Below are 72,089 nucleotides of genomic sequence, written 5' to 3'. Positions count from 1 at the left end.
TATTTTGGGAAAAAAATGCAGAAATTTCCCTCTTTATGGGACAAAATTGCAGAAATTTTCTTTATTTTGGGTCAAACTGCAGAAATTTTTCTTATTTTGGGGTAAAAATGCAGTAATGCTTCTCATTTTGGGGCAATAATTCAGAAATTCCCCTAATTTTGGGGCAAAAAGGCAGAAATTCCCTTTATTGTGGGGCAAAATTGCTGAAATTTCCCTTTTTATGGACATAATTGCAGAAATTTCCCTTATTTTGGGCAAAATTGCAGAAATTCCCCTAATTTTGTGTCAAAATTGCAGAAATTCCTATTATTTGGAGGCAAAAATGCAGAAATCCCACTTTATTTTAATGCAAAATTGCAGAAATTCCCCTTATTTGGAGCAAAAAGGCAGAAATTTCCCTTATTTTGGGGCAAAATTGCAGAAATTTCACTTATCATGGGACAGAAATCCAGAAATTTCCCTTATTTCGGGTCCAAAAGGCAGGAATTCTGCTAATTTGGGGGCAAATTGCAGAAATTAAACTTATTTTAGGGAAAAAGACTGAAATTCCCCTTATTTTTTCCAAAAAGACAGAAATACTTCTTATTTTAGGGCAAAAAGGCAGAAATTCCAATTAATTTTAAGCAAAAATGCAGAATTTTCCCTTATTTAGGGGCAAAAACCCAGTAATGCCCCTAATTTTGGGGCAAAAAGCAGAAATTCTTCTAATTTTAGGGCAAAAAGGCAGAAATTCCCCTTATTGTGGGGCAAAATTGCTGAAATTTCCCTTTTTGGAGACAAAATTGCAGAAATTCCCCTTATTTTGGGCCAAATAGGCAGAAATTTCCCTTATTTTGGAGCAAAAGAATAGAAATTTAACTTATTTTAGGATAAAATTGCAGAAATTTTTCTTATTTTGTGGCAAAAATGCAGAAATTCCCATTATTTTGGGGTAAAAAGGCAGAAATTTCCCTTATTTTGGAATAAAATTGCAGAAATTTCCCATATTTTGGGGCAAAAATGCAGTAATGCTTTTAATTTGGAGGCAAAATTCAGAAATTTCACAAATTTTGAGTCAAAAAGGCAGAAGTTTCTCTTATTTTGGGAAAAAAATGCAGAAATTTCCCTCTTTATGGGACAAAATTGCAGAAATTTTCTTTATTTTGGGTCAAACTGCAGAAATTTTTCTTATTTTGGGGTAAAAATGCAGTAATGCTTCTCATTTTGGGGCAATAATTCAGAAATTCCCCTAATTTTGGGGCAAAAAAGCAGAAATTCCCTTTATTGTGGGGCAAAATTGCTGAAATTTCCCTTTTTATGGACATAATTGCAGAAATTTCCCTTATTTTGGGCAAAATTGCAGAAATTCCCCTAATTTTGTGTCAAAATTGCAGAAATTCCCATTATTTGGAGGCAAAAATGCAGAAATCCCACTTTATTTTAATGAAAAATTGCAGAAATTCCCCTTATTTGGAGCAAAAAGGCAGAAATTTCCCTTATTTTGGGGCAAAATTGCAGAAATTTCACTTATCATGGAACAGAAATCTAGAAATTTCCCTTATTTCGGGTCCAAAAGGCAGTAATTCCGCTAATTTGGGGGCAAATTGCAGAAATTAAACTTATTTTAGGGAAAAAGACTGAAATTCCCCTTATTTTTTCCAAAAAGACAGAAATACTTCTTATTTTAGGGCAAAAAGTCAGAAATTCCAATTAATTTTAAGCAAAAATGCAGAATTTTCCCTTATTTAGGGGCAAAAACCCAGTAATGCCCCTAATTTTGGGGCAAAAAGCAGAAATTCCCCTAATTTTGGGGCAAAAAGGCAGAAATTCCCCTTATTGTGGGGCAAAATTGCTGAAATTTCCCTTTTTGGAGACAAAATTGCAGAAATTTCCCTTATTTTGGGGCAAAATTGTAGAAATTTCCCTTATCTTGGGGTAAAAATGCAGAAATTCCCCTTATTTCGGGTCAAAAATGCAGAAATTCCGCTTATTTGGGGTCAAAAATGCAGAAATAACCCTTATTTTAGGGCAAAAAGACTGAAATTCCTCTTATTTTGTGCCAAAAGAACAGAAATTCTTATTTTAGAGCAAAAAGGCAGAAATTCCAGTTAATTTTGGGCAAAAATGCAGAAATTTCCCTTATTTGGGGCAAAAAGACTTTAATGCCCCTAATTTTGTGTCAAAAAGGCAGAAATTCCCCTAATTTTGGAGCAAAATTGCAGAAATTTCCCTTATTTTGGGGCAAAATTGCAGAAATTTCTTTTATCTTGGGGAATAATGAAGAAATTCCAGTTAATTTTGGGCAAAAATGCAGAAATTTCCCTTATTTGGGGCAAAAAGACAGTAATGCCCCTAATTTTGTGTCAAAAAGGCAGAAATTCCCCTAATTTTTGAGCACAATTGCAGAAATTTCCATTATTTTGGGGCAAAATTGCAGTAATTCCCCTAATTTTGTGTCAAAATTCCAAAAATTCCCTTTATTTTGGGGCAAAATTGCAGAAATTCCCCTTATTCGGGGACAAAAATGCTGAAATTCCCCTTATTTTGGAGCAAAAATGCAGAAATTTTCCTTATTTTAGGACAAAAAGACAGAAATTCTTTTAATTTCAGGGCAAAAATACTGAAATTTCCCTTATTTTGGGGGAAAAATGCAGAAATTCCCCTTATTTTGGGCCAAATAGGCAGAAATTTCCCTTATTTTGGAGCAAAAGGATAAAAATTTAACTTATTTTAGGATAAAATTGCAGAAATTTCCCTTATTTTGTGGCAAAAATGCAGAAATTCCCATTATTTTGGGGTAAAAAGGCAGAAATTTCCCTTATTTTGGAATAAAATTGCAGAAATTTCCCATATTTTGGGGCAAAAATGCAGTAATGCTTCTAATTTGGAGGCAAAATTCAGAAATTTCACAAATTTTGAGTCAAAAAGGCAGAAGTTTCTCTTATTTTGGGAAAAAAATGCAGAAATTTCCCTCTTTATGGGACAAAATTGCAGAAATTTTCTTTATTTTGGGTCAAACTGCAGAAATTTTTCTTATTTTGGGGTAAAAATGCAGTAATGCTTCTCATTTTGGGGCAGTAATTCAGAAATTCCCCTAATTTTGGGGCAAAAAGGCAGAAATTCCCTTTATTGTGGGGCAAAATTGCTGAAATTTCCCTTTTTATGGACATAATTGCAGAAATTTCCCTTATTTTGGGCAAAATTGCAGAAATTCCCCTAATTTTGTGTCAAAATTGCAGAAATTCCCATTATTTGGAGGCAAAAATGCAGAAATCCCACTTTATTTTAATGCAAAATTGCAGAAATTCCCCTTATTTGGAGCAAAAAGGCAGAAATTTCCCTTATTTTGGGGCAAAATTGCAGAAATTTCACTTATCATGGGACAGAAATCCAGAAATTTCCCTTATTTCGGGTCCAAAAGGCAGTAATTCTGCTAATTTGGGGGCAAATTGCAGAAATTAAACTTATTTTAGGGAAAAAGACTGAAATTCCCCTTATTTTTTCCAAAAAGACAGAAATACTTCTTATATTAGGGCAAAAAGGCAGAAATTCCAATTAATTTTAAGCAAAAATGCAGAATTTTCCCTTATTTAGGGGCAAAAACCCAGTAATGCCCCTAATTTTGGGGCAAAAAGCAGAAATTCTTCTAATTTTAGGGCAAAAAGGCAGAAATTCCCCTTATTGTGGGGCAAAATTGCTGAAATTTCCCTTTTTGGAGACAAAATTGCAGAAATTCCCCTTATTTTGGGCCAAATAGGCAGAAATTTCCCTTATTTTGGAGCAAAAGAATAGAAATTTAACTTATTTTAGGATAAAATTGCAGAAATTTTTCTTATTTTGTGGCAAAAATGCAGAAATTCCCATTATTTTGGGGTAAAAAGGCAGAAATTTCCCTTATTTTGGAATAAAATTGCAGAAATTTCCCATATTTTGGGGCAAAAATGCAGTAATGCTTTTAATTTGGAGGCAAAATTCAGAAATTTCACAAATTTTGAGTCAAAAAGGCAGAAGTTTCTCTTATTTTGGGAAAAAAATGCAGAAATTTCCCTCTTTATGGGACAAAATTGCAGAAATTTTCTTTATTTTGGGTCAAACTGCAGAAATTTTTCTTATTTTGGGGTAAAAATGCAGTAATGCTTCTCATTTTGGGGCAATAATTCAGAAATTCCCCTAATTTTGGGGCAAAAAAGCAGAAATTCCCTTTATTGTGGGGCAAAATTGCTGAAATTTCCCTTTTTATGGACATAATTGCAGAAATTTCCCTTATTTTGGGCAAAATTGCAGAAATTCCCCTAATTTTGTGTCAAAATTGCAGAAATTCCCATTATTTGGAGGCAAAAATGCAGAAATCCCACTTTATTTTAATGAAAAATTGCAGAAATTCCCCTTATTTGGAGCAAAAAGGCAGAAATTTCCCTTATTTTGGGGCAAAATTGCAGAAATTTCACTTATCATGGAACAGAAATCTAGAAATTTCCCTTATTTCGGGTCCAAAAGGCAGTAATTCTGCTAATTTGGGGGCAAATTGCAGAAATTAAACTTATTTTAGGGAAAAAGACTGAAATTCCCCTTATTTTTTCCAAAAAGACAGAAATACTTCTTATTTTAGGGCAAAAAGTCAGAAATTCCAATTAATTTTAAGCAAAAATGCAGAATTTTCCCTTATTTAGGGGCAAAAACCCAGTAATGCCCCTAATTTTGGGGCAAAAAGCAGAAATTCCCCTAATTTTGGGGCAAAAAGGCAGAAATTCCCCTTATTGTGGGGCAAAATTGCTGAAATTTCCCTTTTTGGAGACAAAATTGCAGAAATTTCCCTTATTTTGGGGCAAAATTGTAGAAATTTTTCTTATCTTGGGGTAAAAATGCAGAAATTCCCCTTATTTCGGGTCAAAAATGCAGAAATTCCGCTTATTTGGGGTCAAAAATGCAGAAATAACCCTTATTTTAGGGCAAAAAGACTGAAATTCCTCTTATTTTGTGCCAAAAGGGCAGAAATTCTTATTTTAGAGCAAAAAGGCAGAAATTCCAGTTAATTTTGGGCAAAAATGCAGAAATTTCCCTTATTTGGGGCAAAAAGACTTTAATGCCCCTAATTTTGTGTCAAAAAGGCAGAAATTCCCCTAATTTTGTGTCAAAATTGCAGAAATTCCCATTATTTTGAGGCAAAAATGCAGAAATTCCACTTTATTTTAATGCAAAATTGCAGAAATTCCCCTTATTTGGGAGAAAAAGGCAGAAATTTTCCTTATTTTGGGGCAAAATTGCAGAAATTTCACTTATCATGGAACAGAACTCTAGAAATTTCCCTTATTTCGGGTCCAAAAGGCAGTAATTCCGCTAATTTGGGGGCAAATTGCAGAAATTAAACTTATTTTAGGGAAAAAGACTGAAATTCCCCTTATTTTTTCCAAAAAGACAGAAATACTTCTTATTTTAGGGCAAAAAGTCAGAAATTCCAATTAATTTTAAGCAAAAATGCAGAATTTTCCCTTATTTGGGGCAAAAAGACAGTAATGCCCCTAATTTTGTGTCAAAAAGGCAGAAATTCCCCTAATTTTTGAGCACAATTGCAGAAATTTCCATTATTTTGGGGCAAAATTGCAGTAATTCCCCTAATTTTGTGTCAAAATTCCAAAAATTCCCTTTATTTTGGGGCAAAATTGCAGAAATTCCCCTTATTCGGGGACAAAAATGCTGAAATTCCCCTTATTTTGGAGCAAAAATGCAGAAATTTTCCTTATTTTAGGACAAAAAGACAGAAATTCTTTTAATTTCAGGGCAAAAATACTGAAATTTCCCTTATTTTGGGGGAAAAATGTAGAAATTCCCCTTATTTTGGGCCAAATAGGCAGAAATTTCCCTTATTTTGGAGCAAAAGGATAAAAATTTAACTTATTTTAGGATAAAATTGCAGAAATTTCCCTTATTTTGTGGCAAAAATGCAGAAATTCCCATTATTTTGGGGTAAAAAGGCAGAAATTTCCCTTATTTTGGAATAAAATTGCAGAAATTTCCCATATTTTGGGGCAAAAATGCAGTAATGCTTCTAATTTGGAGGCAAAATTCAGAAATTTCACAAATTTTGAGTTAAAAAGGCAGAAGTTTCTCTTATTTTGGGAAAAAATGCAGAAATTTCCCTCTTTATGGGACAAAATTGCAGAAATTTTCTTTATTTTAGGTCAAACTGCAGAAATTTTTCTTATTTTGGGGTAAAAATGCAGTAATGCTTCTCATTTTGGGGGAGTAATTCAGAAATTCCCCTAATTTTGGGGCAAAAACGTAGAAATTCCACTTATTTGGGGTCAAAAATGCAGAAATTACCCTTATTTTGGGCCAAATAGGCAGAAATGTCCCTTATTTTAAAGCAAAAAGATAGAAATTTAACTTATTTTAGGATAAAATTGCAGAAATTTCCCTTATTTTGTGGCAAAAATGCAGAAATTCCCATTATTTTTGGGTAAAAAGGCAGAAATTTCCCTTATTTTGGAATAAAATTGCAGAAATTTCCCATATTTTGGGGCAAAAATGCAGTAATGCTTTTAATTTGGAGGCAAAATTCAGAAATTTCACAAATTTTGAGTCAAAAAGGCAGAAGTTTCTCTTATTTTGGGAAAAAATGCAGAAATTTCCCTCTTTATGGGACAAAATTGCAGAAATTTTCTTTATTTTGGGTCAAACTGCAGAAATTTTTCTTATTTTGGGGTAAAAATGCAGTAATGCTTCTCATTTTGGGGCAATAATTCAGAAATTCCCCTAATTTTGGGGCAAAAAGGCAGAAATTCCCTTTATTGTGGGGCAAAATTGCTGAAATTTCCCTTTTTATGGACATAATTGCAGAAATTTCCCTTATTTTGGGCAAAATTGCAGAAATTCCCCTAATTTTGTGTCAAAATTGCAGAAATTCCTATTATTTGGAGGCAAAAATGCAGAAATCCCACTTTATTTTAATGCAAAATTGCAGAAATTCCCCTTATTTGGAGCAAAAAGGCAGAAATTTCCCTTATTTTGGGGCAAAATTGCAGAAATTTCACTTATCATGGGACAGAAATCCAGAAATTTCCCTTATTTCGGGTCCAAAAGGCAGGAATTCTGCTAATTTGGGGGCAAATTGCAGAAATTAAACTTATTTTAGGGAAAAAGACTGAAATTCCCCTTATTTTTTCCAAAAAGACAGAAATACTTCTTATATTAGGGCAAAAAGGCAGAAATTCCAATTAATTTTAAGCAAAAATGCAGAATTTTCCCTTATTTAGGGGCAAAAACCCAGTAATGCCCCTAATTTTGGGGCAAAAAGCAGAAATTCTTCTAATTTTAGGGCAAAAAGGCAGAAATTCCCCTTATTGTGGGGCAAAATTGCTGAAATTTCCCTTTTTGGAGACAAAATTGCAGAAATTCCCCTTATTTTGGGCCAAATAGGCAGAAATTTCCCTTATTTTGGAGCAAAAGAATAGAAATTTAACTTATTTTAGGATAAAATTGCAGAAATTTTTCTTATTTTGTGGCAAAAATGCAGAAATTCCCATTATTTTGGGGTAAAAAGGCAGAAATTTCCCTTATTTTGGAATAAAATTGCAGAAATTTCCCATATTTTGGGGCAAAAATGCAGTAATGCTTTTAATTTGGAGGCAAAATTCAGAAATTTCACAAATTTTGAGTCAAAAAGGCAGAAGTTTCTCTTATTTTGGGAAAAAAATGCAGAAATTTCCCTCTTTATGGGACAAAATTGCAGAAATTTTCTTTATTTTGGGTCAAACTGCAGAAATTTTTCTTATTTTGGGGTAAAAATGCAGTAATGCTTCTCATTTTGGGGCAATAATTCAGAAATTCCCCTAATTTTGGGGCAAAAAAGCAGAAATTCCCTTTATTGTGGGGCAAAATTGCTGAAATTTCCCTTTTTATGGACATAATTGCAGAAATTTCCCTTATTTTGGGCAAAATTGCAGAAATTCCCCTAATTTTGTGTCAAAATTGCAGAAATTCCCATTATTTGGAGGCAAAAATGCAGAAATCCCACTTTATTTTAATGAAAAATTGCAGAAATTCCCCTTATTTGGAGCAAAAAGGCAGAAATTTCCCTTATTTTGGGGCAAAATTGCAGAAATTTCACTTATCATGGAACAGAAATCTAGAAATTTCCCTTATTTCGGGTCCAAAAGGCAGTAATTCTGCTAATTTGGGGGCAAATTGCAGAAATTAAACTTATTTTAGGGAAAAAGACTGAAATTCCCCTTATTTTTTCCAAAAAGACAGAAATACTTCTTATTTTAGGGCAAAAAGTCAGAAATTCCAATTAATTTTAAGCAAAAATGCAGAATTTTCCCTTATTTAGGGGCAAAAACCCAGTAATGCCCCTAATTTTGGGGCAAAAAGCAGAAATTCCCCTAATTTTGGGGCAAAAAGGCAGAAATTCCCCTTATTGTGGGGCAAAATTGCTGAAATTTCCCTTTTTGGAGACAAAATTGCAGAAATTTCCCTTATTTTGGGGCAAAATTGTAGAAATTTTTCTTATCTTGGGGTAAAAATGCAGAAATTCCCCTTATTTCGGGTCAAAAATGCAGAAATTCCGCTTATTTGGGGTCAAAAATGCAGAAATAACCCTTATTTTAGGGCAAAAAGACTGAAATTCCTCTTATTTTGTGCCAAAAGGGCAGAAATTCTTATTTTAGAGCAAAAAGGCAGAAATTCCAGTTAATTTTGGGCAAAAATGCAGAAATTTCCCTTATTTGGGGCAAAAAGACTTTAATGCCCCTAATTTTGTGTCAAAAAGGCAGAAATTCCCCTAATTTTGTGTCAAAATTGCAGAAATTCCCATTATTTTGAGGCAAAAATGCAGAAATTCCACTTTATTTTAATGCAAAATTGCAGAAATTCCCCTTATTTGGGAGAAAAAGGCAGAAATTTTCCTTATTTTGGGGCAAAATTGCAGAAATTTCACTTATCATGGAACAGAACTCTAGAAATTTCCCTTATTTCGGGTCCAAAAGGCAGTAATTCCGCTAATTTGGGGGCAAATTGCAGAAATTAAACTTATTTTAGGGAAAAAGACTGAAATTCCCCTTATTTTTTCCAAAAAGACAGAAATACTTCTTATTTTAGGGCAAAAAGTCAGAAATTCCAATTAATTTTAAGCAAAAATGCAGAATTTTCCCTTATTTGGGGCAAAAAGACAGTAATGCCCCTAATTTTGTGTCAAAAAGGCAGAAATTCCCCTAATTTTTGAGCACAATTGCAGAAATTTCCATTATTTTGGGGCAAAATTGCAGTAATTCCCCTAATTTTGTGTCAAAATTCCAAAAATTCCCTTTATTTTGGGGCAAAATTGCAGAAATTCCCCTTATTCGGGGACAAAAATGCTGAAATTCCCCTTATTTTGGAGCAAAAATGCAGAAATTTTCCTTATTTTAGGACAAAAAGACAGAAATTCTTTTAATTTCAGGGCAAAAATACTGAAATTTCCCTTATTTTGGGGGAAAAATGTAGAAATTCCCCTTATTTTGGGCCAAATAGGCAGAAATTTCCCTTATTTTGGAGCAAAAGGATAAAAATTTAACTTATTTTAGGATAAAATTGCAGAAATTTCCCTTATTTTGTGGCAAAAATGCAGAAATTCCCATTATTTTGGGGTAAAAAGGCAGAAATTTCCCTTATTTTGGAATAAAATTGCAGAAATTTCCCATATTTTGGGGCAAAAATGCAGTAATGCTTCTAATTTGGAGGCAAAATTCAGAAATTTCACAAATTTTGAGTTAAAAAGGCAGAAGTTTCTCTTATTTTGGGAAAAAATGCAGAAATTTCCCACTTTATGGGACAAAATTGCAGAAATTTTCTTTATTTTAGGTCAAACTGCAGAAATTTTTCTTATTTTGGGGTAAAAATGCAGTAATGCTTCTCATTTTGGGGGAGTAATTCAGAAATTCCCCTAATTTTGGGGCAAAAACGTAGAAATTCCACTTATTTGGGGTCAAAAATGCAGAAATTACCCTTATTTTGGGCCAAATAGGCAGAAATGTCCCTTATTTTAAAGCAAAAAGATAGAAATTTAACTTATTTTAGGATAAAATTGCAGAAATTTCCCTTATTTTGTGGCAAAAATGCAGAAATTCCCATTATTTTTGGGTAAAAAGGCAGAAATTTCCCTTATTTTGGAATAAAATTGCAGAAATTTCCCATATTTTGGGGCAAAAATGCAGTAATGCTTTTAATTTGGAGGCAAAATTCAGAAATTTCACAAATTTTGAGTCAAAAAGGCAGAAGTTTCTCTTATTTTGGGAAAAAAATGCAGAAATTTCCCTCTTTATGGGACAAAATTGCAGAAATTTTCTTTATTTTGGGTCAAACTGCAGAAATTTTTCTTATTTTGGGGTAAAAATGCAGTAATGCTTCTCATTTTGGGGCAATAATTCAGAAATTCCCCTAATTTTGGGGCAAAAAGGCAGAAATTCCCTTTATTGTGGGGCAAAATTGCTGAAATTTCCCTTTTTATGGACATAATTGCAGAAATTTCCCTTATTTTGGGCAAAATTGCAGAAATTCCCCTAATTTTGTGTCAAAATTGCAGAAATTCCTATTATTTGGAGGCAAAAATGCAGAAATCCCACTTTATTTTAATGCAAAATTGCAGAAATTCCCCTTATTTGGAGCAAAAAGGCAGAAATTTCCCTTATTTTGGGGCAAAATTGCAGAAATTTCACTTATCATGGGACAGAAATCCAGAAATTTCCCTTATTTCGGGTCCAAAAGGCAGGAATTCTGCTAATTTGGGGGCAAATTGCAGAAATTAAACTTATTTTAGGGAAAAAGACTGAAATTCCCCTTATTTTTTCCAAAAAGACAGAAATACTTCTTATTTTAGGGCAAAAAGGCAGAAATTCCAATTAATTTTAAGCAAAAATGCAGAATTTTCCCTTATTTAGGGGCAAAAACCCAGTAATGCCCCTAATTTTGGGGCAAAAAGCAGAAATTCTTCTAATTTTAGGGCAAAAAGGCAGAAATTCCCCTTATTGTGGGGCAAAATTGCTGAAATTTCCCTTTTTGGAGACAAAATTGCAGAAATTCCCCTTATTTTGGGCCAAATAGGCAGAAATTTCCCTTATTTTGGAGCAAAAGAATAGAAATTTAACTTATTTTAGGATAAAATTGCAGAAATTTTTCTTATTTTGTGGCAAAAATGCAGAAATTCCCATTATTTTGGGGTAAAAAGGCAGAAATTTCCCTTATTTTGGAATAAAATTGCAGAAATTTCCCATATTTTGGGGCAAAAATGCAGTAATGCTTTTAATTTGGAGGCAAAATTCAGAAATTTCACAAATTTTGAGTCAAAAAGGCAGAAGTTTCTCTTATTTTGGGAAAAAAATGCAGAAATTTCCCTCTTTATGGGACAAAATTGCAGAAATTTTCTTTATTTTGGGTCAAACTGCAGAAATTTTTCTTATTTTGGGGTAAAAATGCAGTAATGCTTCTCATTTTGGGGCAATAATTCAGAAATTCCCCTAATTTTGGGGCAAAAAAGCAGAAATTCCCTTTATTGTGGGGCAAAATTGCTGAAATTTCCCTTTTTATGGACATAATTGCAGAAATTTCCCTTATTTTGGGCAAAATTGCAGAAATTCCCCTAATTTTGTGTCAAAATTGCAGAAATTCCCATTATTTGGAGGCAAAAATGCAGAAATCCCACTTTATTTTAATGAAAAATTGCAGAAATTCCCCTTATTTGGAGCAAAAAGGCAGAAATTTCCCTTATTTTGGGGCAAAATTGCAGAAATTTCACTTATCATGGAACAGAAATCTAGAAATTTCCCTTATTTCGGGTCCAAAAGGCAGTAATTCCGCTAATTTGGGGGCAAATTGCAGAAATTAAACTTATTTTAGGGAAAAAGACTGAAATTCCCCTTATTTTTTCCAAAAAGACAGAAATACTTCTTATTTTAGGGCAAAAAGTCAGAAATTCCAATTAATTTTAAGCAAAAATGCAGAATTTTCCCTTATTTAGGGGCAAAAACCCAGTAATGCCCCTAATTTTGGGGCAAAAAGCAGAAATTCCCCTAATTTTGGGGCAAAAAGGCAGAAATTCCCCTTATTGTGGGGCAAAATTGCTGAAATTTCCCTTTTTGGAGACAAAATTGCAGAAATTTCCCTTATTTTGGGGCAAAATTGTAGAAATTTCCCTTATCTTGGGGTAAAAATGCAGAAATTCCCCTTATTTCGGGTCAAAAATGCAGAAATTCCGCTTATTTGGGGTCAAAAATGCAGAAATAACCCTTATTTTAGGGCAAAAAGACTGAAATTCCTCTTATTTTGTGCCAAAAGAACAGAAATTCTTATTTTAGAGCAAAAAGGCAGAAATTCCAGTTAATTTTGGGCAAAAATGCAGAAATTTCCCTTATTTGGGGCAAAAAGACTTTAATGCCCCTAATTTTGTGTCAAAAAGGCAGAAATTCCCCTAATTTTGGAGCAAAATTGCAGAAATTTCCCTTATTTTGGGGCAAAATTGCAGAAATTTCTTTTATCTTGGGGAATAATGAAGAAATTCCAGTTAATTTTGGGCAAAAATGCAGAAATTTCCCTTATTTGGGGCAAAAAGACAGTAATGCCCCTAATTTTGTGTCAAAAAGGCAGAAATTCCCCTAATTTTTGAGCACAATTGCAGAAATTTCCATTATTTTGGGGCAAAATTGCAGTAATTCCCCTAATTTTGTGTCAAAATTCCAAAAATTCCCTTTATTTTGGGGCAAAATTGCAGAAATTCCCCTTATTCGGGGACAAAAATGCTGAAATTCCCCTTATTTTGGAGCAAAAATGCAGAAATTTTCCTTATTTTAGGACAAAAAGACAGAAATTCTTTTAATTTCAGGGCAAAAATACTGAAATTTCCCTTATTTTGGGGGAAAAATGCAGAAATTCCCCTTATTTTGGGCCAAATAGGCAGAAATTTCCCTTATTTTGGAGCAAAAGGATAAAAATTTAACTTATTTTAGGATAAAATTGCAGAAATTTCCCTTATTTTGTGGCAAAAATGCAGAAATTCCCATTATTTTGGGGTAAAAAGGCAGAAATTTCCCTTATTTTGGAATAAAATTGCAGAAATTTCCCATATTTTGGGGCAAAAATGCAGTAATGCTTCTAATTTGGAGGCAAAATTCAGAAATTTCACAAATTTTGAGTCAAAAAGGCAGAAGTTTCTCTTATTTTGGGAAAAAAATGCAGAAATTTCCCTCTTTATGGGACAAAATTGCAGAAATTTTCTTTATTTTGGGTCAAACTGCAGAAATTTTTCTTATTTTGGGGTAAAAATGCAGTAATGCTTCTCATTTTGGGGCAGTAATTCAGAAATTCCCCTAATTTTGGGGCAAAAAGGCAGAAATTCCCTTTATTGTGGGGCAAAATTGCTGAAATTTCCCTTTTTATGGACATAATTGCAGAAATTTCCCTTATTTTGGGCAAAATTGCAGAAATTCCCCTAATTTTGTGTCAAAATTGCAGAAATTCCCATTATTTGGAGGCAAAAATGCAGAAATCCCACTTTATTTTAATGCAAAATTGCAGAAATTCCCCTTATTTGGAGCAAAAAGGCAGAAATTTCCCTTATTTTGGGGCAAAATTGCAGAAATTTCACTTATCATGGGACAGAAATCCAGAAATTTCCCTTATTTCGGGTCCAAAAGGCAGTAATTCTGCTAATTTGGGGGCAAATTGCAGAAATTAAACTTATTTTAGGGAAAAAGACTGAAATTCCCCTTATTTTTTCCAAAAAGACAGAAATACTTCTTATATTAGGGCAAAAAGGCAGAAATTCCAATTAATTTTAAGCAAAAATGCAGAATTTTCCCTTATTTAGGGGCAAAAACCCAGTAATGCCCCTAATTTTGGGGCAAAAAGCAGAAATTCTTCTAATTTTAGGGCAAAAAGGCAGAAATTCCCCTTATTGTGGGGCAAAATTGCTGAAATTTCCCTTTTTGGAGACAAAATTGCAGAAATTCCCCTTATTTTGGGCCAAATAGGCAGAAATTTCCCTTATTTTGGAGCAAAAGAATAGAAATTTAACTTATTTTAGGATAAAATTGCAGAAATTTTTCTTATTTTGTGGCAAAAATGCAGAAATTCCCATTATTTTGGGGTAAAAAGGCAGAAATTTCCCTTATTTTGGAATAAAATTGCAGAAATTTCCCATATTTTGGGGCAAAAATGCAGTAATGCTTTTAATTTGGAGGCAAAATTCAGAAATTTCACAAATTTTGAGTCAAAAAGGCAGAAGTTTCTCTTATTTTGGGAAAAAAATGCAGAAATTTCCCTCTTTATGGGACAAAATTGCAGAAATTTTCTTTATTTTGGGTCAAACTGCAGAAATTTTTCTTATTTTGGGGTAAAAATGCAGTAATGCTTCTCATTTTGGGGCAATAATTCAGAAATTCCCCTAATTTTGGGGCAAAAAAGCAGAAATTCCCTTTATTGTGGGGCAAAATTGCTGAAATTTCCCTTTTTATGGACATAATTGCAGAAATTTCCCTTATTTTGGGCAAAATTGCAGAAATTCCCCTAATTTTGTGTCAAAATTGCAGAAATTCCCATTATTTGGAGGCAAAAATGCAGAAATCCCACTTTATTTTAATGAAAAATTGCAGAAATTCCCCTTATTTGGAGCAAAAAGGCAGAAATTTCCCTTATTTTGGGGCAAAATTGCAGAAATTTCACTTATCATGGAACAGAAATCTAGAAATTTCCCTTATTTCGGGTCCAAAAGGCAGTAATTCTGCTAATTTGGGGGCAAATTGCAGAAATTAAACTTATTTTAGGGAAAAAGACTGAAATTCCCCTTATTTTTTCCAAAAAGACAGAAATACTTCTTATTTTAGGGCAAAAAGTCAGAAATTCCAATTAATTTTAAGCAAAAATGCAGAATTTTCCCTTATTTAGGGGCAAAAACCCAGTAATGCCCCTAATTTTGGGGCAAAAAGCAGAAATTCCCCTAATTTTGGGGCAAAAAGGCAGAAATTCCCCTTATTGTGGGGCAAAATTGCTGAAATTTCCCTTTTTGGAGACAAAATTGCAGAAATTTCCCTTATTTTGGGGCAAAATTGTAGAAATTTTTCTTATCTTGGGGTAAAAATGCAGAAATTCCCCTTATTTCGGGTCAAAAATGCAGAAATTCCGCTTATTTGGGGTCAAAAATGCAGAAATAACCCTTATTTTAGGGCAAAAAGACTGAAATTCCTCTTATTTTGTGCCAAAAGGGCAGAAATTCTTATTTTAGAGCAAAAAGGCAGAAATTCCAGTTAATTTTGGGCAAAAATGCAGAAATTTCCCTTATTTGGGGCAAAAAGACTTTAATGCCCCTAATTTTGTGTCAAAAAGGCAGAAATTCCCCTAATTTTGTGTCAAAATTGCAGAAATTCCCATTATTTTGAGGCAAAAATGCAGAAATTCCACTTTATTTTAATGCAAAATTGCAGAAATTCCCCTTATTTGGGAGAAAAAGGCAGAAATTTTCCTTATTTTGGGGCAAAATTGCAGAAATTTCACTTATCATGGAACAGAACTCTAGAAATTTCCCTTATTTCGGGTCCAAAAGGCAGTAATTCCGCTAATTTGGGGGCAAATTGCAGAAATTAAACTTATTTTAGGGAAAAAGACTGAAATTCCCCTTATTTTTTCCAAAAAGACAGAAATACTTCTTATTTTAGGGCAAAAAGTCAGAAATTCCAATTAATTTTAAGCAAAAATGCAGAATTTTCCCTTATTTGGGGCAAAAAGACAGTAATGCCCCTAATTTTGTGTCAAAAAGGCAGAAATTCCCCTAATTTTTGAGCACAATTGCAGAAATTTCCATTATTTTGGGGCAAAATTGCAGTAATTCCCCTAATTTTGTGTCAAAATTCCAAAAATTCCCTTTATTTTGGGGCAAAATTGCAGAAATTCCCCTTATTCGGGGACAAAAATGCTGAAATTCCCCTTATTTTGGAGCAAAAATGCAGAAATTTTCCTTATTTTAGGACAAAAAGACAGAAATTCTTTTAATTTCAGGGCAAAAATACTGAAATTTCCCTTATTTTGGGGGAAAAATGTAGAAATTCCCCTTATTTTGGGCCAAATAGGCAGAAATTTCCCTTATTTTGGAGCAAAAGGATAAAAATTTAACTTATTTTAGGATAAAATTGCAGAAATTTCCCTTATTTTGTGGCAAAAATGCAGAAATTCCCATTATTTTGGGGTAAAAAGGCAGAAATTTCCCTTATTTTGGAATAAAATTGCAGAAATTTCCCATATTTTGGGGCAAAAATGCAGTAATGCTTCTAATTTGGAGGCAAAATTCAGAAATTTCACAAATTTTGAGTTAAAAAGGCAGAAGTTTCTCTTATTTTGGGAAAAAATGCAGAAATTTCCCTCTTTATGGGACAAAATTGCAGAAATTTTCTTTATTTTAGGTCAAACTGCAGAAATTTTTCTTATTTTGGGGTAAAAATGCAGTAATGCTTCTCATTTTGGGGGAGTAATTCAGAAATTCCCCTAATTTTGGGGCAAAAACGTAGAAATTCCACTTATTTGGGGTCAAAAATGCAGAAATTACCCTTATTTTGGGCCAAATAGGCAGAAATGTCCCTTATTTTAAAGCAAAAAGATAGAAATTTAACTTATTTTAGGATAAAATTGCAGAAATTTCCCTTATTTTGTGGCAAAAATGCAGAAATTCCCATTATTTTTGGGTAAAAAGGCAGAAATTTCCCTTATTTTGGAATAAAATTGCAGAAATTTCCCATATTTTGGGGCAAAAATGCAGTAATGCTTTTAATTTGGAGGCAAAATTCAGAAATTTCACAAATTTTGAGTCAAAAAGGCAGAAGTTTCTCTTATTTTGGGAAAAAATGCAGAAATTTCCCTCTTTATGGGACAAAATTGCAGAAATTTTCTTTATTTTGGGTCAAACTGCAGAAATTTTTCTTATTTTGGGGTAAAAATGCAGTAATGCTTCTCATTTTGGGGCAATAATTCAGAAATTCCCCTAATTTTGGGGCAAAAAGGCAGAAATTCCCTTTATTGTGGGGCAAAATTGCTGAAATTTCCCTTTTTATGGACATAATTGCAGAAATTTCCCTTATTTTGGGCAAAATTGCAGAAATTCCCCTAATTTTGTGTCAAAATTGCAGAAATTCCTATTATTTGGAGGCAAAAATGCAGAAATCCCACTTTATTTTAATGCAAAATTGCAGAAATTCCCCTTATTTGGAGCAAAAAGGCAGAAATTTCCCTTATTTTGGGGCAAAATTGCAGAAATTTCACTTATCATGGGACAGAAATCCAGAAATTTCCCTTATTTCGGGTCCAAAAGGCAGGAATTCTGCTAATTTGGGGGCAAATTGCAGAAATTAAACTTATTTTAGGGAAAAAGACTGAAATTCCCCTTATTTTTTCCAAAAAGACAGAAATACTTCTTATATTAGGGCAAAAAGGCAGAAATTCCAATTAATTTTAAGCAAAAATGCAGAATTTTCCCTTATTTAGGGGCAAAAACCCAGTAATGCCCCTAATTTTGGGGCAAAAAGCAGAAATTCTTCTAATTTTAGGGCAAAAAGGCAGAAATTCCCCTTATTGTGGGGCAAAATTGCTGAAATTTCCCTTTTTGGAGACAAAATTGCAGAAATTCCCCTTATTTTGGGCCAAATAGGCAGAAATTTCCCTTATTTTGGAGCAAAAGAATAGAAATTTAACTTATTTTAGGATAAAATTGCAGAAATTTTTCTTATTTTGTGGCAAAAATGCAGAAATTCCCATTATTTTGGGGTAAAAAGGCAGAAATTTCCCTTATTTTGGAATAAAATTGCAGAAATTTCCCATATTTTGGGGCAAAAATGCAGTAATGCTTTTAATTTGGAGGCAAAATTCAGAAATTTCACAAATTTTGAGTCAAAAAGGCAGAAGTTTCTCTTATTTTGGGAAAAAAATGCAGAAATTTCCCTCTTTATGGGACAAAATTGCAGAAATTTTCTTTATTTTGGGTCAAACTGCAGAAATTTTTCTTATTTTGGGGTAAAAATGCAGTAATGCTTCTCATTTTGGGGCAATAATTCAGAAATTCCCCTAATTTTGGGGCAAAAAAGCAGAAATTCCCTTTATTGTGGGGCAAAATTGCTGAAATTTCCCTTTTTATGGACATAATTGCAGAAATTTCCCTTATTTTGGGCAAAATTGCAGAAATTCCCCTAATTTTGTGTCAAAATTGCAGAAATTCCCATTATTTGGAGGCAAAAATGCAGAAATCCCACTTTATTTTAATGAAAAATTGCAGAAATTCCCCTTATTTGGAGCAAAAAGGCAGAAATTTCCCTTATTTTGGGGCAAAATTGCAGAAATTTCACTTATCATGGAACAGAAATCTAGAAATTTCCCTTATTTCGGGTCCAAAAGGCAGTAATTCTGCTAATTTGGGGGCAAATTGCAGAAATTAAACTTATTTTAGGGAAAAAGACTGAAATTCCCCTTATTTTTTCCAAAAAGACAGAAATACTTCTTATTTTAGGGCAAAAAGTCAGAAATTCCAATTAATTTTAAGCAAAAATGCAGAATTTTCCCTTATTTAGGGGCAAAAACCCAGTAATGCCCCTAATTTTGGGGCAAAAAGCAGAAATTCCCCTAATTTTGGGGCAAAAAGGCAGAAATTCCCCTTATTGTGGGGCAAAATTGCTGAAATTTCCCTTTTTGGAGACAAAATTGCAGAAATTTCCCTTATTTTGGGGCAAAATTGTAGAAATTTTTCTTATCTTGGGGTAAAAATGCAGAAATTCCCCTTATTTCGGGTCAAAAATGCAGAAATTCCGCTTATTTGGGGTCAAAAATGCAGAAATAACCCTTATTTTAGGGCAAAAAGACTGAAATTCCTCTTATTTTGTGCCAAAAGGGCAGAAATTCTTATTTTAGAGCAAAAAGGCAGAAATTCCAGTTAATTTTGGGCAAAAATGCAGAAATTTCCCTTATTTGGGGCAAAAAGACTTTAATGCCCCTAATTTTGTGTCAAAAAGGCAGAAATTCCCCTAATTTTGGAGCAAAATTGCAGAAATTTCCCTTATTTTGGGGCAAAATTGCAGAAATTTCTTTTATCTTGGGGAATAATGAAGAAATTCCAGTTAATTTTGGGCAAAAATGCAGAAATTTCCCTTATTTGGGGCAAAAAGACAGTAATGCCCCTAATTTTGTGTCAAAAAGGCAGAAATTCCCCTAATTTTTGAGCACAATTGCAGAAATTTCCATTATTTTGGGGCAAAATTGCAGTAATTCCCCTAATTTTGTGTCAAAATTCCAAAAATTCCCTTTATTTTGGGGCAAAATTGCAGAAATTCCCCTTATTCGGGGACAAAAATGCTGAAATTCCCCTTATTTTGGAGCAAAAATGCAGAAATTTTCCTTATTTTAGGACAAAAAGACAGAAATTCTTTTAATTTCAGGGCAAAAATACTGAAATTTCCCTTATTTTGGGGGAAAAATGCAGAAATTCCCCTTATTTTGGGCCAAATAGGCAGAAATTTCCCTTATTTTGGAGCAAAAGGATAAAAATTTAACTTATTTTAGGATAAAATTGCAGAAATTTCCCTTATTTTGTGGCAAAAATGCAGAAATTCCCATTATTTTGGGGTAAAAAGGCAGAAATTTCCCTTATTTTGGAATAAAATTGCAGAAATTTCCCATATTTTGGGGCAAAAATGCAGTAATGCTTCTAATTTGGAGGCAAAATTCAGAAATTTCACAAATTTTGAGTCAAAAAGGCAGAAGTTTCTCTTATTTTGGGAAAAAAATGCCGAAATTTCCCTCTTTATGGGACAAAATTGCAGAAATTTTCTTTATTTTGGGTCAAACTGCAGAAATTTTTCTTATTTTGGGGTAAAAATGCAGTAATGCTTCTCATTTTGGGGCAGTAATTCAGAAATTCCCCTAATTTTGGGGCAAAAAGGCAGAAATTCCCTTTATTGTGGGGCAAAATTGCTGAAATTTCCCTTTTTATGGACATAATTGCAGAAATTTCCCTTATTTTGGGCAAAATTGCAGAAATTCCCCTAATTTTGTGTCAAAATTGCAGAAATTCCCATTATTTGGAGGCAAAAATGCAGAAATTCCACTTTATTTTAATGCAAAATTGCAGAAATTCCCCTTATTTTGGGCCAAATAGGCAGAAATTTCCCTTATTTTGGAGCAAAAGAATAGAAATTTAACTTATTTTAGGATAAAATTGCAGAAATTTTTCTTATTTTGTGGCAAAAATGCAGAAATTCCCATTATTTTGGGGTAAAAAGGCAGAAATTTCCCTTATTTTGGAATAAAATTGCAGAAATTCCCATTATTTTGAGGCAAAAATGCAGACATTCCACTTTATTTTAATGCAAAATTGCAGAAATTCCCCTTTTTTGGGAGAAAAAGGCAGAAATTTCCCTTATTTTGGGGCAAAATTGCAGAAATTTCACTTATCATGGAACAGAAATCTAGAAATTTCCCTTATTTCGGGTCCAAAAGGCAGTAATTCTGCTAATTTGGGGGCAAATTGCAGAAATTAAACTTATTTTAGGGAAAAAGACTGAAATTCCCCTTATTTTTTCCAAAAAGACAGAAATACTTCTTATTTTAGGGCAAAAAGGCAGAAATTCCAATTAATTTTAAGCAAAAATGCAGAATTTTCCCTTATTTAGGGGCAAAAACCCAGTAATGCCCCTAATTTTGGGGCAAAAAGCAGAAATTCCCCTAATTTTGGGGCAAAAAGGCAGAAATTCCCCTTATTGTGGGGCAAAATTGCTGAAATTTCCCTTTTTGGAGACAAAATTGCAGAAATTTCCCTTATTTTGGGGCAAAATTGTAGAAATTTCCCTTATCTTGGGGTAAAAATGCAGAAATTCCCCTTATTTCGGGTCAAAAATGCAGAAATTCTGCTTATTTGGGGTCAAAAATGCAGAAATAACCCTTATTTTAGGGCAAAAAGACTGAAATTCCTCTTATTTTGTGCCAAAAGGGCAGAAATTCTTATTTTAGAGCAAAAAGGCAGAAATTCCAGTTAATTTTGGGCAAAAATGCAGAAATTTCCCTTATTTGGGGCAAAAAGACTTTAATGCCCCTAATTTTGTGTCAAAAAGGCAGAAATTCCCCTAATTTTGTGTCAAAATTGCAGAAATTCCCATTATTTTGAGGCAAAAATGCAGAAATTCCACTTTATTTTAATGCAAAATTGCAGAAATTCCCCTTATTTGGGAGAAAAAGGCAGAAATTTTTCTTATTTTGGGGCTAAAATTCCAGAAATTTCACTTATCATGGAACAGAACTCTAGAAATTTCCCTTATTTCGGGTCCAAAAGGCAGTAATTCCGCTAATTTGGGGGCAAATTGCAGAAATTAAACTTATTTTAGGGAAAAAGACTGAAATTCCCCTTATTTTTTCCAAAAAGACAGAAATACTTCTTATTTTAGGGCAAAAAGTCAGAAATTCCAATTAATTTTAAGCAAAAATGCAGAATTTTCCCTTATTTGGGGCAAAAAGACAGTAATGCCCCTAATTTTGTGTCAAAAAGGCAGAAATTCCCCTAATTTTTGAGCACAATTGCAGAAATTTCCATTATTTTGGGGCAAAATTGCAGTAATTCCCCTAATTTTGTGTCAAAATTCCAGAAATTCCCTTTATTTTGGGGCAAAATTGCAGAAATTCCCCTTATTCGGGGACAAAAATGCTGAAATTCCCCTTATTTTGGAGCAAAAATGCAGAAATTTTCCTTATTTTAGGACAAAAAGACAGAAATTCTTTTAATTTCAGGGCAAAAATACTGAAATTTCCCTTATTTTGGGGGAAAAATGTAGAAATTCCCCTTATTTTGGGCCAAATAGGCAGAAATTTCCCTTATTTTGGAGCAAAAGGATAAAAATTTAACTTATTTTAGGATAAAATTGCAGAAATTTCCCTTATTTTGTGGCAAAAATGCAGAAATTCTCATTATTTTGGGGTAAAAAGGCAGAAATTTCCCTTATTTTGGAATAAAATTGCAGAAATTTCCCATATTTTGGGGCAAAAATGCAGTAATGCTTCTAATTTGGAGGCAAAATTCAGAAATTTCACAAATTTTGAGTCAAAAAGGCAGAAGTTTCTCTTATTTTGGAAAAAAATGCAGAAATTTCCCTCTTTATGGGACAAAATTGCAGAAATTTTCTTTATTTTGGGTCAAACTGCAGAAATTTTTCTTATTTTGGGGTAAAAATGCAGTAATGCTTCTCATTTTGGGGGAGTAATTCAGAAATTCCCCTAATTTTGGGGCAAAAACGTAGAAATTCCACTTATTTGGGGTCAAAAATGCAGAAATTACCCTTATTTTGGGCCAAATAGGCAGAAATGTCCCTTATTTTAAAGCAAAAGGATAGAAATTTAACTTATTTTAGGATAAAATTGCAGAAATTTCCCTTATTTTGTGGAAAAAATGCAGAAATTCCCATTATTTTAAGGTAAAAAGGCAGAAATTTCCCTTATTTTGGAATAAAATTGCAGAAATTTCCCATATTTTGGGGCAAAAATGCAGTAATGCTTCTAATTTGGGGGCAAAATTCAGAAATTTCACAAATTTTGAGTCAAAAAGGCAGAAGTTTCTCTTATTTTGGGAAAAAAATGCAGAAATTTCCCTCTTTATGGGACAAAATTGCAGAAATTTTCTTTATTTTGGGTCAAACTGCAGAAATTTTTCTTATTTTGGGGTAAAAATGCAGTAATGCTTCTCATTTTGGGGCAGTAATTCAGAAATTCCCCTAATTTTGGGGCAAAAAGGCAGAAATTCCCTTTATTGTGGGGCAAAATTGCTGAAATTTCCCTTTTTATGGACATAATTGCAGAAATTTCCCTTATTTTGGGCAAAATTGCAGAAATTCCCCTAATTTTGTGTCAAAATTGCAGAAATTCCCATTATTTGGAGGCAAAAATGCAGAAATCCCACTTTATTTTAATGCAAAATTGCAGAAATTCCCCTTATTTGGAGCAAAAAGGCAGAAATTTCCCTTATTTTGGGGCAAAATTGCAGAAATTTCACTTATCATGGGACAGAAATCCAGAAATTTCCCTTATTTCAGGTCCAAAAGGCAGTAATTCCGCTAATTTGGGGGCAAATTGCAGAAATTAAACTTATTTTAGGGAAAAAGACTGAAATTCCCCTTATTTTTTCCAAAAAGACAGAAATACTTCTTATTTTAGGGCAAAAAGGCAGAAATTCCAATTAATTTTAAGCAAAAATGCAGAATTTTCCTTTATTTAGGGGCAAAAACCCAGTAATGCCCCTAATTTTGGGGCAAAAAGCAGAAATTCCCCTAATTTTGGGGCAAAAAGGCAGAAATTCCCCTTATTGTGGGGCAAAATTGCTGAAATTTCCCTTTTTGGAGACAAAATTGCAGAAACTTCCCTTATTTTGGGGCAAAATTGTAGAAATTTCCCTTGTCTTGGGGCAAAAAGCAGAAATTCCCCTAATTTTGGGGCAAAAAGGCAGAAATTCCCCTTATTTCGGGGCAAAAATGCTGAAATTCCCCTTATTTTGAAGCAAAAATGCAGAAAATTTCCTTATTTTAGGGCAAAAAGACAGAAATTCTTTTTATTTCAGGGCAAAAATACAGAAATTCCCCTTATTTTGGGGCAAAAAGACAGTAATGCCCCTAATTTTGTGTCAAAAAGGCAGAAATTCCCCTAATTTTTGAGCACAATGGCAGAAATTTCCATTATTTTGGGGCAAAATTGCAGTAATTCCCCTAATTTTGTGTCAAAATTCCAGAAATTCCCTTTATTTTGGGGCAAAATTGCAGAAATTCCCCTTATTCGGGGACAAAAATGCTGAAATTCCCCTTATTTTGGAGCAAAAATGCAGAAATTTTCCTTATTTTAGGGCAAAAAGACAGAAATTCTTTTAATTTCAGGGCAAAAATACTGAAATTTCCCTTATTTTGGGGGAAAAATGCAGAAATTCCCCTTATTTTGGGCCAAATAGGCAGAAATTTCCCTTATTTTGGAGCAGAAGGATAAAAATTTAACTTATTTTAGGATAAAATTGCAGAAATTTCCCTTATTTTGTGGCAAAAATGCAGAAATTCCCATTATTTTTGGGTAAAAAGGCAGAAATTTCCCTTATTTTGGAATAAAATTGCAGAAATTTCCCATATTTTGGGGCAAAAATGCAGTAATGCTTTTAATTTGGAGGCAAAATTCAGAAATTTCACAAATTTGGGGTAAAAAAGGCAGAAGTTTCTCTTATTTTGGGAAAAAAAATGCAGAAATTTCCCTCTTTATGGGACAAAATTGCAGAAATTTTCTTTATTTTGGGTCAAACTGCAGAAATTTTTTTATTTTGGGGTAAAAATGCAGTAATGCTTCTCATTTTGAAGCAATAATTCATAAATTCCCCTAATTTTGGGGCAAAAAAGCAGAAATTCCCTTTATTGTGGGGCAAAATTGCTGAAATTTCCCTTTTTATGAACATACTGTTAGAAATTTCCCTTATCTTGGGGCAAAATTGCAGAAATTTCCCTTATTTTGGGCAAAATTGCAGAAATTCCCCTAATTTTGTGTCAAAATTGCAGAAATTCCCATTATTTTGAGGCAAAAATGCAGACATTCCACTTTATTTTAATGCAAAATTGCAGAAATTCCCCTTTTTTGGGAGAAAAAGGCAGAAATTTCCCTTATTTTGGGGCAAAATTGCAGAAATTTCACTTATCATGGAACAGAAATCTAGAAATTTCCCTTATTTCGGGTCCAAAAGGCAGTAATTCTGCTAATTTGGGGGCAAATTGCAGAAATTAAACTTATTTTAGGGAAAAAGACTGAAATTCCCCTTATTTTTTCCAAAAAGACAGAAATACTTCTTATTTTAGGGCAAAAAGGCAGAAATTCCAATTAATTTTAAGCAAAAATGCAGAAATTTCCCTTATTTAGGGGCAAAAACCCAGTAATGCCCCTAATTTTGAGGCAAAAAGCAGAAATTCCCCTAATTTTGGGGCAAAACGGCAGAAATTCCCCTTATTGTGGGGCAAAATTGCTGAAATTTCCCTTTTTGGAGACAAAATTGCAGAAACTTCCCTTATTTTGGGGCAAAATTGTAGAAATTTCCCTTGTCTTGGGGTAAAAATGCAGAAATTCCACTTATTTGGGGTCAAAAATGCAGAAATAACCCTTATTTTAGGGCAAAAAGACTGAAATTCCTCTTATTTTGTGCCAAAAGGGCAGAAATTCTTATTTTAGAGCAAAAAGGCAGAAATTCCAGTTAATTTTGGGCAAAAATGCAGAAATTTCCCTTATTTGGGGCAAAAAGACTTTAATCCCCCTAATTTTGTGTCAAAAAGGCAGAAATTCCCCTAATTTTGGAGCAAAATTGCAGAAATTTCCCTTATTTTGGGGCAAAATTGCAGAAATTTCTTTTATCTTGGGGAATAATGCAGAAATTCCCCCTATTTCGGGTCAAAAAGGCAGAAATTCCGCTTATTTGTGGTCAAAAATGCAGAAATTACCCTTATTTTAGGGCAAAAAGACTGAAATTCCCCATATTTTGTGCCAAAAAAACAGAAATTCTTATTTTAGGGCAAAAAGGAAGAAATTCCACTTAATTTTGGACAAAAATGCAGAAATTTCCCTTATTTGGGGCAAAAAGACAGTAATGCCCCTAATTTTGTGTCAAAAAGGCAGAAATTCCCCTAATTTTTGAGCACAATTGCAGAAATTTCCATTATTTTGGGACAAAATTGCAGTAATTCCCCTAATTTTGTGTCAAAATTCCAGAAATTCCCTTTATTTTGGGGCAAAATTGCAGTAATTCCCCTAATTTTCTGTCAAAATTGCATATATTCTTTTTATTTTGGGGCAAAATTGCAGAAATTCCCGATTATTTTGGAACAAAATTGCAGTAATATCCCTAATTTTGGATCAAAAAGGCAGAAATTCCCCTTCTTTTGGGCAAAAATGTAGAAATTTCACTCATTTTCGAACAAAATTGCATGATTTTCCCTTATTATTGGGCAAAAAGGAAGTAATGCCCCTAATTTGGGGGCAAAAAGGCAGAAATTCCCCTAATTTTGGGGCAAAATGCAGAAATTCTCCTTATTTGGGGGCAAAAATGCAGAAATTTCTTTTATCTTGGGGAATAATGCAGAAATTCCCCCTATTTCGGGTCAAAAAGGCAGAAATTCCGCTTATTTGGGGTCCAAAATGCAGAAATTACCCTTATTTTAGGGCAAAAAGACTGAAATTCCCCATATTTTGTGCCAAAAAAACAGAAATTCTTATTTTAGGGCAAAAAGGAAGAAATTCCACTTAATTTTGGACAAAAATTTAGAAATTTTCCTTATTTGGGGCAAAAAGACAGTAATGCCCCTAATTTTGTGTCAAAAAGGCAGAAATTCCCCTAATTTTTGAGCACAATTGCAGAAATTTCCATTATTTTGGGACAAAATTGCAGTAATTCCCCTAATTTTGTGTCAAAATTCCAGAAATTCCCTTTATTTTGGGGCAAAATTGCAGAAATTCCCCTTATTTCGGGGCAAAAATGCTGAAATTCCCCTTATTTTGAAGCAAAAAATGCAGAAAATTTTCTTATTTTAGGGCAAAAAGACAGAAATTCTTTTTATTTCAGGGCAAAAATACAGAAATTCCCCTTATTTTGGGGCAAAAATGCAGAAATTCCCTTTATTTTGGGCCAAATAGGCAGAAATTTCCCTTATTTTGGAGCAAAAGTATAGAGATTTAACTTATTTTAGGATAAAATTGCAGAAATTTTTCTTATTTTGTGGCAAAAATGCAGAAATTCCCATTATTTTGGGGTAAAAAGGCAGAAATTTCCCTTATTTTGGAATAAAATTGCAGAAATTTCCCATATTTTGGGGCAAAAATGCAGTAATGCTTCTAATTTCGGGGCAAAATTCAGAAATTTCACAAATTTTGAGTCAAAAAGGCAGAAGTTTCTCTTATTTTGGGAAAAAAAATGCAGAAATTTCCCTCTTTATGGGACAAAATTGCAAAAATTTTCTTTATTTTGGGTCAAACTGCAGAAATTTTTCTTATTTTGGGGTAAAAATGCAGTAATTCTTCTCATTTTGGGGCAATAATTCAGAAATTCCCCTAATTTTGGGGCAAAAAGGCAGAAATTCCCTTTATTGTGGGGCAAAATTGCAGAAATTCCCATTATTTTGAGGCAAAATTGCAGAAATTCCCCTAATTTTGTGTCAAAATTGCAGAAATTCCCATTATTTTGAGGCAAAAATGCAGAAATTCCACTTTATTTTAATGCAAAATTGCAGAAATTCCTCTTATTTGGGGCAAAAAGGCATAATGGGTTGGGGTTGTGTCTTTTAAATAAGTATGTACAACTTTATGTATATTGTCTTGTTACCTACGTCTGTTGTATTTCAAAAAATTCATATTTTTAATGATGGGATTAACATTAAGATGAGTTTCTATATTTTCTCAGACAGAAATATAGAAAGTTTCAAAGTTAATGTGTTTAATCAAATGCCTTGAATCCATTAACAATTCTTCAAAACTAGCACACCTCTATGAGCCATACCTGCCCCCCTTCATCCTTTTTGTAACATTAGACATCATTTTTTAACAACAGTGAGAATTCCTAATCATTCTGCTTCCAAAGTCAAATGCTAATTAAATTTCAATGTTTTCTTTATCAGTGTATGTGCATGTGTGTGTGCACATATGTGCCATAATTTTCAGTTCTTAGTTTCTACCATGGGTCCCAGGGATTGAACTCATGTGATTGATCATAATAGTGCAGTAAGTTGTTTTATCTATTAAGTACCTGCTGCTACTGCACAAATGAGTGTATGTGTGTGATTTTCATATATGTACTTACCATTAATTTTACCTCTCTCTGCCTCTCAATGCATTTATCATTCCTTTTCTCACCTTTTTTATCATTTCGTTTTATCCCTCATTACAGTTTTACTTTATGTCATAGCGACATTCATTTTTTTATACATTGGTATAAAATGTAGAGAAACACACTTTTTGTTCAGTATTTATAAGCTTGCTTTTCTTTGATATTTATGCAATTCGTATACAAGAATTAATGGTAAATCAGCTTGAAATGTTTCTTTAATGACATACTTGGGGTTTTCATAAATGTTAGTATACTAACTGCAGATACCTGTACCATTTTTATTCTCATACCTTTATAGTAAGTATCAACAAAAGCCTTCGATAGAGTACTGTACAAAAAGATATGGCCCAATGTCAATCTGTAACTTTTACTAGTAAAGGGACTTGAAATATCACATTTTCTCTGTGCTGTCTGCAAGAGTGATATTCACTTAGGAGGGCTCAGTGGTCTCGCTCCACAAATAGGGATACAGAAGAGTGGTGTTGTTGCGACCCCTTCTGGCCAAATGTCGTTATGTTCTTGTCCTGAAGAAATGAGACTATGGATACAAAGTACAGGGTGCCACATTGTGGAAGTAAGAATTTAGTGCACCTGAGCCGATGTCTTCCCCCCCTCCCCACCACACACTCAGTTGTCTTGATTTTCTCAAGTCCAAAAGATTGAGACCCGAATCACCCTCACCACAACACTCCTCTCTCTCTCTAAAAAACAAAAATAAAAACAAAAACAAACCCTTAGTTACGAAACTTGATATTTAATGAGATTCGTGACTCAATCTGGCAAAAATCCAAACGACTTACAGACACATGAGAAAGTTAGGCAACCCAGGGCACTGAACTTCTGTCTAGTTCAATGGAACAATGCCTTGAAATACCCTGCTAAACCTTCTTAGTCTAAAAACCGTGTCAGATGTCATGAACCATCTAAGCTAATAAGCATATTTTACAATTCCTTAGTAGTCACTTAATTGTAGTTTTAGGATACAAAGAAGAAATTGACTTTCGTGGTGGTTTTCCACTGTTAGTTCAAGAGCTCAAGCAGGAGGGCAGAGGCAGTGAGATATCCTACTTTATAAAGATAATTCCAGGCTAAATACAAACAGAAAGAGAACTTCGATTGCAAAATACAATTTTCAGTAATTGACATCCAAAAGGAATATGTCATGGCAGATTTGTGTCCCTTCTAAGTACATAGCCTAAGATCAAATTTTATTATGCCAAGAGAACATTATTGAGAAAGTAAACCGGAGATACCAAGAAAATTAGAACAGAAGTAATGGGACTGAAGAGCTGGCTCTGCAGGTGTGAGTTCAATTCCCAGCAATCACATGTTGGCTCACAATAATCTATATTGAGATATGGCGCCCTCTTCTGGCCTACAGGCATACATGCAAGCAGAATGCTATGTATGTGATAAATTATGTTTTAAAAGTACAATAAAAATAAGTAGGTTTGGAAAGCTGTGTGTATTTTTAGAAAGTACAACTACATCTAATGCTGTCCTACATAGATATCCAGGGTCCTACAGCGTCTTTCTGTTTCTAAAAGTAAGTCTACACTTCAAATTCTGAGACTAGTGTCTTCAAAGGAATTGGTAAAAGCTTTAGGAATGTAACCTTTGGAAATATTTTGACTTTTAAAGACAGCACATCTTGGGAGTTAGAGATATGGTTTAGTGGTTAAGAGCACTGACTGCTCTTCCAGATGTCCCGATTAAAATTCCCAGCAACTGCAGACTCTATAAGATTTGCCTTCTAAACTCTACATGAGTTCCTCTCCCCATTATACATGCTATAAACAAATAACAAGCTAACTTAAATAAGTGGGTTGTATGTATGTGTGTGTGTGTGTGTGTGTGTGTGTGATAATGACATTTTAAAAAACTTGGCTTTTTGAGGTGGGTATAGTAGAAGTTGAAGGGAGGAAAGGATAATTGAGAAACAATGTATAGTTCAATTTTTTTTAATTGAAAGTGTATTGCCTATCTTAACATTTTTGTAAGAATAGACTGGATGCTGCACTGTACCTGAATTGTCCTCGATATTACATATACAACAGATTAACATACTTAATAAACTATAGACTTATCTTAGATATTTGTGTGAAAAAAATTGACTAGCCACCTGGCTCTGACACCTTCACCCTGTTGTTGGTCGACTTGTGTGCCCACAGCCCTGTCTCTTAGTCCCGCCGCCAGGTTCCCACTTCACTCCTTTCTCCAGTGTCCATGTCTCAGGCCATTCTTTCCCAAGCACATCTGCCCCTTAGGTTTTGTAGAGGCTGCTTTTTCTGCCTTTCTCTGAGCTCTCAGGCATTGGTGTCAACATCCCCATTCTTTGTCCTCCTCCTTTTGTTTTGTTAATTCTCTAACACTTTTATTTCTTGTTAAGTAGGAACCTATATTACAGGCACAGTATTATTCACATGAGGTAAGCAGCATAACTTACAATTATTTTATTTTTTTTGGGGTTTCTGATTACTTGCTTTAATTTCAATACAATGACAATGACTAATTCACCCCAGTCTTGTAAAAATCACTAGCATACATTTGCCTACACCAGCCATTTGCTCTTTTTTAGACACTGAGAACATTCCATCTTTGGATATTAACTGTTTGGGTGATGTGGTTACCGCCTCCAGAGGAGTTAGAAACATGGCCGTCCAAAGTCAAGAAAGTCTCCTTTTTGTTCACAAATACACATGTTTTATCCTCCCACTCCACAAGGGCATCATCTTTCCAGTTACTTTCTTGTCCCTCCACTTGTCAAGGTTTGTAACATCTGCAGTTTACTCTGTAACTAGAATTAAGAAGAAAGCCATAGTTGGTCCATTTGCCTTACTACCAGGGTGTAGTCAATTCCTGTGAAACTGGACTTTCTTTTCTTTGGAACCAGTGTCTTTTTGGGGGGAACATCTTCACATAGTCCCACTATTTTTTTTTTTTTTTCAAAATCCTGCCGTCATATTTGGAAGTTTTCCTGTAGTCTGGCTTTGACCCGATGTTTCAATATAGCCTCTTGTGGGAAGAGATGCATGCTTTTAAGATCACATTCTTGATATAACAGGCCTCTTATTCAATTCAATGTCTAGTTCACAGTCCAGTACTCTTAAAAGATTAATTCAGAACCCAAGTTTGAGGTAAATCTGTGTTCTTGAAAACTTAACATTCCTTTCACATTATGCATCCTGTGCCCTTTGCCATATCCTAAGATTTGCCAGGTGTTTGCTGATGTGTAGTTCCTTGAATACTTTCTTGTTTACCTCCTCTGCTGCTGGAACACAATATCTTTGTTCTAAATCGACCCAGGTAGCTTTCCCACCTCCAATTCCCAGGAAGGGGAAGTGGTGAGCAGACCGCCCGAGAGCGAGCCTGCTCTCGAGAGACTGCACGTTCTTCTCGCGCATCCCTGAAGGTGCCACAGGGCGGCCTGCCATCTTACGGTCCCGGTTGGCGCACAATGCAGACGCGGCTCTAAATGTGTACCTGCAAGCAGATGTTGAGGATCACTGAGCCCGTGATGTAGAAGTACGGGAAGTTCATTCGCAGCTGCCAGGACAGCTCAAAGAAGGCGAGCAGGGAGTGAGAGAGCACCTTGCAGAAAACACCGTACAAGGTAGCGGCCGCAGGGCCCACAGCCCTGACCGCCAGGGCGGACGGGAAGTCGGCGGGGACCATGGCGTTGTCCCACTAGGTCGAGGTTCTCCAAAGCTTCGCGCACTCCCAAGCTGGACCGAGCCGTGGCCTGGATGAAGCGGCCACCGCTTCAGTCTCAACGCCATCGGCCGCCGCTCCCACCCTGGTGGCACCTCTCAATACCTTTATCATTCCTTTTCTCACCTTTTTTATCATTTCGTTTTATCCCTCATTACAGTTTTACTTTATGTCAGAGCGACATTCATATTTTTATACATCGGTATAAAATGTAGAGAAACACTCACTTTTTCTTCAGTATTTATAAGCATGCTTTTCTTTGATATTTATGCAATTCATATACAATAATTAATGGTAAATCAGCTTGAAATGTTTCTCTAATGACATACTTGGGGTTTTCATAAATGTTAGTATACTAACTGCAGATACCTGTACCATTTTTATTCTGATACTTTTATAGTAAGTATCAACAAAAGCCTTTGATAGAGTACTGTACAATAGGATATGGCCCAATGTCAATCTGTACTTTTTACTAGTAAAGGGACTTGAAATATCACATTTTCTCTGTGATGTCTGCAAGGGCTCAAGTATCTCACTCCCACCTAGATCACCTTAACTTGACAAACCAGAGGTATTTTTTACCCAGAAAGGCAGGATAAATTCATATAAATTAAACCCAACCACAACCAATAACGCCTAACCCTATCCCCTAACCCTAAACCCTATACCTAACACAAGGCTTTTTTTTTAAATTTATTTATTTCATGTACGTGGACATACTGTTGCAGTCTTCAGACACACCAGAAGAAGACATCAGATCCCATTACAGATGGTTGTGAGCCACAACTTAGTTGCTGGGAATTGAACTCGGGACCTTTGGAAGAGCAGTCAGTGCTCTTAACTGTTAAGTTATTTCTCCAGCACAACACAAGCAGTTTAAACCATTGAAGACTTTCTGTTTTACTTCTAGGTATATATAGTCCTTGCTACTCATTAACAGTTATTTTTCACTAAGAATAGATCCTTCTTCCTCTACTTAATTGCTAGTTTTCAATTATTGTTAAGGGATTCAAGACATGTGATTAAACACATTAACTGTGAAACTTTCTATTTTTCTGTCTGAGAAAATATAGAAACTCATCGTAATGTTGATCCCATTCTTTAATAAAATATATGCATTAGTTACCATGCAACAGGCTTAAGTAACAGGTCAAATACACGAAGTTGTTTATAGTTGTTTAAAAGACACAAACAACAAAACAGGTTACTCAGAAAAAAAAGCGAATAACTAGGCACACCAATGATCTGTGTGCACTCTAGTAGAGTCAATTCCCTTGTGGAGTTTCTGGTAAACTTAAGAGTCCAGAGCTGGTTGTTCTGGATCTGCACAAAGGGTATTCTAGCAGCATTTCCCTGGGCAAAGTCCAGTCAGTGTGAATTACAGACGCACAGAATGGTAATTCTAGTAAAATCCTAGATATGTATCACTTGTGCCGTTTTGCAAACATTTAAGGACTTATTACAGGATGGTCTGGGCTTTCCAACCAGCCACACAAATAATGTGCTTCCAAACTGAAACAAGTGGCCCTCCAGGCTGCTATTTTAACAGCACACACAAGTGTGACCAAAGCATGTATTGAGACACTGGTTTGGAGATGGGGAATAACAGGTCCTCTGCATATAAAAGTGTTAGAGAATTAACAAAACAAAAGAAGGAGGACAAAGTCTGGGGGTGTTGACACCGGACGCCTGAGAGCTCAGAGAAAGGCAGAAGAAGAAGCCTCTATAAAACCTAAGGGGCAGATGTGCTCAGGGAAAGAATGGCCTGAGACATGGGCACTGGAGAAAGGAGTGAAGTGGGAACCTGGCGGCGGGACTAAGAGACAGGGCTGTGGGCACACAAGTCGACCAACAACAGGGTGAAGGTGTCAAAGCCTGGTGGCTAGTAAATTTTTTTCACACAAATATCTAAGATAAGTCTATAATTTATTAAGTATGTTAATCTGTTGTATATGTAATATCGAGGACAATTCAGGTTACAGTGCAGCATTCAGTCTATTCTTACAATAATGTTAAGATAGGCAATACATTTTCAATTTAAAAAAATTGAACTATACATTGTTTCTCAATTATCCTTTCCTCCCTTCAACTTCTACTATACCCACCTCAAAAGGCCTAGTTTTTTAAAATGTTATTATCACACACACACACACACAAACACACACACACGCAAACACACACACACTCACACACACACCCCAATTATTCAACTTAGCTTGTTATTTGTTTATAGCATGTAGGATGGGGAGAGTAACTCATGTAGAGTTTAGAAGGCAAATCTTATAGAGTCTGTAGTTGCTGGGAATTTTAATCGGGACATCTGGAAGAGCAGTCAGTGCTCTTAACCACTGAACCATATCTCTAACTCCCAAGATGTGCTGTCTTTAAAAGTCAAAATATTTCCAAAGGTTACATTCCAAAAGCTTTTACCAATTCCTTAGAAGACACTAGTCTCAGAATTTGAAGTGTAGACTTACTTTTAGAAACAGAAAGACGCTGTAGGACCCTGGATATCTATGTAGGACAGCATTAGATGTAGTTGTACTTTCTAAAAATACACACAGCTTTCCAAACCTACTTATTTTTATTGTACTTTTAAAACATAATTTATCACATACATAGCATTCTGCTTGCATGTATGCCTGTAGGCCAGAAGAGGGCGCCATATCTCAATATAGATTATTGTGAGCCAACATGTGATTGCTGGGAATTGAACTCACACCTGCAGAGCCAGCTCTCCAGGCCCATTACTTCTGTTCTAATTTTCTTGGTATCTCCGGTTTACTTTCTCAATAATGTTCTCTTGGCATAATAAAATTTGATCTTAGGCTATGTACTTAGAAGGGACACAAATCTGCCATGACATATTCCTTTTGGATGTCAATTACTGAAAATTGTATTTTGCAATCGAAGTTCTCTTTCTGTTTGTATTTAGCCTGGAATTATCTTTATAAAGTAGGATATCTCAAGGCCTCTGCCCTCCTGCTAGAGCTCTTGAACTAACAGTGGACCACAACCACGAAAGTCACTTTCTACTTTGTATCCTAAAATTACAATTAAGTGACTACTAAGGAATTGTAAAATATGCTTATTAGCTTAGATGGTTCATGACATCTGACACGTTTATAGACTAAAAAGGTTTAGCAGGGTATTTCAAGGCATTGTTCCATTGAACTAGACAGAATTTCAGTGCCCTGGGTTGCCTAACTTTCTCATGTGTCTGTAAGTCGTTTGGATTTTTGCCAGATTGAGTCACGAATCTCATTAAATATCAAGTTTCGTAACTAAGGGTTTGTTTTTGTTTTAATTTGTTTTTGATTTTTAGAGAGAGAGAGAGGAGTGTTGTGGTGAGGGTGATTCGGGTCTCCTCAATCTCTTGGACTTGAGAAAAAATCAAGACAACTGAGTGTGTGGTGGGGAGGGGGGGAAGACATCGGCTAAGGTGCACTAAATTCTTACTTCCACAATGTGGCACCCTGTACTTTGTATCCATAGTCTCATTTCTTCAGGACAAGAACATAACAACATTTGGCCAGAAGGGGTCGGAACAACACCACTCTTCTGTATCCCTATTAGTGGAGTGAGACCACTGAGCCCTCCTAAGTGGATATCAGTCTTGCAGACAGCACAGAGAAAATGTGATATTTCAAGTCCCCTTACTACTAAAAATTACAGATTTACATTGGGCCATATCTTATTGTACAGTACTTATTTAACTTATTTTAGGATAAAATTGCAGAAATTTCCCTTATTTTGTGTCAAAAATGCAGAAATTCCCATTATTTTGGGGTAAAAAGGCAGAAATTTCATTATTTGGAATAAAATGGCAGAAATTTTTCATATTTTGGGGCAAAAATGCAGTAATGCTTTTAATTTGGGGGCAAAATTCAGAAATTTCACAAATTTTGAGTCAAAAAGGCAGAAGTTTCTCTTATTTTGGGAAAAAAATGCAGAAATTTCCCTCTTTATGGGACAAAATTGCAAAAATTTTCTTTATTTTGGGTAAAACTGCAGAAATTTTTCTTATTTTGGGGTAAAAATGCAGTAATGCTTATCATTTTGGGGCAATAATTCGGAAATTCCCCTAATTTTGTGGGAAAAAGGCAGAAATTCCCTTTATTGTGGGGCAAAATTTTTGAAATTTCCCTTTTTATGGACATAATTGCAGAAATTTCCCTTATTTTGGGGCAAAATTGCAGAAATTTCCCTTATTTTGGGCAAAATTGCAGAAATTCCCCTAATTTTGTGTCAAAATTGCAGAAATTCCCATTATTTTGAGGCAAAAATGCAGAAATTCCACTTTATTTTAATGCAAAATTGCAGAAATTCCCCTTATTTGGGGAAAATAAGCAGAAATTTCCCTTATTTTGGGGCAAAATTGCAGAAATTTCACTTATCATGGGACAGAAATCAAGAAATTTCCCTTATTTCGGGTCCAAAAGGCAGTAATTCCGCTAATTTGGGGGCAAATTGCAGAAATTAAACTTATTTTAGGGAAAAAGACTGAAATTCCCCTTATTTTTTCCAAAAAGACAGAAATACATCTTATTTTAGGGCAAGAAGGCAGAAATTCCAATTAATTTTAAGCAAAAATGCAGAATTTTCTCTTATTTAGAAGCAAAAACCCAGTAATGCCCCTAATTTTGAAGCAAAAAGCAGAAATTCCCCTAATTTTGGGGCAAAAAGGCAGAAAGTCCCCTTATTGTGGGGCAAAATTGCTGAAATTTCCCTTTTTGGAGACAAAATTGCAGAAATTTCCCTCATTTTGGGGCAAAATTTATAAATTTCCCTTATCTTGGGACAAAAATGCCGAAATTCCCCTTATTTCAGGTCAAAAATGAAGAAATTCCGCTTATTTGGTGTTAAAAATGCAGAAATATCCTTTATTTTAGGGCAAAAAGACTGAAATTCCTCTTATTTTGTGCCAAAAGGGCAGAAATTCTTATTTTAGGGCAAAAAGGCAGAAATTCCAGTTAATTTTGGGCAAAAATGCAGAAATTTCCCTTATTTGGGGCAAAAAGACTTTAATGCCCCTAATTTTGTGTCAAAAAGGCAGAAATCCCCCTAATTTTGGAGCAAAATTGCAGAAATTTCCCTTATTTTGGGGAAAAATTGCAGTAATTCCCCTAATTTTCTGTCAAAATTGCAGATATTCCCTTTATTTTGGGGCAAAATTGTAGAAATTCCCAATTATTTTGGAGCAATATTGCAATAATACCCCTAATTTTGGATCAAAAAGGCAGAAATTCCCCTTCTTTTGGGGCAAAAAGGTAGAAATTCCACTTATTTTCGAGCAAAATTGCATGATATTTCCTTATTATTGGGCAAAAAGGAAGTAATGCCCCTAATTTGGGGGCAAAAAGGCAGAAATTCCCCTAATTTTGGGGCAAAATGCAGAGATTCTCCTTATTTGGGGGCAAAAATGCAGAAATTTCCATTTTTTGGGACAAAATTGCAGAAATTTCCCTTATTTTGGGGCAAAATTGCAGAAATTTCTTTTATCTTGGGGAATAATGCAGAAATTCCTCCTATTTCGGGTCAAAAAGGCAGAAATTCCGCTTATTTGGGGTCAAAAATGCAGAAATTTCCCATATTTTAGGGCAAAAAGACTGAAATTCCCCATATTTTGTGCCAAAATAACAGAAATTCTTATTTTAGAGCAAAAAAGAAGAAATTCCACTTAATTTTGGAAAAAAATGCAGAAATTTCCCTTATTTGGGGCAAAAAGACAGTAATGCCCCTAATTTTGTGTCAAAAAGGCAGAAATTCCCCTAATTTTTGAGCACAATTGCAGAAATTTCCATTATTTTGGGGCAAAATTGCAGTAATTCCCCTAATTTTGTGTCAAAATTCCAGAAATTCCCTTTATTTTGGGGCAAAATTGCAGAAATTCCCCTTATTTGGGGGCAAAAATGCTGAAATTCCCCTTATTTTGGAGCAAAAATGCAGAAATTTTCCTTATTTTAGGGTAAAAAGACAGAAATTCTTTTTATTTCAGGGCAAAAATACAGAAATTCCCCTTATTTTTGGGCAAAAATGCAGAAATTCCCCTTATTTTGGGCCAAATAGGCAGAAATTTCCCTTATTTTGGAGCAAAAGGATAGAAATTTAACTTATTTTAGGATAAAATTGCAGAAATTTCCTTTATTTTGTGGCAAAATGCAGAAATTCCCATTATTTTGGGGTAAAAAGCAGAAATTTCCCTTATTTTAGAATAAAATTGCAGAAATTTTCCATATTTTGGGGCAAAAATGCAGTAATGCTTCTAATTTGGGGGCAAAATTCAGACATTTCACAAATTTTGAGTCAAAAAGGCAGAAGTTTCTCTTATTTTGGGAAAAAAATGCGGAAATTTTTCTCTTTATGGTACAAAATTGCAGAAATTTTTTTTTATTTTGGGTCAAACTGCAGAAATTTTTCTTATTTTGGGGTAAAAATGCAGTAATGCTTCTCATTTTGGGGCAATAATTCAGAAATTCCCCTAATTTTGGGGCAAAAAGGCAGAAATTCCCTTTATTGTGGGGCAAAATTGCTGAAATTTCCCTTTTTATGGACATAATTGCAGAAATTTCCCTTATATTGGGGCAAAATTGCAGAAATTTCCCTTATTTTGGGCAAAATTGCAGAAATTCCCCTAATTTTGTGTCAAAATTGCAGAAATTCACATTATTTTGAGGCAAAAATTCAGAAATTCCACTTTATTTTAATGCAAAATTGCAGAAATTCCCCTTATTTGGGGAAAAAAGGCAGAAATTTCCCTTATTTTGGGGCAAAATTGCAGAAATTTCACTTATCATGTGACAGAAATCCATAAATTTCCCTTATTTCGGGTCCAAAAGGCAGTAATTCTGCTAATTTGGGGGCAAATTGCAGAAATTAAACTTATTTTAGGGAAAAAGACTGAAATTCCCCTTATTTTTTCCAAAAAGACAGAAATACTTCTTATTTTAGGGCAAAAAGGCAGAAATTCCAATTAATTTAAAGCAAAAATGCAGAATTTTCTCTTATTTAGAAGGAAAAACCCAGTAATGCCCCTAATTTTGAAGCAAAAAGAAGCAATTCCCCTAATTTTGGGGCAAAAATGCAGAAATTCCCCTTATTGTGGGGCAAAATTGCTGAAATTTCCCTTTTTGGAGACAAAATTGCAGAAATTTCCCTTATTTTGGGAAAAATTTTAGAAATTTCCCTTATCTTGGGGCAAAAATGCAGAAATTCCCCTTATTTCGGGTCAAAAATGCAGAAATTCCGCTTATTTGGGGTCAAAAATTCAGAAATAACCCTTATTTTAGGGCAAAAAGACTGAAATTCTTCTTATTTTGTGCCAAAAGGGCAGAAATTCTTATTTTAGGGCAAAAAGGCAGAAATTCCAGTTAATTTTGGTCAAAAATGCAGATATTTCCCTTATTTGAGGCAAAAAGACTTTAATGCCCCTAATTTTGTGTCAAAAAGGCAGAAATTCCTCTAATTTTGGAGCAAAATTGCAGAAATTTCCCTTATTTTGGGGCAAAATTGCAGTAATTCCCCTAATTTTCTGTCAAAATTGCAGATATTCCCTTTATTTTGGGGCAAAATTGCAGAAATTTTCCTTATTTGGAAGCAAAAATGCTGAAATTCCCCTTATTTTGGAGCAAAAATGCAGAAATTTTCCTTATTTTAGGGTAAAAAGACAGAAATTCTTTTTATTTCAGGGCAAAAATACAGAAATTCCCCTTATTTTGGAACAAAAATGCAGAAATTCCCCTTATTTTGGGCCAAATAGGCAGAAATTTCTCTTATTTTGGAGCCAAAGGATAGAAATTTAACTTATTTTAGGATAAAATTGCAGAAATTTCCTTTATTTTGTGGCAAAATGCAGAAATTCCCATTATTTTGGGGTAAAAAGGCAGAAATTTCCCTTATTTTGGAATAAAATTGCAGAAATTTCCCATATTTTGGGGCAAAAATGCAGTAATGCTTCTAATTTGGGGGCAAAATTCAGAAATTTCACAAATTTTGAGTCAAAAAGGCAAAACTTTCTCTTATTTTGGGAAAAAATGCAGAAATTTTCCTCTTTATGGTACAAAATTGCAGAATTTTTTTTTATTTTGGGTCAAACTGCAGAAATTTTTTTTATGTTGGGGTAAAAATGCAGTCATGCTACTCATTTTGGGGCAATAATTCAGAAATTCCCCTAATTTTGGGGCAAAAAGGCAGAAATTCCCTTTATTGTGGGGCAAAATTGCTGAAATTTCCCTTTTTATGGACATAATTGCAGAAATTTCCCTTATCTTGGGGCAAAATTGCAGAAATTTCCCTTATTTTGGGCAAAATTGCAGAAATTCCCCTAATTTTGTGTCAAAATTGCAGAAATTCACATTATTTTGAGGCAAAAATGCAGAAATTCCACTTTATTTTAATGCAAAATTGCAGAAATTCCCCTTATTTGGGGAAAAAAGGCAGAAATTTCCCTTATTTTGGGGCAAAATTGCAGAAATTTCACTTATCATGGGACAGAAATCCAGAAATTTCCCATATTTCGGGGCCAAAAGGCCGTAATTCCGCTAATGTGGGGGCAAATTGCAGAAATTAAACTTATTTTAAGGAAAAAGACTGAAATTCCCCTTATTTTTTCCAAAAAGACAGAAATACTTTTTATTTTAGAGCAAAAAGGCAGAAATTCCAATTAATTTAAAGCAAAAATGCAGAATTTTCCCTTATTTAGGGGCAAAAACCCAGTAATGCCCCTAATTTTGGGGCAAAAAGCAGAAATTCTTCTAATTTTGGGGCAAAAAGGCAGAAATTCCCCTTATTGTGGGGCAAAATTGCTGAAATTTCCCTTTTTGGAGACAAAATTGCAGAAATTCCCCTTATTTTGGGCCAAATAGGCAGAAATTTCCCTTATTTTGGAGCAAAAGAATAGAAATTTAACTTATTTTAGGATAAAATTGCAGAAATTTTTCTTATTTTGTGGCAAAAATGCAGAAATTCCCATAATTTTGGGGTAAAAAGGCAGAAATTTCCCTTATTTTGGAATAAAATTGCAGAAATTTCCCATATTTTGGGGCAAAAATGCAGTAATGCTTCTAATTTGGGGGCAAAATTCAGAAATTTCACAAATTTTGAGTCAAAAAGGCAGAAGTTTCTCTTATTTTGGGAAAAAAATGCCGAAATTTCCCTCTTTATGGGACAAAATTGCAGAAATTTTCTTTATTTTGGGTCAAACTGCAGAAATTTTTCTTATTTGGGGTAAAAATGCAGTAATGCTTCTCATTTTGGGGCAATAATTCAGAAATTCCCCTAATTTTGGTGCAAAAAAGCAGAAATTCCCTTTATTGTGGGGCAAAATTGCAGAAATTTCCCTTATTTTGGGCAAAATTGCAGAAATTCCCCTAATTTTGTGTCAAAATTGCAGAAATTCCCATTATTTTGAGGCAAAAATGCAGAAATTCCACTTTATTTTAATGCAAAATTGCAGAAATTCCCCGTATTTGGGAGAAAAAGGCAGAAATTTCCCTTATTTTGGGGCAAAATTGCAGAAATTTCACTTATCATGGAACAGAAATCTAGAAATTTCCCTTATTTCGGTCCAAAAGGCAGTAATTCTGCTAATTTGGGGGCAAATTGCAGAAATTAAACTTATTTTAGGGAAAAAGACTGAAATTCCCCTTATTTTTTCCAAAAAGACAGAAATACTTCTTATTTTAGGGCAAAAAGTCAGAAATTCCAATTAATTTTAAGCAAAAATGCAGAATTTTCCCTTATTTGGGGCAAAAAGACTTTAATGCCCCTAATTTTGTGTCAAAAAGGCAGAAATTCCCCTAATTTTGGAGCAAAATTGCAGAAATTTCCCTTATTTTGGGGCAAAATTGCAGAAATTTCTTTTATCTTGGGGAATAATGCAGAAATTCCCCCTATTTCGGGTCAAAAAGGCAGAAATTCCACTTATTTGTGGTCAAAAATGCAGAAATTACCCTTATTTTAGGGCAAAAAGACTGAAATTCCCTATATTTTGTGCCAAAAAAACAGAAATTCTTATTTTAGGGCAAAAAGGAAGAAATTCCACTTAATTTTGGACAAAAATGCAGAAATTTCCCTTATTTGGGGCAAAAAGACAGTAATGCCCCTAATTTTGTGTCAAAAAGGCAGAAATTCCCCTAATTTTTGAGCACAATTGCAGAAATTTCCATTATTTTGGGGCAAAATTGCAGTAATTCCCCTAATTTTGTGTCAAAATTCCAGAAATTCCCTTTATTTTGGGGCAAAATTGCAGAAATTCCCCTTATTCGGGGACAAAAATGCTGAAATTCCCCTTATTTTGGAGCAAAAATGCAGAAATTTTCCTTATTTTAGGGCAAAAAGACAGAAATTCTTTTAATTTCAGGGCAAAAATACTGAAATTTCCCTTATTTTGGGGGAAAAATGCAGAAATTCCCCTTATTTTGGGCCAAATAGGCAGAAATTTCCCTTATTTTGGAGCAGAAGGATAAAAATTTAACTTATTTTAGGATAAAATTGCAGAAATTTCCCTTATTTTGTGGCAAAAATGCAGAAATTCCCATTATTTTTGGGTAAAAAGGCAGAAATTTCCCTTATTTTGGAATAAAATTGCAGAAATTTCCCATATTTTGGGGCAAAAATGCAGTAATGCTTCTAATTTGGAGGCAAAATTCAGAAATTTCACAAATTTTGAGTCAAAAAGGCAGAAGTTTCTCTTATTTTGGGAAAAAAATGCAGAAATTTCCCTCTTTATGGGACAAAATTGCAGAAATTTTCTTTATTTTGGGTCAAACTGCAGAAATTTTCCTTATTTTGGGGTAAAAATGCAGTAATGCTTCTCATTTTGGGGCAGTAATTCAGAAATTCCCCTAATTTTGGGGCAAAAAGGCAGAAATTCCCTTTATTGTGGGGCAAAATTGCTGAAATTTCCCTTTTTATGGACATAATTGCAGAAATTTCCCTTATTTTGGGCAAAATTGCAGAAATTCCCCTAATTTTGTGTCAAAATTGCAGAAATTCCCATTATTTGGAGGCAAAAATGCAGAAATCCCACTTTAGTTTAATGAAAAATTGCAGAAATTCCCCTTATTTGGAGCAAAAAGGCAGAAATTTCCCTTATTTTGGGGCAAAATTGCAGAAATTTCACTTATCATGGGACAGAAATCCAGAAATTTCCCTTATTTCGGGTCCAAAAGGCAGTAATTCTGCTAATTTGGGGGCAAATTGCAGAAATTAAACTTATTTTAGGGAAAAAGACTGAAATTCCCCTTATTTTTTCCAAAAAGACAGAAATACTTCTTATTTTAGGGCAAAAAGGCAGAAATTCCAATTAATTTTAAGCAAAAATGCAGAATTTTCCCTTATTTAGGGGCAAAAACCCAGTAATGCCCCTAATTTTGGGGCAAAAAGCAGAAATTCTTCTAATTTTGGGGCAAAAAGGCAGAAATTCCCCTTATTGTGGGGCAAAATTGCTGAAATTTCCCTTTTTGGAGACAAAATTGCAGAAATTCCCCTTATTTTGGGCCAAATAGGCAGAAATTTCCCTTATTTTGGAGCAAAAGAATAGAAATTTAACTTATTTTAGGATAAAATTGCAGAAATTTTTCTTATTTTGTGGCAAAAATGCAGAAATTCCCATTATTTTGGGGTAAAAAGGCAGAAACTTCCCTTATTTTGGAATAAAATTGCAGAAATTTCCCATATTTTGGGGCAAAAATGCAGTAATGCTTCTAATTTGGGGGCAAAATTCAGAAATTTCACAAATTTTGAGTCAAAAAGGCAGAAGTTTCTCTTATTTTGGGAAAAAAATGCCGAAATTTCCCTCTTTATGGGACAAAATTGCAGAAATTTTCTTTATTTTGGGTCAAACTGCAGAAATTTTTCTTATTTTGGGGTAAAAATGCAGTAATACTTCTCATTTTGGCCAATAATTCAGAAATTCCCCTAATTTTGGGGCAAAAAAGCAGAAATTCCCTTTATTGTGGGGCAAAATTGCTGAAATTTCCCTTTTTATGAACATACTGTTAGAAATTTCCCTTATCTTGGGGCAAAATTGCAGAAATTTCCCTTATTTTGGGCAAAATTGCAGAAATTCCCCTAATTTTGTGTCAAAATTGCAGAAATTCCCATTATTTTGAGGCAAAAATGCAGAAATTCCACTTTATTTTAATGCAAAATTGCAGAAATTCCCCGTATTTGGGAGAAAAAGGCAGAAATTTCCCTTATTTTGGGGCAAAATTGCAGAAATTTCACTTATCATGGAACAGAAATTTAGAAATTTCCCTTATTTCGGTCCAAAAGGCAGTAATTCTGCTAATTTGGGGGCAAATTGCAGAAATTAAACTTATTTTAGGGAAAAAGACTGAAATTCCCCTTATTTTTTCCAAAAAGACAGAAATACTTCTTATTTTAGGGCAAAAAGTCAGAAATTCCAATTAATTTTAAGCAAAAATGCAGAATTTTCCCTTATTTGGGGCAAAAAGACTTTAATGCCCCTAATTTTGTGTCAAAAAGGCAGAAATTCCCCTAATTTTGGAGCAAAATTGCAGAAATTTTTCTTATTTTGGGGCAAAATTGCAGAAATTTCTTTTATCTTGGGGAATAATGCAGAAATTCCCCCTATTTCGGGTCAAAAAGGCAGAAATTCCGCTTATTTGTGGTCAAAAATGCAGAAATTACCCTTATTTTAGGGCAAAAAGACTGAAATTCCCTATATTTTGTGCCAAAAAAACAGAAATTCTTATTTTAGGGCAAAAAGGAAGAAATTCCACTTAATTTTGGACAAAAATGCAGAAATTTCCCTTATTTGGGGCAAAAAGACAGTAATGCCCCTAATTTTGTGTCAAAAAGGCAAAAATTCCCCTAATTTTTGAGCACAATTGCAGAAATTTCCATTATTTTCGGGCAAAATTGCAGTAATTCCCCTAATTTTGTGTCAAAATTCCAGAAATTCCCTTTATTTTGGGGCAAAATTGCAGAAATTCCCCTTATTCGGGGACAAAAATGCTGAAATTCCCCTTATTTTGGAGCAAAAATGCAGAAATTTTCCTTATTTTAGGGCAAAAAGACAGAAATTCTTTTAATTTCAGGGCAAAAATACTGAAATTTCCCTTATTTTGGGGGAAAAATGCAGAAATTCCCCTTATTTTGGGCCAAATAGGCAGAAATTTCCCTTATTTTGGAGCAAAAGGATAAAAATTTAACTTATTTTAGGATAAAATTGCAGAAATTTCCCTTATTTTGTGGCAAAAATGCAGAAATTCCCATTATTTTGGGGTAAAAAGGCAGAAATTTCCCTTATTTTGGAATAAAATTGCAGAAATTTCCCATATTTTGGGGCAAAAATGCAGTAATGCTTCTAATTTGGAGGCAAAATTCAGAAATTTCACAAATTTTGAGTCAAAAAGGCAGAAGTTTCTCTTATTTTGGGAAAAAATGCAGAAATTTCCCTCTTTTTGGGACAAAATTGCAGAAATTTTCTTTATTTTGGGTCAAACTGCAGAAATTTTTCTTATTTTGGGGTAAAAATGCAGTAATGCTTCTCATTTTGGGGCAGTAATTCAGAAATTCCCCTAATTTTGGGGCAAAAAGGCAGAAATTCCCTTTATTGTGGGGCAAAATTGCTGAAATTTCCCTTTTTATGGACATAATTGCAGAAATTTCCCTTATTTTGGGCAAAATTGCAGAAATTCCCCTAATTTTGTGTCAAAATTGCAGAAATTCCCATTATTTGGAGGCAAAAATGCAGAAATCCCACTTTATTTTAATGCAAAATTGCAGAAATTCCCCTTATTTGGAGCAAAAAGGCAGAAATTTCCCTTATTGTGGGGCAAAATTGCAGAAATTTAACTTATCATGGGACAGAAATCCAGAAATTTCCCTTATTTCGGGTCCAAAAGGCAGTAATTCTGCTAATTTGGGGGCAAATTGCAGAAATTAAACTTATTTTAGGGAAAAAGACTGAAATTCCCCTTATTTTTTCCAAAAAGACAGAAATACTACTTATTTTAGGGCAAAAAGGCAGAAATTCCAATTAATTTTAAGCAAAAATGCAGAATTTTCCCTTATTTAGGGGCAAAAACCCAGTAATGCCCCTAATTTTGGGGCAAAAAGCAGAAATTCTTCTAATTTTGGGGCAAAAAGGCAGAAATTCCCCTTATTGTGGGGCAAAATTGCTGAAATTTCCCTTTTTGGAGACAAAATTGCAGAAATTCCCCTTATTTTGGGCCAAATAGGCAGAAATTTCCCTTATTTTGGAGCAAAAGAATAGAAATTTAACTTATTTTAGGATAAAATTGCAGAAATTTTTCTTATTTTGTGGCAAAAATGCAGAAATTCCCATTATTTTGGGGTAAAAAGGCAGAAATTTCCCTTATTTTGGAATAAAATTGCAGAAATTTCCCATATTTTGGGGCAAAAATGCAGTAATGCTTCTAATTTGGGGGCAAAATTCAGAAATTTCACAAATTTTGAGTCAAAAAGGCAGAAGTTTCTCTTATTTTGGGAAAAAAATGCCGAAATTTCCCTCTTTATGGGACAAAATTGCAGAAATTTTCTTTATTTTGGGTCAAACTGCAGAAATTTTTCTTATTTTGGGGTAAAAATGCAGTAATGCTTCTCATTTTGGGGCAATAATTCAGAAATTCCCCTAATTTTGGGGCAAAAAAGCAGAAATTCCCTTTATTGTGGGGCAAAATTGCTGAAATTTCCCTTTTTATGAACATACTGTTAGAAATTTCCCTTATCTTGGGGCAAAATTGCAGAAATTTCCCTTATTTTGGGCAAAATTGCAGAAATTCCCCTAATTTTGTGTCAAAATTGCAGAAATTCCCCTAATTTTGTGTCAAAATTGCAGAAATTCCCATTATTTTGAGGCAAAAATGCAGAAATTCCACTTTATTTTAATGCAAAATTGCAGAAATTCCCCGTATTTGGGAGAAAAAGGCAGAAATTTCCCTTATTTTGGGGCAAAATTGCAGAAATTTCACTTATCATGGAACAGAAATCTAGAAATTTCCCTTATTTCGGGTCCAAAAGGCAGTAATTCTGCTAATTTGGGGGCAAATTGCAGAAATTAAACTTATTTTAGGGAAAAAGACTGAAATTCCCCTTATTTTTTCCAAAAAGACAGAAATACTTCTTATTTTAGGACAAAAAGTCAGAAATTCCAATTAATTTTAAGCAAAAATGCAGAATTTTCCCTTATTTAGGGGCAAAAACCCAGTAATGCCCCTAATTTTGGGGCAAAAAGCAGAAATTCCCCTAATTTTGGGGCAAAAAGGCAGAAATTCCCCTTATTGTAGGGCAAAATTGCTGAAATTTCCCTTTTTGGAGACAAAATTGCAGAAATTTCCCTTATTTTGGGGCAAAATTGTAGAAATTTTCCTTATCTTGGGGTAAAAATGCAGAAATTCCCCTTATTTCGGGTCAAAAATGCAGAAATTCCGCTTATTTGGGGTCAAAAATGCAGAAATAACCCTTATTTTAGGGCAAAAAGACTGAAATTCCTCTTATTTTGTGCCAAAAGGGCAGAAATTCTTATTTTAGAGCAAAAAGGCAGAAATTCCAGTTAATTTTGGGCAAAAATGCAGAAATTTCCCTTATTTGGGGCAAAAAGACTTTAATGCCCCTAATTTTGTGTCAAAAAGGCAGAAATTCCCCTAATTTTGGAGCAAAATTGCAGAAATTTCCCTTATTTTGGGGCAAAATTGCAGAAATTTCTTTTATCTTGGGGAATAATGCAGAAATTCCCCCTATTTCGGGTCAAAAAGGCAGAAATTCCGCTTATTTGTGGTCAAAAATGCAGAAATTACCCTTATTTTAGGGCAAAAAGACTGAAATTCCCCATATTTTGTGCCAAAAAAACAGAAATTCTTATTTTAGGGCAAAAAGGAAGAAATTCCACTTAATTTTGGACAAAAATGCAGAAATTTCCCTTATTTGGGGCAAAAAGACAGTAATGCCCCTAATTTTGTGTCAAAAAGGCAGAAATTCCCCTAATTTTTGAGCACAATTGCAGAAATTTCCATTATTTTGGGGCAAAATTGCAGTAATTCCCCTAATTTTGTGTCAAAATTCCAGAAATTCCCTTTATTTTGGGGCAAAATTGCAGAATTTCCCCTTATTCGGGGACAAAAATGCTGAAATTCCCCTTATTTTGGAGCAAAAATGCAGAAATATTCCTTATTTTAGGGCAAAAAGACAGAAATTCTTTTAATTTCAGGGCAAAAATACTGAAATTTCCCTTATTTGGGGGGAAAATTGCAGAAATTCCCCTTATTTTGGGCAAAATAGGCAGAAATTTCCCTTATTTTGGAGCAAAAGGATAAAAATTTAACTTATTTTAGGATAAAATTGCAGAAATTTCCCTTATTTTGTGGCAAAAATGCAGAAATTCCCATTATTTTGGGGTAAAAAGGCAGAAATTTCCCTTATTTTGGAATAAAATTGCAGAAATTTCCCATATTTTGGGGCAAAAATGCAGTAATGCTTCTAATTTGGAGGCAAAATTCAGAAATTTCACAAATTTTGAGTCAAAAAGGCAGAAGTTTCTCTTATTTTGGGAAAAAAATGCAGAAATTTCCCTCTTTATGGGACAAAATTGCAGAAATTTTTTTTATTTTGGGTCAAACTGCAGAAATTTTTCTTATTTTGGGGTAAAAATGCAGTAATGCTTCTCATTTTGGGGCAATAATTCAGAAATTCCCCTAATTTTGGGGCAAAAAAGCAGAAATTCCCTTTATTGTGGGGCAAAATTGCTGAAATTTCCCTTTTTATGAACATACTGTTAGAAATTTCCCTTATCTTGGGGCAAAATTGCAGAAATTTCCCTTATTTTGGGCAAAATTGCAGAAATTCCCCTAATTTTGTGTCAAAATTGCAGAAATTCCCCTAATTTTGTGTCAAAATTGCAGAAATTCCCATTATTTTGAGGCAAAAATGCAGAAATTCCACTTTATTTTAATGCAAAATTGCAGAAATTCCACATATTTGGGAGAAAAAGGCAGAAATTTCCCTTATTTTGGGGCAAAATTGCAGAAATTTCACTTATCATGGAACAGAAATCTAGAAATTTCCCTTATTTCGGGTCCAAAAGGCAGTAATTCTGCTAATTTGGGGGCAAATTGCAGAAATTAAACTTATTTTAGGGAAAAAGACTGAAATTCCCCTTATTTTTTCCAAAAAGACAGAAATACTTCTTATTTTAGGACAAAAAGTCAGAAATTCCAATTAATTTTAAGCAAATATGCAGAATTTTCCCTTATTTAGGGGCAAAAACCCAGTAATGCCCCTAATTTTGGGGCAAAAAGCAGAAATTCCCCTAATTTTGGGGCAAAAAGGCAGAAATTCCCCTTATTGTTGGGCAAAATTGCTGAAATTTCCCTTTTTGGAGACAAAATTGCAGAAATTTCCCTTATTTTGGGGCAAAATTGTAGAAATTTCCCTTATCTTGGGGTAAAAATGCAGAAATTCCCCTTATTTCGGGTCAAAAATGCAGAAATTCCGCTTATTTGGGGTCAAAAATGCAGAAATAACACTTATTTTAGGGCAAAAAGACTGAAATTCCTCTTATTTTGTGCCAAAAGGGCAGAAATTCTTATTTTAGAGCAAAAAGGCAGAAATTCCAGTTAATTTTGGGCAAAAATGCAGAAATTTCCCTTATTTGGGGCAAAAAGAATTTAATGCCCCTAATTTTGTGTCAAAAAGGCAGAAATTCCCCTAATTTTGGAGCAAAATTGCAGAAATTTCCCTTATTTTGGGTCAAAATTGCAGAAATTTCTTTTATCTTGGGGAATAATGCAGAAATTCCCCCTATTTCGGGTCAAAAAGGCAGAAATTCCGCTTATTTGTGGTCAAAAATGCAGAAATTACCCTTATATAGGGCAAAAAGACTGAAATTCCCCATATTTTGTGCCAAAAAAACAGAAATTCTTATTTTAGGGCAAAAAGGAAGAAATTCCACTTAATTTTGGACAAAAATGCAGAAATTTCCCTTATTTGGGGCAAAAAGACAGTAATGCCCCTAATTTTGTGTCAAAAAGGCAGAAATTCCCCTAATTTTTGAGCACAATTGCAGAAATTTCCATTATTTTGGGGCAAAATTGCAGTAATTCCCCTAATTTTGTGTCAAAATTCCAGAAATTCCCTTTATTTTGGGGCAAAATTGCAGAAATTCCCCTTATTCGGGGACAAAAATGCTGAAATTCCCCTTATTTTGGAGCAAAAATGCAGAAATTTTCCTTATTTTAGGGCAAAAAGACAGAAATTCTTTTAATTTCAGGGCAAAAATACTGAAATTTCCCTTATTTTGGGGGAAAAATGCAGAAATTCCCCTTATTTTGGGGTAAAAAGGCAGAAATTTCCCTTATTTTGGAGCAAAAGGATAAAAATTTAACTTATTTTAGGATAAAATTGCAGAAATTTCCCTTATTTTGTGGCAAAAATGCAGAAATTCCCATTATTTTGGGGTAAAAAGGCAGAAATTTCCCTTATTTTGGAATAAAATTGCAGAAATTTCCCATATTTTGGGGCAAAAATGCAGTAATGCTTCTAATTTGGAGGCAAAATTCAGAAATTTCACAAATTTTGAGTCAAAAAGGCAGAAGTTTCTCTTATTTTGGGAAAAAAATGCAGAAATTTCCCTCTTTATGGGACAAAATTGCAGAAATTTTTTTTATTTTGGGTCAAACTGCAGAAATTTTTCTTATTTTGCGGTAAAAATGCAGTAATGCTTCTCATTTTGGGGCAGTAATTCAGAAATTCCCCTAATTTTGGGGCAAAAAGGCAGAAATTCCCTTTATTGTGGGGCAAAATTGCTGAAATTTCCCTTTTTATGGACATAATTGCAGAAATTTCCCTTATTTTGGGCAAAATTGCAGAAATTCCCCTAATTTTGTGTCAAAATTGCAGAAATTCCCATTATTTGGAGGCAAAAATGCAGAAATCCCACTTTATTTTAATGCAAAATTGCAGAAATTCCCCTTATTTGGAGCAAAAAGGCAGAAATTTCCCTTATTTTGGGGCAAAATTGCAGAAATTTCACTTATCATGGGACAGAAATCCAGAAATTTCCCTTATTTCGGGTCCAAAAGGCAGTAATTCTGCTAATTGTGGGGCAAATTGCAGAAATTAAACTTATTTTAGGGAAAAAGACTGAAATTCCCCTTATTTTTTCCAAAAAGACAGAAATACTTCTTATTTTAGGGCAAAAAGGCAGAAATTCCAATTAATTTTAAGCAAAAATGCAGAATTTTCCCTTATTTAGGGGCAAAAACCCAGTAATGCCCCTAATTTTGGGGCAAAAAGCAGAAATTCCCCTAATTTTGGGGCAAAAAGGCAGAAATTCCCCTTATTGTGGGGCAAAATTGCTGAAATTTCCCTTTTTGGAGACAAAATTGCAGAAACTTCTCTTATTTTGGGGCAAAATTGTAGAAATTTCCCTTGTCTTGGGGCAAAAAGCAGAAATTCCCCTAATTTTGGGGCAAAAAGGCAGAAATTCCCCTTATTTCGGGGCAAAAATGCTGAAATTCCCCTTATTTTGAAGCAAAAATGCAGAAAATTTCCTTATTTTAGGGCAAAAAGACAGAAATTCTTTTTATTTCAGGGCAAAAATACAGAAATTCCTCTTATTTTGGGGCAAAAAGACAGTAATGCCCCTAATTTTGTGTCAAAAAGGCAGAAATTCCCCTAATTTTTGAGCACAATGGCAGAAATTTCCATTATTTTGGGGCAAAATTGCAGTAATTCCCCTAATTTTGTGTCAAAATTCCAGAAATTCCCTTTATTTTGAAGCAAAATTGCAGAAATTCCCCTTATTCGGGGACAAAAATGCTGAAATTCCCCTTATTTTGGAGCAAAAATGCAGAAATTTTCCTTATTTTAGGGCAAAAAGACAGAAATTCTTTTAATTTCAGGGCAAAAATACTGAAATTTCCCTTATTTTGGGGGAAAAATGCAGAAATTCCCCTTATTTTGGGCCAAATAGGCAGAAATTTCCCTTATTATGGAGCAGAAGGATAAAAATTTAACTTATTTTAGGATAAAATTGCAGAAATTTCCCTTATTTTGTGGCAAAAATGCAGAAATTCCCATTATTTTTGGGTAAAAAGGCAGAAATTTCCCTTATTTTGGAATAAAATTGCAGAAATTTCCCATATTTTGGGGCAAAAATGCAGTAATGCTTTTAATTTGGAGGCAAAATTCAGAAATTTCACAAATTTTGAGTCAAAAAGGCAGAAGTTTCTCTTATTTTGGGAAAAAAATGCAGAAATTTCCCTCTTTATGGGACAAAATTGCAGAAATTTTCTTTATTTTGGGTCAAACTGCAGAAATTTTTCTTATTTTGGGGTAAAAATGCAGTAATGCTTCTCATTTTGGGGCAATAATTCAGAAATTCCCCTAATTTTGGGGCAAAAAGGCAGAAATTCCCTTTATTGTGGGGCAAAATTGCTGAAATTTCCCTTTTTATGGACATAATTGCAGAAATTTCCCTTATTTTGGGCAAAATTGCAGAAATTCCCCTAATTTTGTGTCAAAATTGCAGAAATTCCCATTATTTGGAGGAAAAATGCAGAAATCCCACTTTATTTTAATGAAAATTGCAGAAATTCCCCTTATTTGGAGCAAAAAGGCCGAAATTTCCCTTGTTTTGGGGCAAAATTGCAGAAATTTCACTTATCATAGGACAGAAATCCAGAAATTTCCCTTATTTCGGGTCCAAAAGGCAGTAATTCTGCTAATTTGGGGGCAAATTGCAGAAATTAAACTTATTTTAGGGAAAAAGACTGAAATTCCCCTTATTTTTTCCAAAAAGACAGAAATACTTCTTATTTTAGGGCAAAAAGGCAGAAATTCCAATTAATTTTAAGCAAAAATGCAGAATTTTCCCTTATTTAGGGGCAAAAACCCAGTAATGCCCCTAATTTTGGGGCAAAAAGCAGAAATTCTTCTAATTTTGGGGCAAAAAGGCAGAAATTCCCCTTATTGTGGGGCAAAATTGCTGAAATTTCCCTTTTTGGAGACAAAATTGCAGAAATTCCCCTTATTTTGGGCCAAATAGGCAGAAATTTCCCTTATTTTGGAGCAAAAGAATAGAAATTTAACTTATTTTAGGATAAAATTGCAGAAATTTTTCTTATTTTGTGGCAAAAATGCAGAAATTCCCATTATTTTGGGGTAAAAAGGCAGAAATTTCCCTTATTTTGGAATAAAATTGCAGAAATTTCCCATATTTTGGGGCAAAAATGCAGTAATGCTTCTAATTTGGGGGCAAAATTCAGAAATTTCACAAATTTTGAGTCAAAAAGGCAGAAGTTTCTCTTATTTTGGGAAAAAAATGCCGAAATTTCCCTCTTTATGGGACAAAATTGCAGAAATTTTCTTTATTTTGGGTCAAACTGCAGAAATTTTTCTTATTTTGGGGTAAAAATGCAGTAATGCTTCTCATTTTGGGGCAATAATTCAGAAATTCCCCTAATTTTGGGGCAAAAAAGCAGAAATTCCCTTTATTGTGGGGCAAAATTGCTGAAATTTCCCTTTTTATGGACATAATTGCAGAAATTTCCCTTATTTTGGGCAAAATTGCAGAAATTCCCCTAATTTTGTGTCAAAATTGCAGAAATTCCCATTATTTGAAGGCAAAAATGCAGAAATCCCACTTTATTTTAATGAAAAATTGCAGAAATTCCCCTTATTTGGAGCAAAAAGGCAGAAATTTCCCTTATTTTGGGGCAAAATTGCAGAAATTTCACTTATCATAGGACAGAAATCCAGAAATTTCCCTTATTTCGGGTCCAAAAGGCAGTAATTCTGCTAATTTGGGGGCAAATTGCAGAAATTAAACTTATTTTAGGGAAAAAGACTGAAATTCACCTTATTTTTTCCAAAAAGACAGAAATACTTCTTATTTTAGGGCAAAAAGGCAGAAATTCCAATTAATTTTAAGCAAAAATGCAGAATTTTCCCTTATTTAGGGGCAAAAACCCAGTAATGCCCCTAATTTTGGGGCAAAAAGCAGAAATTCCCCTAATTTTGGGGCAAAAAGGCAGAAATTCCCCTTATTGTGGGGCAAAATTGCTGAAATTTCCCTTTTTGGAGACAAAATTGCAGAAACTTCCCTTATTTTGGGGCAAAATTGTAGAAATTTCCCTTGTCTTGGGGCAAAAAGCAGAAATTCCCCTAATTTTGGGGCAAAAAGGCAGAAATTCCCCTTATTTCGGGGCAAAAATGCTGAAATTCCCCTTATTTTGAAGCAAAAATGCAGAAAATTTCCTTATTTTAGGGCAAAAAGACAGAAATTCTTTTTATTTCAGGGCAAAAATACAGAAATTCCCCTTATTTTGGGGCAAAAAGACAGTAATGCCCCTAATTTTGTGTCAAAAAGGCAGAAATTCCCCTAATTTTTGAGCACAATGGCAGAAATTTCCATTATTTTGGGGCAAAATTACAGTAATTCCCCTAATTTTGTGTCAAAATTCCAGAAATTCCCTTTATTTTGGGGCAAAATTGCAGAAATTCCCCTTATTCGGGGACAAAAATGCTGAAATTCCCCTTATTTTGGAGCAAAAATGCAGAAATTTTCCTTATTTTAGGGCAAAAAGACAGAAATTCTTTTAATTTCAGGGCAAAAATACTGAAATTTCCCTTATTTTGGGGGAAAAATGCAGAAATTCCCCTTATTTTGGGCCAAATAGGCAGAAATTTCCCTTATTTTGGAGCAGAAGGATAAAAATTTAACTTATTTTAGGATAAAATTGCAGAAATTTCCCTTATTTTGTGGCAAAAATGCAGAAATTCCCATTATTTTGGGGTAAAAAGGCAGAAATTTCCCTTATTTTGGAATAAAATTGCAGAAATTTCCCATATTTTGGGGCAAAAATGCAGTAATGCTTCTAATTTGGAGGCAAAATTCAGAAATTTCACAAATTTTGAGTCAAAAAGGCAGAAGTTTCTCTTATTTTGGGAAAAAAATGCAGAAATTTCCCTCTTTATGGGACAAAATTGCAGAAATTTTCTTTATTTTGGGTCAAACTGCAGAAATTTTTCTTATTTTGGGGTAAAAATGCAGTAATGCTTCTCATTTTGGGGCAATAATTCAGAAATTCCCCTAATTTTGGAGCAAAAAGGCAGAAATTCCCTTTATTGTGGGGCAAAATTGCTGAAATTTCCCTTTTTATGGACATAATTGCAGAAATTTCCCTTATTTTGGGCAAAATTGCAGAAATTCCCCTAATTTTGTGTCAAAATTGCAGAAATTCCCATTATTTGGAGGCAAAAATGCAGAAATCCCACTTTATTTTAATGCAAAATTGCAGAAATTCCCCTTATTTGGAGCAAAAAGGCAGAAATTTCCCTTATTGTGGGGCAAAATTGCAGAAATTTAACTTATCATGGGACAGAAATCCAGAAATTTCCCTTATTTCGGGTCCAAAAGGCAGTAATTCTGCTAATTTGGGGGCAAATTGCAGAAATTAAACTTATTTTAGGGAAAAAGACTGAAATTCCCCTTATTTTTTCCAAAAAGACAGAAATACTACTTATTTTAGGGCAAAAAGGCAGAAATTCCAATTAATTTTAAGCAAAAATGCAGAATTTTCCCTTATTTAGGGGCAAAAACCCAGTAATGCCCCTAATTTTGGGGCAAAAAGCAGAAATTCTTCTAATTTTGGGGCAAAAAGGCAGAAATTCCCCTTATTGTGGGGCAAAATTGCTGAAATTTCCCTTTTTGGAGACAAAATTGCAGAAATTCCCCTTATTTTGGGCCAAATAGGCAGAAATTTCCCTTATTTTGGAGCAAAAGAATAGAAATTTAACTTATTTTAGGATAAAATTGCAGAAATTTTTCTTATTTTGTGGCAAAAATGCAGAAATTCCCATTATTTTGGGGTAAAAAGGCAGAAATTTCCCTTATTTTGGAATAAAATTGCAGAAATTTCCCATATTTTGGGGCAAAAATGCAGTAATGCTTCTAATTTGGGGGCAAAATTCAGAAATTTCACAAATTTTGAGTCAAAAAGGCAGAAGTTTCTCTTATTTTGGGAAAAAAATGCCGAAATTTCCCTCTTTATGGGACAAAATTGCAGAAATTTTCTTTATTTTGGGTCAAACTGCAGAAATTTTTCTTATTTTGGGGTAAAAATGCAGTAATGCTTCTCATTTTGGGGCAATAATTCAGAAATTCCCCTAATTTTGGGGCAAAAAAGCAGAAATTCCCTTTATTGTGGGGCAAAATTGCTGAAATTTCCCTTTTTATGAACATACTGTTAGAAATTTCCCTTATCTTGGGGCAAAATTGCAGAAATTTCCCTTATTTTGGGCAAAATTGCAGAAATTCCCCTAATTTTGTGTCAAAATTGCAGAAATTCCCCTAATTTTGTGTCAAAATTGCAGAAATTCCCATTATTTTGAGGCAAAAATGCAGAAATTCCACTTTATTTTAATGCAAAATTGCAGAAATTCCCCGTATTTGGGAGAAAAAGGCAGAAATTTCCCTTATTTTGGGGCAAAATTGCAGAAATTTCACTTATCATGGAACAGAAATCTAGAAATTTCCCTTATTTCGGGTCCAAAAGGCAGTAATTCTGCTAATTTGGGGGCAAATTGCAGAAATTAAACTTATTTTAGGGAAAAATACTGAAATTCCCCTTATTTTTTCCAAAAAGACAGAAATACTTCTTATTTTAGGACAAAAAGTCAGAAATTCCAATTAATTTTAAGCAAAAATGCAGAATTTTCCCTTATTTAGGGGCAAAAACCCAGTAATGCCCCTAATTTTGGGGCAAAAAGCAGAAATTCCCCTAATTTTGGGGCAAAAAGGCAGAAATTCCCCTTCATGTAGGGCAAAATTGCTGAAATTTCCCTTTTTGGAGACAAAATTGCAGAAATTTCCCTTATTTTGGGGCAAAATTGTAGAAATTTTCCTTATCTTGGGGTAAAAATGCAGAAATTCCCCTTATTTCGGGTCAAAAATGCAGAAATTCCGCTTATTTGGGGTTAAAAAATGCAGAAATAACCCTTATTTTAGGGCAAAAAGACTGAAATTCCTCTTATTTTGTGCCAAAAGGGCAGAAATTCTTATTTTAGAGCAAAAAGGCAGAAATTCCAGTTAATTTTGGGCAAAAATGCAGAAATTTCCCTTATTTGGGGCAAAAAGACTTTAATGCCCCTAATTTTGTGTCAAAAAGGCAGAAATTCCCCTAATTTTGGAGCAAAATTGCAGAAATTTTTCTTATTTTGGGGCAAAATTGCAGAAATTTCTTTTATCTTGGGGAATAATGCAGAAATTCCCCCTATTTCGGGTCAAAAAGGCAGAAATTCCGCTTATTTGTGGTCAAAAATGCAGAAATTACCCTTATTTTAGGGCAAAAAGACTGAAATTCCCCATATTTTGTGCCAAAAAAACAGAAATTCTTATTTTAGGGCAAAAAGGAAGAAATTCCACTTAATTTTGGACAAAAATGCAGAAATTTCCCTTATTTGGGGCAAAAAGACAGTAATGCCCCTAATTTTGTGTCAAAAAGGCAGAAATTCCCCTAATTTTTGAGCACAATTGCAGAAATTTCCATTATTTTGGGGCAAAATTGCAGTAATTCCCCTAATTTTGTGTCAAAATTCCAGAAATTCCCTTTATTTTGGGGCAAAATTGCAGAAATTCCCCTTATTCGGGGACAAAAATGCTGAAATTCCCCTTATTTTGGAGCAAAAATGCAGAAATTTTCCTTATTTTAGGGCAAAAAGACAGAAATTCTTTTAATTTCAGGGCAAAAATACTGAAATTTCCCTTATTTTGGGGGAAAAATGCAGAAATTCCCCTTATTTTGGGCCAAATAGGCAGAAATTTCCCTTATTTTGGAGCAGAAGGATAAAAATTTAACTTATTTTAGGATAAAATTGCAGAAATTTCCCTTATTTTGTGGCAAAAATGCAGAAATTCCCATTATTTTTGGGTAAAAAGGCAGAAATTTCCCTTATTTTGGAATAAAATTGCAGAAATTTCCCATATTTTGGGGCAAAAATGCAGTAATGCTTCTAATTTGGAGGCAAAATTCAGAAATTTCACAAATTTTGAGTCAAAAAGGCAGAAGTTTCTCTTATTTTGGGAAAAAAATGCAGAAATTTCCCTCTTTATGGGACAAAATTGCAGAAATTTTCTTTATTTTGGGTCAAACTGCAGAAATTTTTCTTATTTTGGGGTAAAAATGCAGTAATGCTTCTCATTTTGGGGCAGTAATTCAGAAATTCCCCTAATTTTGGGGCAAAAAGGCAGAAATTCCCTTTATTGTGGGGCAAAATTGCTGAAATTTCCCTTTTTATGGACATAATTGCAGAAATTTCCCTTATTTTGGGCAAAATTGCAGAAATTCCCCTAATTTTGTGTCAAAATTGCAGAAATTCCCATTATTTGGAGGCAAAAATGCAGAAATCCCACTTTATTTTAATGCAAAATTGCAGAAATTCCCCTTATTTGGAGCAAAAAGGCAGAAATTTCCCTTATTTTGGGGCAAAATTGCAGAAATTTCACTTATCATGGGACAGAAATCCAGAAATTTCCCTTATTTCGGGTCCAAAAGGCAGTAATTCCGCTAATTTGGGGGCAAATTGCAGAAATTAAACTTATTTTAGGGAAAAAGACTGAAATTCCCCTTATTTTTTCCAAAAAGACAGAAATACTTCTTATTTTAGGGCAAAAAGGCAGAAATTCCAATTAATTTTAAGCAAAAATGCAGAATTTTCCCTTATTTAGGGGCAAAAACCCAGTAATGCCCCTAATTTTGGGGCAAAAAGCAGAAATTCCCCTAATTTTGGTGCAAAAAGGCAGAAATTCCCCTTATTGTGGGGCAAAATTGCTGAAATTTCCCTTTTTGGAGACAAAATTCCAGAAACTTTTCTTATTTTGGGGCAAAATTGTAGAAATTTCCCTTGTCTTGGGGCAAAAAGCAGAAATTCCCCTAATTTTGGGGCAAAAAGGCAGAAATTCCCCTTATTTCGGGGCAAAAATGCTGAAATTCCCCTTATTTTGAAGCAAAAATGCAGAAAATTTCCTTATTTTAGGGCAAAAAGACAGAAATTCTTTTTATTTCAGGGCAAAAATACAGAAATTCCTCTTATTTTGGGGCAAAAAGACAGTAATGCCCCTAATTTTGTGTCAAAAAGGCAGAAATTCCCCTAATTTTTGAGCACAATGGCAGAAATTTCCATTATTTTGGGGCAAAATTACAGTAATTCCCCTAATTTTGTGTCAAAATTCCAGAAATTCCCTTTATTTTGAAGCAAAATTGCAGAAATTCCCCTTATTCGGGGACAAAAATGCTGAAATTCCCCTTATTTTGGAGCAAAAATGCAGAAATTTTCCTTATTTTAGGGCAAAAAGACAGAAATTCTTTTAATTTCAGGGCAAAAATACTGAAATTTCCCTTATTTTGGGGGAAAAATGCAGAAATTCCCATTATTTTGGGGTAAAAAGGCAGAAATTTCCCTTATTTTGGAATAAAATTGCAGAAATTTCCCATATTTTGGGGCAAAAATGCAGTAATGCTTCTAATTTGGGGGCAAAATTCAGAAATTTCACAAATTTGAGTCAAAAAGGCAGAAGTTTCTCTTATTTTGGGAAAAAAATGCCGAAATTTCCCTCTTTATGGGACAAAATTGCAGAAATTTTCTTTATTTTGGGTCAAACTGTAGAAATTTTTCTTATTTTGGGGTAAAAATGCAGTAATGCTTCTCATTTTGGGGCAATAATTCAGAAATTCCCCTAATTTTGGGGCAAAAAAGCAGAAATTCCCTTTATTGTGGGGCAAAATTGCTGAAATTTCCCTTTTTATGGACATAATTGCAGAAATTTCCCTTATTTTGGGCAAAATTGCAGAAATTCCCCTAATTTTGTGTCAAAATTGCAGAAATTCCCATTATTTGAAGGCAAAAATGCAGAAATCCCACTTTATTTTAATGAAAAATTGCAGAAATTCCCCTTATTTGGAGCAAAAAGGCAGAAATTTCCCTTATTTTGGGGCAAAATTGCAGAAATTTCACTTATCATAGGACAGAAATCCAGAAATTTCCCTTATTTCGGGTCCAAAAGGCAGTAATTCTGCTAATTTGGGGGCAAATTGCAGAAATTAAACTTATTTTAGGGAAAAAGACTGAAATTCCCCTTATTTTTTCCAAAAAGACAGAAATACTTCTTATTTTAGGGCAAAAAGGCAGAAATTCCAATTAATTTTAAGCAAAAATGCAGAATTTTCCCTTATTTAGGGGCAAAAACCCAGTAATGCCCCTAATTTTGGGGCAAAAAGCAGAAATTCTTCTAATTTTGGGGCAAAAAGGCAGAAATTGCCCTTATTGTGGGGCAAAATTGCTGAAATTTTCCTTTTTGGAGACAAAATTGCAGAAATTTCCCTTATTTTGGGCCAAATAGGCAGAAATTTCCCTTATTTTGGAGCAAAAGAATAGAAATTTAACTTATTTTAGGATAAAATTGCAGAAATTTTTCTTATTTTGTGGCAAAAATGCAGAAATTCCCATTATTTTGGGGTAAAAAGGCAGAAATTTCCCTTATTTTGGAATAAAATTGCAGAAATTTCCCATATTTTGGGGCAAAAATGCAGTAATGCTTCTAATTTGGGGGCAAAATTCAGAAATTTCACAAATTTTGAGTCAAAAAGGCAGAAGTTTCTCTTATTTTGGGAAAAAAATGCCGAAATTTCCCTCTTTATGGGACAAAATTGCAGAAATTTTCTTTATTTTGGGTCAAACTGCAGAAATTTTTCTTATTTTGGGGTAAAAATGCAGTAATGCTTCTCATTTTGGGGCAATAATTCAGAAATTCCCCTAATTTTGGGGCAAAAAAGCAGAAATTCCCTTTATTGTGGGGCAAAATTGCTGAAATTTCCCTTTTTATGGACATAATTGCAGAAATTTCCCTTATTTTGGGCAAAATTGCAGAAATTCCCCTAATTTTGTGTCAAAATTGCAGAAATTCCCATTATTTGGAGGCAAAAATGCAGAAATCCCACTTTATTTTAATGAAAAATTGCAGAAATTCCCCTTATTTGGAGCAAAAAGGCAGAAATTTCCGTTATTTTAAGGCAAAATTGCAGAAATTTCACTTATCATGGAACAGAAATCTAGAAATTTCCCTTATTTCGGGTCCAAAAGGCAGTAATTCCGCTAATTTGGGGGCAAATTGCAGAAATTAAACTTATTTTAGGGAAAAAGACTGAAATTCCCCTTATTTTTTCCAAAAAGACAGAAATACTTCTTATTTTAGGGCAAAAAGGCAGAAATTCCAATTAATTTTAAGCAAAAATGCAGAATTTTCCCTTATTTAGGGGCAAAAACCCAGTAATGCCCCTAATTTTGGGGCAAAAAGGCAGAAATTCCCCTTATTGTGGGGCAAAATTGCTGAAATTTCCCTTTTTGGAGACAAAATTGCAGAAACTTCCCTTATTTTGGGGCAAAATTGTAGAAATTTCCCTTGTCTTGGGGCAAAAAGCAGAAATTCCCCTAATTTTGGGGCAAAAAGGCAGAAATTCCCCTTATTTCGGGGCAAAAATGCTGAAATTCCCCTTATTTTGAAGCAAAAATGCAGAAAATTTCCTTATTTTAGGGCAATAAGACAGAAATTCTTTTTATTTCAGGGCAAAAATACAGAAATTCCCCTTATTTTGGGGCAAAAAGACAGTAATGCCCCTAATTTTGTGTCAAAAAGGCAGAAATTCCCCTAATTTTTGAGCACAATGGCAGAAATTTCCATTATTTTGGGGCAAAATTGCAGTAATTCCCCTAATTTTGTGTCAAAATTCCAGAAATTCCCTTTATTTTGGGGCAAAATTGCAGAAATTCCCCTTATTCGGGGACAAAAATGCTGAAATTCCCCTTATTTTGGAGCAAAAATGCAGAAATTTTCCTTATTTTAGGGCAAAAAGACAGAAATTCTTTTAATTTCAGGGCAAAAATACTGAAATTTCCCTTATTTTGGGGGAAAAATGCAGAAATTCCCCTTATTTTGGGCCAAATAGGCAGAAATTTCCCTTATTTTGGAGCAGAAGGATAAAAATTTAACTTATTTTAGGATAAAATTGCAGAAATTTCCCTTATTTTGTGGCAAAAATGCAGAAATTCCCATTATTTTTGGGTAAAAAGGCAGAAATTTCCCTTATTTTGGAATAAAATTGCAGAAATTTCCCATATTTTGGGGCAAAAATGCAGTAATGCTTTTAATTTGGAGGCAAAATTCAGAAATTTCACAAATTTTGAGTCAAAAAGGCAGAAGTTTCTCTTATTTTGGGAAAAAAATGCAGAAATTTCCCTCTTTATGGGACAAAATTGCAGAAATTTTCTTTATTTTGGGTCAAACTGCAGAAATTTTTCTTATTTTGGGGTAAAAATGCAGTAATGCTTCTCATTTTGGGGCAATAATTCAGAAATTCCCCTAATTTTGGGGCAAAAAGGCAGAAATTCCCTTTATTGTGGGGCAAAATTGCTGAAATTTCCCTTTTTATGGACATAATTGCAGAAATTTCCCTTATTTTGGGCAAAATTGCAGAAATTCCCCTAATTTTGTGTCAAAATTGCAGAAATTCCCATTATTTGGAGGCAAAAATGCAGAAATCCCACTTTATTTTAATGAAAAATTGCAGAAATTCCCCTTATTTGGAGCAAAAAGGCAGAAATTTCCCTTATTTTGGGGCAAAATTGCAGAAATTTCACTTATCATGGGACAGAAATCCAGAAATTTCCCTTATTTCGGGTCCAAAAGGCAGTAATTCTGCTAATTTGGGGGCAAATTGCAGAAATTAAACTTATTTTAGGGAAAAAGACTGAAATTCCCCTTATTTTTTCCAAAAAGACAGAAATACTTCTTATTTTAGGGCAAAAAGGCAGAAATTCCAATTAATTTTAAGCAAAAATGCAGAATTTTCCCTTATTTAGGGGCAAAAACCCAGTAATGCCCCTAATTTTGGGGCAAAAAGCAGAAATTCTTCTAATTTTGGGGCAAAAAGGCAGAAATTCCCCTTATTGTGGGGCAAAATTGCTGAAATTTCCCTTTTTGGAGACAAAATTGCAGAAATTCTCCTTATTTTGGGCCAAATAGGCAGAAATTTCCCTTATTTTGGAGCAAAAGAATAGAAATTTAACTTATTTTAGGATAAAATTGCAGAAATTTTTCTTATTTTGTGGCAAAAATGCAGAAATTCCCATTATTTTGGGGTAAAAAGGCAGAAATTTCCCTTATTTTGGAATAAAATTGCAGAAATTTCCCATATTTTGGGGCAAAAATGCAGTAATGCTTTTAATTTGGAGGCAAAATTCAGAAATTTCACAAATTTTGAGTCAAAAAGGCAGAAGTTTCTCTTATTTTGGGAAAAAAATGCCGAAATTTCCCTTTTTATGGGACAAAATTGCAGAAATTTTCTTTATTTTGGGTCAAACTGCAGAAATTTTTCTTATTTTGGGGTAAAAATGCAGTAATGCTTCTCATTTTGGGGCAATAATTCAGAAATTCCCCTAATTTTGGGGCAAAAAAGCAGAAATTCCCTTTATTGTGGGGCAAAATTGCTGAAATTTCCCTTTTTATGGACATAATTGCAGAAATTTCCCTTATTTTGGGCAAAATTGCAGAAATTCCCCTAATTTTGTGTCAAAATTGCAGAAATTCCCATTATTTGGAGGCAAAAATGCAGAAATCCCACTTTATTTTAATGAAAAATTGCAGAAATTCCCCTTATTTGGAGCAAAAAGGCAGAAATTTCCGTTATTTTAAGGCAAAATTGCAGAAATTTCACTTATCATGGAACAGAAATCTAGAAATTTCCCTTATTTCGGGTCCAAAAGGCAGTAATTCCGCTAATTTGGGGGCAAATTGCAGAAATTAAACTTATTTTAGGGAAAAAGACTGAAATTCCCCTTATTTTTTCCAAAAAGACAGAAATACTTCTTATTTTAGGGCAAAAAGGCAGAAATTCCAATTAATTTTAAGCAAAAATGCAGAATTTTCCCTTATTTAGGGGCAAAAACCCAGTAATGCCCCTAATTTTGGGGCAAAAAGGCAGAAATTCCCCTTATTGTGGGGCAAAATTGCTGAAATTTCCCTTTTTGGAGACAAAATTGCAGAAACTTCCCTTATTTTGGGGCAAAATTGTAGAAATTTCCCTTGTCTTGGGGCAAAAAGCAGAAATTCCCCTAATTTTGGGGCAAAAAGGCAGAAATTCCCCTTATTTCGGGGCAAAAATGCTGAAATTCCCCTTATTTTGAAGCAAAAATGCAGAAAATTTCCTTATTTTAGGGCAATAAGACAGAAATTCTTTTTATTTCAGGGCAAAAATACAGAAATTCCCCTTATTTTGGGGCAAAAAGACAGTAATGCCCCTAATTTTGTGTCAAAAAGGCAGAAATTCCCCTAATTTTTGAGCACAATGGCAGAAATTTCCATTATTTTGGGGCAAAATTGCAGTAATTCCCCTAATTTTGTGTCAAAATTCCAGAAATTCCCTTTATTTTGGGGCAAAATTGCAGAAATTCCCCTTATTCGGGGACAAAAATGCTGAAATTCCCCTTATTTTGGAGCAAAAATGCAGAAATTTTCCTTATTTTAGGGCAAAAAGACAGAAATTCTTTTAATTTCAGGGCAAAAATACTGAAATTTCCCTTATTTTGGGGGAAAAATGCAGAAATTCCCCTTATTTTGGGCCAAATAGGCAGAAATTTCCCTTATTTTGGAGCAGAAGGATAAAAATTTAACTTATTTTAGGATAAAATTGCAGAAATTTCCCTTATTTTGTGGCAAAAATGCAGAAATTCCCATTATTTTTGGGTAAAAAGGCAGAAATTTCCCTTATTTTGGAATAAAATTGCAGAAATTTCCCATATTTTGGGGCAAAAATGCAGTAATGCTTTTAATTTGGAGGCAAAATTCAGAAATTTCACAAATTTTGAGTCAAAAAGGCAGAAGTTTCTCTTATTTTGGGAAAAAAATGCAGAAATTTCCCTCTTTATGGGACAAAATTGCAGAAATTTTCTTTATTTTGGGTCAAACTGCAGAAATTTTTCTTATTTTGGGGTAAAAATGCAGTAATGCTTCTCATTTTGGGGCAATAATTCAGAAATTCCCCTAATTTTGGGGCAAAAAGGCAGAAATTCCCTTTATTGTGGGGCAAAATTGCTGAAATTTCCCTTTTTATGGACATAATTGCAGAAATTTCCCTTATTTTGGGCAAAATTGCAGAAATTCCCCTAATTTTGTGTCAAAATTGCAGAAATTCCCATTATTTGGAGGCAAAAATGCAGAAATCCCACTTTATTTTAATGAAAAATTGCAGAAATTCCCCTTATTTGGAGCAAAAAGGCAGAAATTTCCCTTATTTTGGGGCAAAATTGCAGAAATTTCACTTATCATGGGACAGAAATCCAGAAATTTCCCTTATTTCGGGTCCAAAAGGCAGTAATTCTGCTAATTTGGGGGCAAATTGCAGAAATTAAACTTATTTTAGGGAAAAAGACTGAAATTCCCCTTATTTTTTCCAAAAAGACAGAAATACTTCTTATTTTAGGGCAAAAAGGCAGAAATTCCAATTAATTTTAAGCAAAAATGCAGAATTTTCCCTTATTTAGGGGCAAAAACCCAGTAATGCCCCTAATTTTGGGGCAAAAAGCAGAAATTCTTCTAATTTTGGGGCAAAAAGGCAGAAATTCCCCTTATTGTGGGGCAAAATTGCTGAAATTTCCCTTTTTGGAGACAAAATTGCAGAAATTCTCCTTATTTTGGGCCAAATAGGCAGAAATTTCCCTTATTTTGGAGCAAAAGAATAGAAATTTAACTTATTTTAGGATAAAATTGCAGAAATTTTTCTTATTTTGTGGCAAAAATGCAGAAATTCCCATTATTTTGGGGTAAAAAGGCAGAAATTTCCCTTATTTTGGAATAAAATTGCAGAAATTTCCCATATTTTGGGGCAAAAATGCAGTAATGCTTTTAATTTGGAGGCAAAATTCAGAAATTTCACAAATTTTGAGTCAAAAAGGCAGAAGTTTCTCTTATTTTGGGAAAAAAATGCAGAAATTTCCCTCTTTATGGGACAAAATTGCAGAAATTTTCTTTATTTTGGGTCAAACTGCAGAAATTTTTTTATTTTGGGGTAAAAATGCAGTAATGCTTCTCATTTTGGGGCAATAATTCAGAAATTCCCCTAATTTTGGGGCAAAAAAGCAGAAATTCCCTTTATTGTGGGGCAAAATTGCTGAAATTTCCCTTTTTATGAACATACTGTTAGAAATTTCCCTTATCTTGGGGCAAAATTGCAGAAATTTCCCTTATTTTGGGCAAAATTGCAGAAATTCCCCTAATTTTGTGTCAAAATTGCAGAAATTCCCATTATTTTGAGGCAAAAATGCAGACATTCCACTTTATTTTAATGCAAAATTGCAGAAATTCCCCTTTTTTGGGAGAAAAAGGCAGAAATTTCCCTTATTTTGGGGCAAAATTGCAGAAATTTCACTTATCATGGAACAGAAATCTAGAAATTTCCCTTATTTCGGGTCCAAAAGGCAGTAATTCTGCTAATTTGGGGGCAAATTGCAGAAATTAAACTTATTTTAGGGAAAAAGACTGAAATTCCCCTTATTTTTTCCAAAAAGACAGAAATACTTCTTATTTTAGGGCAAAAAGGCAGAAATTCCAATTAATTTTAAGCAAAAATGCAGAATTTTCCCTTATTTAGGGGCAAAAACCCAGTAATGCCCCTAATTTTGGGGCAAAAAGCAGAAATTCCCCTAATTTTGGGGCAAAAAGGCAGAAATTCCCCTTATTGTGGGGCAAAATTGCTGAAATTTCCCTTTTTGGAGACAAAATTGCAGAAATTTCCCTTATTTTGGGGCAAAATTGTAGAAATTTCCCTTATCTTGGGGTAAAAATGCAGAAATTCCCCTTATTTCGGGTCAAAAATGCAGAAATTCCGCTTATTTGGGGTCAAAAATGCAGAAATAACCCTTATTTTAGGGCAAAAATACTGAAATTCCTCTTATTTTGTGCCAAAAGGGCAGAAATTCTTATTTTAGAGCAAAAAGGCAGAAATTCCAGTTAATTTTGGGCAAAAATGCAGAAATTTCCCTTATTTGGGGCAAAAAGACTTTAATGCCCCTAATTTTGTGTCAAAAAGGCAGAAATTCCCCTAATTTTGTGTCAAAATTGCAGAAATTCCCATTATTTTGAGGCAAAAATGCAGAAATTCCACGTTATTTTAATGCAAAATTGCAGAAATTCCTCTTATTTGGGAGAAAAAGGCAGAAATTTTCCTTATTTTGGGGCAAAATTGCAGAAATTTCACTTATCATGGAACAGAACTCTAGAAATTTCCCTTATTTCGGGTCCAAAAGGCAGTAATTCCGCTAATTTGGGGGCAAATTGCAGAAATTAAACTTATTTTAGGGAAAAAGACTGAAATTCCCCTTATTTTTTCCAAAAAGACAGAAATACTTCTTATTTTAGGGCAAAAAGTCAGAAATTCCAATTAATTTTAAGCAAAAATGCAGAATTTTCCCTTATTTGGGGCAAAAAGACAGTAATGCCCCTAATTTTGTGTCAAAAAGGCAGAAATTCCCCTAATTTTTGAGCACAATTGCAGAAATTTCCATTATTTTGGGGCAAAATTGCAGTAATTCCCCTAATTTTGTGTCAAAATTCCAGAAATTCCCTTTATTTTGGGGCAAAATTGCAGAAATTCCCCTTATTCGGGGACAAAAATGCTGAAATTCCCCTTATTTTGGAGCAAAAATGCAGAAATTTTCCTTATTTTAGGACAAAAAGACAGAAATTCTTTTAATTTCAGGGCAAAAATACTGAAATTTCCCTTATTTTGGGGGAAAAATGTAGAAATTCCCCTTATTTTGGGCCAAATAGGCAGAAATTTCCCTTATTTTGGAGCAAAAGGATAAAAATTTAACTTATTTTAGGATAAAATTGCAGAAATTTCCCTTATTTTGTGGCAAAAATGCAGAAATTCCCATTATTTTGGGGTAAAAAGGCAGAAATTTCCCTTATTTTGGAATAAAATTGCAGAAATTTCCCATATTTTGGGGCAAAAATGCAGTAATGCTTCTAATTTGGAGGCAAAATTCAGAAATTTCACAAATTTTGAGTTAAAAAGGCAGAAGTTTCTCTTATTTTGGGAAAAAATGCAGAAATTTCCCTCTTTATGGGACAAAATTGCAGAAATTTTCTTTATTTTAGGTCAAACTGCAGAAATTTTTCTTATTTTGGGGTAAAAATGCAGTAATGCTTCTCATTTTGGGGGAGTAATTCAGAAATTCCCCTAATTTTGGGGCAAAAACGTAGAAATTCCACTTATTTGGGGTCAAAAATGCAGAAATTACCCTTATTTTGGGCCAAATAGGCAGAAATGTCCCTTATTTTAAAGCAAAAAGATAGAAATTTAACTTATTTTAGGATAAAATTGCAGAAATTTCCCTTATTTTGTGGCAAAAATGCAGAAATTCCCATTATTTTTGGGTAAAAAGGCAGAAATTTCCCTTATTTTGGAATAAAATTGCAGAAATTTCCCATATTTTGGGGCAAAAATGCAGTAATGCTTTTAATTTGGAGGCAAAATTCAGAAATTTCACAAATTTTGAGTCAAAAAGGCAGAAGTTTCTCTTATTTTGGGAAAAAAATGCAGAAATTTCCCTCTTTATGGGACAAAATTGCAGAAATTTTCTTTATTTTGGGTCAAACTGCAGAAATTTTTCTTATTTTGGGGTAAAAATGCAGTAATGCTTCTCATTTTGGGGCAATAATTCAGAAATTCCCCTAATTTTGGGGCAAAAAGGCAGAAATTCCCTTTATTGTGGGGCAAAATTGCTGAAATTTCCCTTTTTATGGACATAATTGCAGAAATTTCCCTTATTTTGGGCAAAATTGCAGAAATTCCCCTAATTTTGTGTCAAAATTGCAGAAATTCCTATTATTTGGAGGCAAAAATGCAGAAATCCCACTTTATTTTAATGCAAAATTGCAGAAATTCCCCTTATTTGGAGCAAAAAGGCAGAAATTTCCCTTATTTTGGGGCAAAATTGCAGAAATTTCACTTATCATGGGACAGAAATCCAGAAATTTCCCTTATTTCGGGTCCAAAAGGCAGTAATTCTGCTAATTTGGGGGCAAATTGCAGAAATTAAACTTATTTTAGGGAAAAAGACTGAAATTCCCCTTATTTTTTCCAAAAAGACAGAAATACTTCTTATTTTAGGGCAAAAAGGCAGAAATTCCAATTAATTTTAAGCAAAAATGCAGAATTTTCCCTTATTTAGGGGCAAAAACCCAGTAATGCCCCTAATTTTGGGGCAAAAAGCAGAAATTCTTCTAATTTTAGGGCAAAAAGGCAGAAATTCCCCTTATTGTGGGGCAAAATTGCTGAAATTTCCCTTTTTGGAGACAAAATTGCAGAAATTCCCCTTATTTTGGGCCAAATAGGCAGAAATTTCCCTTATTTTGGAGCAAAAGAATAGAAATTTAACTTATTTTAGGATAAAATTGCAGAAATTTTTCTTATTTTGTGGCAAAAATGCAGAAATTCCCATTATTTTGGGGTAAAAAGGCAGAAATTTCCCTTATTTTGGAATAAAATTGCAGAAATTTCCCATATTTTGGGGCAAAAATGCAGTAATGCTTTTAATTTGGAGGCAAAATTCAGAAATTTCACAAATTTTGAGTCAAAAAGGCAGAAGTTTCTCTTATTTTGGGAAAAAAATGCCGAAATTTCCCTCTTTATGGGACAAAATTGCAGAAATTTTCTTTATTTTGGGTCAAACTGCAGAAATTTTTCTTATTTTGGGGTAAAAATGCAGTAATGCTTCTCATTTTGGGGCAATAATTCAGAAATTCCCCTAATTTTGGGGCAAAAGAGCAGAAATTCCCTTTATTGTGGGGCAAAATTGCTGAAATTTCCCTTTTTATGGACATAATTGCAGAAATTTCCCTTATTTTGGGCAAAATTGCAGAAATTCCCCTAATTTTGTGTCAAAATTGCAGAAATTCCCATTATTTGGAGGCAAAAATGCAGAAATCCCACTTTATTTTAATGAAAAATTGCAGAAATTCCCCTTATTTGGAGCAAAAAGGCAGAAATTTCCCTTATTTTGGGGCAAAATTGCAGAAATTTCACTTATCATGGAACAGAAATCTAGAAATTTCCCTTATTTCGGGTCCAAAAGGCAGTAATTCCGCTAATTTGGGGGCAAATTGCAGAAATTAAACTTATTTTAGGGAAAAAGACTGAAATTCCCCTTATTTTTTCCAAAAAGACAGAAATACTTCTTATTTTAGGGCAAAAAGTCAGAAATTCCAATTAATTTTAAGCAAAAATGCAGAATTTTCCCTTATTTAGGGGCAAAAACCCAGTAATGCCCCTAATTTTGGGGCAAAAAGCAGAAATTCCCCTAATTTTGGGGCAAAAAGGCAGAAATTCCCCTTATTGTGGGGCAAAATTGCTGAAATTTCCCTTTTTGGAGACAAAATTGCAGAAATTTCCCTTATTTTGGGGCAAAATTGTAGAAATTTCCCTTATCTTGGGGTAAAAATGCAGAAATTCCCCTTATTTCGGGTCAAAAATGCAGAAATTCCGCTTATTTGGGGTCAAAAATGCAGAAATAACCCTTATTTTAGGGCAAAAAGACTGAAATTCCTCTTATTTTGTGCCAAAAGGGCAGAAATTCTTATTTTAGAGCAAAAAGGCAGAAATTCCAGTTAATTTTGGGCAAAAATGCAGAAATTTCCCTTATTTGGGGCAAAAAGACTTTAATGCCCCTAATTTTGTGTCAAAAAGGCAGAAATTCCCCTAATTTTGGAGCAAAATTGCAGAAATTTCCCTTATTTTGGGGCAAAATTGCAGAAATTTCTTTTATCTTGGGGAATAATGAAGAAATTCCAGTTAATTTTGGGCAAAAATGCAGAAATTTCCCTTATTTGGGGCAAAAAGACAGTAATGCCCCTAATTTTGTGTCAAAAAGGCAGAAATTCCCCTAATTTTTGAGCACAATTGCAGAAATTTCCATTATTTTGGGGCAAAATTGCAGTAATTCCCCTAATTTTGTGTCAAAATTCCAAAAATTCCCTTTATTTTGGGGCAAAATTGCAGAAATTCCCCTTATTCGGGGACAAAAATGCTGAAATTCCCCTTATTTTGGAGCAAAAATGCAGAAATTTTCCTTATTTTAGGACAAAAAGACAGAAATTCTTTTAATTTCAGGGCAAAAATACTGAAATTTCCCTTATTTTGGGGGAAAAATGCAGAAATTCCCCTTATTTTGGGCCAAATAGGCAGAAATTTCCCTTATTTTGGAGCAAAAGGATAAAAATTTAACTTATTTTAGGATAAAATTGCAGAAATTTCCCTTATTTTGTGGCAAAAATGCAGAAATTCCCATTATTTTGGGGTAAAAAGGCAGAAATTTCCCTTATTTTGGAATAAAATTGCAGAAATTTCCCATATTTTGGGGCAAAAATGCAGTAATGCTTCTAATTTGGAGGCAAAATTCAGAAATTTCACAAATTTTGAGTCAAAAAGGCAGAAGTTTCTCTTATTTTGGGAAAAAAATGCAGAAATTTCCCTCTTTATGGGACAAAATTGCAGAAATTTTCTTTATTTTGGGTCAAACTGCAGAAATTTTTCTTATTTTGGGGTAAAAATGCAGTAATGCTTCTCATTTTGGGGCAGTAATTCAGAAATTCCCCTAATTTTGGGGCAAAAAGGCAGAAATTCCCTTTATTGTGGGGCAAAATTGCTGAAATTTCCCTTTTTATGGACATAATTGCAGAAATTTCCCTTATTTTGGGCAAAATTGCAGAAATTCCCCTAATTTTGTGTCAAAATTGCAGAAATTCCCATTATTTGGAGGCAAAAATGCAGAAATCCCACTTTATTTTAATGCAAAATTGCAGAAATTCCCCTTATTTGGAGCAAAAAGGCAGAAATTTCCCTTATTTTGGGGCAAAATTGCAGAAATTTCACTTATCATGGGACAGAAATCCAGAAATTTCCCTTATTTCGGGTCCAAAAGGCAGTAATTCCGCTAATTTGGGGGCAAATTGCAGAAATTAAACTTATTTTAGGGAAAAAGACTGAAATTCCCCTTATTTTTTCCAAAAAGACAGAAATACTTCTTATTTTAGGGCAAAAAGGCAGAAATTCCAATTAATTTTAAGCAAAAATGCAGAATTTTCCCTTATTTAGGGGCAAAAACCCAGTAATGCCCCTAATTTTGGGGCAAAAAGCAGAAATTCCCCTAATTTTGGGGCAAAAAGGCAGAAATTCCCCTTATTGTGGGGCAAAATTGCTGAAATTTCCCTTTTTGGAGACAAAACTGCAGAAACTTCCCTTATTTTGGGGCAAAATTGTAGAAATTTCCTTTGTCTTGGGGCAAAAAGCAGAAATTCCCCTAATTTTGGGGCAAAAATGCAGAAATTCCCCTTATTTCGGGGCAAAAATGCTGAAATTCCTTTTATTTTGAAGCAAAAATGGAGAAAATTTCCTTATTTTAGGGCAAAAAGACAGAAATTCTTTTTATTTCAGGGCAAAAA

At 33.9% G+C, this 72,089-nt stretch overlaps 1 protein-coding gene across 1 annotated transcript; it reads right to left on the bottom strand.

Moving 5' to 3' along the window:
• Window positions 1–31,309: 31,309 nt before the first annotated feature.
• Window positions 31,310–31,513, bottom strand: LOC308427555 (small integral membrane protein 10-like protein 1; the record flags this gene model as incomplete). Its single annotated transcript, XM_080925701.1, has 1 exon — window positions 31,310–31,513. One exon carries the CDS (start codon window positions 31,511–31,513, stop codon window positions 31,310–31,312), a length of 204 nt encoding a protein of 67 aa, XP_080781827.1.
• Window positions 31,514–72,089: the final 40,576 nt, after the last annotated feature.

Source organism: Micromys minutus (genome assembly GCF_963924665.1).
Source record: "Micromys minutus genome assembly, chromosome: 1".
In the NCBI taxonomy this organism is placed as follows: Eukaryota; Metazoa; Chordata; class Mammalia; order Rodentia; family Muridae; genus Micromys; species Micromys minutus.
This window is presented reverse-complemented; position numbering and strand designations above follow the sequence as displayed.